We start from the raw sequence: 72,089 nt of genomic DNA on the forward strand, positions 1-72,089 counted from the left end.
AGAAACAACATCAACAACAACAAATTTGAGGAAAGGACAATATATAAAGATTATCTACTCAGCACACAAAATTAAGTGGGAAAAAGAAACTGTCAACAACACACACAAAAAGAAATCAAAATGATAGCACTAAATTCACACCTATCCATAGTTACCCTGAATGTAAATGGACTAAATGCACCAATAAAGAGACAGAGAGTGGCAGAATGGACTAAAAAACAAGATCTGTCTATATGCTGCCTATAAGAGACATACCTTAGACTTAGAGACACAAACAAACTAAAACTCAAAGGATGGAAAAAAATATATCAAGCAAACAACAATCAAAAAACAGCAGGAGTGGCAATATTAATTTCTGACAAAATAGACTTTAAAGTTAAATCCATCAGAAAGGATAAGGAAGGAGACTATATAATGATTAAAGGGACAATACACCAAGAAGATATAACCATATTAAATATTTATGCACCCAGTGACCGGGCTGCAAGATACACAAAACAAATTCTATCAGCATTGAAAAGTGAGATAGACAGCTCCACAATAATAGTAGGAGACGTCAACACACCACTTTTGGTGAAGGACAGGACATCCAGAAAGAAGCTCAGTAAAGACACGGAAGATCTAAATGCCACAATCAACCAACTTGACCTCACAGGCATATATAGAACACTCCACCCAACAACAACCAAGTATACTTTCTTTTCTAGTGCACATGGAACATTCTCTAGAATAGACCACATATTAGGTCAGAAAGCAAGCCTTAGCAGAATCCAAAACATTGAGATATTACAAAGCATCTTCTCTGACCATAAGGCTATAAAAGTAGAAATCAATAACAGGAAAAGCAGGGAAAAGAAATTAAACACTTGGAAACTGAACAATACCCTGCTCAGAAAAGACTGGATTTTAGAAGACATTAAGGATTTTTTTTTTTTAAGGATGGAATAAAGAAATTCATAGAATCCAATGAGAATGAAAACACTTCCTATCAGAACCTTTGGGACACAGCAAAAGTGGTGCTCAGAGGCCAATTTATTTCAATAAATGCACACATCCAAAAAGAAGAAAGGGCCAAAATCAAAGAATTATCCCTACAACTTGAACAAATAGAAAGGGAGCAACAAAAGAAACCCTCAGGCACCAGGAGAAAACAAATAATAAAAATTAGAGCTGAACTAAATGAAATAGAAAACAGAAAAACAATTGAAAGAATTAACAAGACCAAAAGCTGGTTATTTGAAAAAATCATCAAAATTGATAAACCATTGGCCAAGCTGACAAAAGAAAAACAGGACAGAAGCAAATAGCTCGAAGAGAAATGAGATGGGTGATATTACAACAGACCCAACTGAAATTAAAAGAATCATATCAGATTACTATGAAAAAATTGTACTCAAACAAATAAATGTGAAAACCTAGAAGAAATGGATGAATTCATAGAAACACACTACCTACCTAAATAAGACAAACAGAGGTAGAACAACTAAACAGACCCATAACAAAAGAAGAGATTGAAAAGGTAGTCAAAAAACTGCTCCCCCCAGAAAAACAAGAAAAAACCGTGATCCAGACGGCTTCACTGCAGAGTTCTACCAAACTGTCAGAGAAGAGTTAACACCACCACTACTAAAGGTATTTCAGAGCATAGAAAAAGACAGAATACTACCAAACTCATTCTATGAAGTCACCATATCCCTGATACCAAAACCAGGTAAAGACACCACAAGAAAAGAAAATTATAGACCTGTATCTCTTATGAATGTAGATGCAAAAATCCTCAACAAAATTCTAGCCAATAGAATTCAACAACATATCAAAAAAATAATTCACCATGACCAAGTGGAATTTATACCAGGTATGCAGGGATGGTTTGACATTAGAAAAACAATTAATGTAATCCACCACATAAATAAAACAAAAGACAAGAATCACATGATATTATCAATTGATACAGAAAAGGCATTTGACAAAGCTCAACACCCATTCATGATAAAAAACTCTCAGCAAAATAGGAATAGAAGGAAAATTCCTCAACATAATAAAGGGCATTTACACAAAGCCAACAGCCAACACCACCCTAAATGGAGAGAGCCTGAAAACTTTCCCACTGAGATTGGGAACCAGACAAGGATGCCCTTTATCACCACTCTTATTCAACATTGTGTTGGAGGTCCTAGCCAGAGCAACCAGGCTAGGTAAAGAAATAAAGGGCATCCAGATTGGCAAGGAAGAAGTCAAAGTATCTCTATTTGCAGATGACATGATCTTATACACAGAAAACCCTAAGGAATCCTCAAGAAAACTACTGAAACTAATAGAAGAGTTCAGCAGAGTATCGGGATACAAGATAAACATACAAAACTCAGCTGGATTCTTCTACACCAACAAAAAGAACATCGAAGAGGAAATCAAATCAATGCCATTTACAGTAGCCCCCAAGAAGATAAAATACTTAGGAATAAATCTTACCAGAGATGTAAAGGACTTATACAAAGAAAACTATAGTACACTTCTGCAAGAAACCAAGAGGGACTTCCATAAGTGGAAAAACATACCTTGCTCATGGATAGGAAGACTTAACATTATAAAAATGTCTATATTCTACCAAAAACGATCTATACATTTAATGCAATTCCGATCCAAATCCCAACGACATTCTTTAATGAGATCGAGAAAGAAATCACCAACTTCATATGGAAGGGAAAGAGGCCCCGGATAAATAAGGCATTACTGAAAAAGAACAAAGTAGGAGGGCTTACTTTACCTGATTTTAGAACCTATTATACTGCCACAGTTGCCAAAACAGCCTGGTACTGGTACTGGTACAACAACAGATACATAGACCAATGGAACAGAACTGAGAATCCACACATAAATCCATCCACATATGAGCAGTTGATATTTGACAAAGGCCCCAAAACAGTTAAATGAGGGAAAAGACAGTCTTTTTAACAAATGGTGCTGGCATAACTGGATATCCATCTGCAAAAAATGAAACAAGACCCATACCTCACTCCATGTACAAAAACGAGCTCAAAATGGATCAAAGACCTAAATATAAAATCTAAAACGATAAAGATCATGGAAGAAAAAATAGGGACAAAGTTAGGAGCCCTGATACATGGCATAAACAGTATAGAAACATTATTAAGAATGCAGAAGAAAAACTAGATAACTGGGAGCTTCTAAAAATCAAACACCTATGTTCATCCAAAGACTTCACCAAAAGAATAAAAAGACTACCTACAGACTGGGAAAAAGTTTTTAGCTATGACATTTCCGATCAGTGCCTGATCTCTAAAATCTACGTGATAGTGCAAAAAGTCAACTGCAAAAAGACAAATACCCCAATTAAAAAATGGGCAAAAGATATGAATAGATACTTCATTAAAGGAAACATTCAGGTAGCTAACAGATGCATGAGGAAATGTTCACGATCATTAGCCGTTAGAGAAATGCAGATGAAAACTACCATGAGACTTCATCTCACTCCAACAAGGCTGGCATTAATCCAAAAAACACAAAATAATAAATGTTGGAGAGGCTGCGGAGAGATTGGAACACTAATACACTGCTGGTGGGAATGTCGAATGGTACAACCACTTTGGAAATTGATTTGGTGCTTCCTTAAAAAGCTAGAAATAGAACTACCATACGATCCAGCAATCCCACTCCTCAGAATATATCCTAGAGAAATAAGAACCTTTACGCGAACAGATATATGCACACCCATGTTTATTGCAGCACTGTTTACAATTTTTTTTTTGTTGTTTACAATAGCAAAAAGCTGGAAGCAACTAAGATGTCCACCAATGGATGAATGGATAAATAAATTATGGTATATCCACACAATGGAATACTACACATCGATAAAGAACAGTGAGGAATCTGTGAAACATTTCATAACATGGAGGAACCTGGAAGGCATTATGCTGAGTGAAATTAGTTGCAAAAGGACAAATATTGTATAAGACCACTATTATAAGAACTTGAGAAATAGTTTAAACTGAGAAGAACACATTCTTTTGTGGTTACGAGAGAGAGGAAGGAGGGAAGGTAGGAGAGGGGTATTAACTAATTAGATAGTAGATAAGAACTACTTTAGGTTAATGGAAAGACAATACACAATACAGGGGAGGTCAGCAGAAACAGGAGTAATCCAAAAGCAAAGAAGTTTCCAGGGGTTTGGGGACCATGGTTTCAGGAGATATCTAAGTCAATTGGCATGAGAAAATTTATTAAGAAAACATTCTGCAAAGAGTGGCATCTGGGGTCTTAAACGCTAGCAAGCAGCCATCTAAGATGCATCAATTGGTCTCAACCCACCTGGATCAAAGGAGAATGAAGAACACCAAGGACACAAGGTAATTACGAGCCCAAGAGACAGAAAGAGCCACATGAACCAGAGACTACATCATCCCGAGTCCAGAAGAACTAGATGGTGCCCAGCTACAACCAATGACTCCCCTGAGAGGGAATACAACAGAGAATTCCTGAGGGAGCAGGATAGCAGTGGGATGCAGACTCCAAATTCTCATGAAAAGACCAGACTTAATGGTCTGACTGAGACTAGAAGGACCCCAGTGGTCACGGCCCCCAGACCTTCTGTTGGCTCAGGACAGGAACCACTGCCGAAGCCAACTCTTCAGACATGGATTGGACTGGACAATGGGTTGGAGAGGGACGCTGGTGAGCAGTGAGCTTCTTGGATCAGGTGGACACTTGAGACTATGTTGGTATCTCCTGCCTGGAGGAGAGATGAGAGGGTTGAGGGGGTTAGAAGCTGGCGAAATGGGCACGAAAAGAGTGGAAGGAGAGAGTGGGCTGTCTTATTAGGGGGAGAGTAATTCAAAGTATGTAGCAAGGTGTATATAAGTTTTTGTGTGAGAGACTGACTTGATTTGTAAACTTTCACTTAAAAAAAAATCACTTAAAGCACAATAAAAATTATTTAAAAAAAAGGATTTGTTAAGGTGGATGGATAAAATGCACAGACCAAAATTTTATATAATTGTTTACATAGTGCCCTTATTTAGTAAGTTTTATCAAATCAAATAATGAAATTTTTTTTCCAGTTAGTCAATCTTCATCGTATTTCTTTCAGCCAAGTGTTTAATATATTCTACCTTCAAAATATACTTGTTTAACTGTATGATGAAAAATAATTGGTTCCTAGTTTTTCAAAGCTCATTTTGGGGGTACATGAGCAAAACTGTGTGCAGCCCACTAGAATAATGAGTGAGATCGTTTAACTCAGAGCAGGAGGGGCTGGTTGTTCACTAAAGCACTCCTGTGTGGGGCGGGGGTAGCCTGGGGGGGTCACCATCAGAAATCCAAGCCAGCTCCCAGTACACACTACAGCAGGTGGCAGGGGGCAGCCTCCAGATTGGGGTCACAGGAGAGAACCCTAGTTCCTGGGTGGAACTGGGGGGAGGGAGTGGTAGTTTGGTTTCACAGAGGCAGACTTGGGCTCAGGTTGTGGGACAGGGATCCAGAGTGGGCTGGCAGCAGTAAGTCCCAAGGTAAGGAGTGTGTCAGAGGAGACCTGGCATTCCATAGGGTTTTCCGTGGCTGATTTTTGGGAAGTAGATAAAAACCCATTGCCATAGAGTTGATTCTGACTCATAGTGACCCTATAGGACAGAGTAGAGCTGTTCCTTAGGGTTTTCAAGGGGCACCTGGTGGATTCGAACTACTGACTTTTGGTTAGCAGCCATAGCTGAGTCGCCTCTGGGTGGACTTGAATTTCCAACCTTTAGATTAGCAGCCAAGGACTTTAACCATTTGTACTACTCAGAGACTCCCCAAGGGAGGAATAACACCCCCATTTATTTTTTTTTTCACCCCAATTTCAAAGAAGCCGATACTGAGATTCTTGTTGCCTGAGGCTACCCATGGAGCTGGATGTTAACTTCAAATACTGGTTCTTTCCAGCAAACCAAGCTGCTGGGGGTTCCTTCAGGTCCAGTGCCACCTCCCACCCATGGCCCCATCACATTCCTGCCAAACACATTTTGGGCCCAGCTTGTGCCCCAATGCATGATTTTCTCCTAGGTCACAAGGATGCCCTTGAGATCAGAGATGGAGCCAGAGGTATCTCATAGAAACCCCACGTACAGCAGAAGGAAACACTGCCCAGTCCTGCGCCATCCTCACAACCATATTGCAATGTTTCAGACCATTCCATCTTCAGCCCTCTGGATGGAGAGTCCCCGAATGGAGGCTCTCACGGTGGATGCCCTGTATTCTTCTGGTCTTTGCTCGGCTCCTTCTCTTTCTGCACCCTGCTCCCCTTCCCTTTATGGTGTCTCCTGCTTTCTATAGGAGGAGCCCTGGTGGCTCAGTGGTTAAGCACTCCACTGCTAACCGAAAGGTCTCGGTTCAAACCCACCAGCCACTCCTAGGATGAAAGACATGGCAGTCTGCTTCTATAAAGATTTACAGCCTTAAAACCCTATGGGGCAGTTCTACTCAGTCCTATAGGGACTTTAAGTCGGAATTGACCCCTTGGCAACTGGTTCAATTTGGTTTGTTTCCTAGAAGTAACTTATAGATCTCTCCTTCTAAATTCTTAAGAAGTACCAGCACCATCAACAGGCTCAAGCAGGGCCAGATTACCCAATAAGCAAGGTAAGCACCGGCCCAGTTGTGCCTTCCCACCAACCTGCAGTAAACAATCTCACCTGTCTCTCTCTGTGTCAAAGATGTGGTGAAACCCATGTGAAATGGCTCACTGCAGATTAGCAAGTAAACACAATTAAGCCCGTGGGTACCTTGCTCAATGCAAGCCAATGTTTACCATGTTTACTGTTTAATCTGACCCTAGGCTCAAGTCCTGCTCCACAACAGAGGGACGCGTGATGCCACCACTCTTAAGCTGTATCATCCTGGACAATTTGCACAGACTCTAAGCCAATGGTTCTCAAAGTGTGGCCCCAGCAGCATCAGCATCACCTGGGAACCTGGTAGTAATGTAGATCCTCAGGCCTCCACCCCATCCTAATGAATGAGAAACTCTGGGGTGAGGCCTGGAAGCCCTAGTGGTTAAGAGATATGGCTGCTAACCTAAAGGTTGGGAGTTCGAATCCACTAGGTGCTCCTTGGAAGCCCTATGCGGCAGTTCTACTCTGTCCTTTAAGGTCACTATGAGGTGGAATTGACTCAACTGCAATGGGTTTGGTTTTTTGGGGGGCGGGGTGCGGGGCCTATCAAGCTGTGGTTTAGCCAACCCTCCAGGCGATTCCAACACACCCTGAGGAAGCTGCTGCTCTAAGCCTGCTTTGTTTTGTGCAAAATGGATGTTATCCATGTCCTTAAAACCCAGGGGTGTATTGAAGATTAAATGAGATAGTGCACATCCTGGCCACAGCAAAGGTCTGAACATGGCTGTCCTTGTTCCTGTGTCTGACATGATTCTCAGTCGCCACTTTAGGAGCACCAGCTGTTTCACGAGCATGGAAGGAAACTTCTGGCGCTTGTTTCGTTACTCCTCTCAGGTGGGCTCCTTCTCAGGTGTCTAAGCCCCAGTGCTTCCCAGCAGCTGCTTTAGCCCAAACCTGAGACACTCAGGTGCACCCTGGCTCAAACTTCTCACCCAGACGCCCAGCATTCTCCCTCATCCCACCCTGCCCCCCATTGCTTCCACCCTTCGCATCTGGTCCCTGGGTTCCCCCTCATAGGGCCAATAACTCTCCCTAGTGAGTCCCACCAGTGAGAAGCCCTAGTGGTGCCATGGTTAAGAGCTTGACTGAAAGGTCAGCGGTTTGAACCCACCAGCCATCTGCTCTGTAAAGATCGCAACCTAGGAAACCCTGTGTTGCTATTAGGTGCTGTTGAGTCAGTTCCGACTCATAGCAGCCGTATAGGACAGGGTAGAACTGCCTCATAGGGTTTCTAAGGAGCGGCTGGTAGATTTGAACTGCCAGCTTTTTGGTTAGCAGCTGAGCTCTTAACCACGACACTGCCAGGGCTCCAATATGGCAGTTCTACTCTGTCCTATTGGGTTACTGTGAGTCGTAATTGACTTAATGGCACACAGCAACATTACCTGCCCCTTTTGTCCCCTACAAGAAGGTCAGGTGATGATGCCCTTCTAGAAACTAGGCCTTTCCCTCTGGGCACCAAAACAACAACAAAAAAGGACAAAAACCAAACCCACTGCCGCACAGTTGATTGACTCATAGCTACCTATAGGACAGAGTAGAACGGCCTCAGAGGGCTTCCAAGGCTGTAATCTTAATGGAAGCAGACTATCACATCTTTCTCCTGAGGATCTTTTGGTTAGCAGCCAAGCGCTTTAACCGCTGTGCCACCAGGGCTCTCTGGGGACCGTCTCTTTGAATAATAACCTAGCCCCAATCATCCTGCTAAGTTAACTGCGATTGACCGATCCTCCCCCACGTGATAAAGTCTTCGTTAGCTGACCTCCAGTCAGTTCAGACTCATGGCGTCCCCCATGTGTGCAGAGTAGAACTGCTCCATAGAGTTTTCAAAGTTATGTGCTTGGCCACTAACCAAAACGCTGGTAGTTCGAACCCACCAGCCACTCCACAGGAGAAAGATGTGGTAGTCTGCTTCTGTGAAGACTTACAGCCTTAGAAATCCTGTAGGGCAGTTCTGTGTCCTACAGGGTCACTATGAGTTGGAACTGACTCAACGGCAACGGTTTTTTTTTTCCCCCTTTGGTTTTAAACTTTCAGAAGTAGATCACCAGGCCTGTCTTCCGAGGCGCCTCTGGGTGGGTTTGAACTACCAACCTTTCAGCTAGTAGTCGGGCACTTATCCATTTGTGCTGGGCAGGGACTTTAGTGGTAGAGGCCCAAAGTAAATTAGGGAAACCTTCAAGGAGATGGATTGACAACAATAGCCTCAACAATGGGCTCAAACATACCAAGGATCATGAAGACGCACAGGCCCAGGCAACATTTTCTTCTGTTATACATTAGGTTGTCATGAACTGGAGTCAACTCAATGGCAACTAACAACTTTCATTTAAGCTCCAGTTTTTTTTTTTAATCTTGTGTCTCCAATTTCCAAGGGAAGGTAGTTTTGCTTTTGCAGAGCTATACTGGGGTGAGTGTTTGTGACACTGGAGTGAGTGAGGTGGGATTTGCAGCTCTTGTCCAGCTAGCAGGCTCTACAGACAATACATTTACCAACCTGTCACAAACATGATTGATATTGGAATAATACAGTAATAATAAATGTACTGGAAACCCTGGTGGAGTAGTGGTTAAGTGCTCTCGCTGCTAACCAAAGGGTCAGCAGTTTGTATCCTCCAGGTGCTCCTTGGAAGCTCTTTGGGGCAGTTCTACTCTCGTCCCATAGGGTCACTACGAGTCAGAATAGACTCGACAGCACTGGGGTTTTTTTTAGGAAACGTACTAGTAAAATCGGGGAGTCAGTTCAGGAAAGGTTCTCTTTTTCTAGCCCTAGTTTTCTCTTTGTTTCCAACCCCGTGGCTCTGGAGGGAAGGGGTTGGGGTGACTTTCCCTCTGCCCTTCACTCCAGGCTCTCAGCTTTTATTTTGTAGCCTGGGGGTGGTCAACAGCGGCCTCCCTCACCTGGGAGAGCTTTACAAATGCAGAATCTCAGCCCCACCCCAGCCTTGCATTTTAACTAACCCCCAGGTGATTCACCTGCCTGCTGAAGTTTGAGAAGCCCTGCCAGAGGGCAAAGTTTACCAGAAATCCCCTGGACAAATTCTCCTGGGGGACTAGTTGAAAATGCTAGTTTCCAAAGGATCTGATTCAATAAGTTTGGGGTAGAGCCCAAGAATCTGAAATTTTTAACAACCATCCCATGTGATTCTCCTAATGAAGTTAATTGGGAAACCAGATCTAGGATAAGGATCTGAAAACAACCATTTTTTTTTTTATGGAGTGTTGAATGGAATTTACGACATTTGGGAGCGCACACCACGTCCCCAGTAACTCTTTAAAAAAAATTATTTTTTAAAAAATTTAAACAGTTCAGAAGGAAACACATTTACGTATATGCATATATCAAACCAAAAAAAAAAAAACCAAGCCCAGCACCCTCGAGTCGATTCCGACTCATAGCAACCCTATAGGACAGAGTAGAACTGCCCCATAGAGTTTCCAAGGAGCGCCTGGCAGATTGAAACTGCTGACCCTTTGGTTAGCAGCTGTAGCACTTAACCACTATGCCACCAGGCAAAATACAGTAAATAAATATATGGTGAGATCTGTAAGAGCTGGGACTCCCCAGGACTGCCTTGTTTTTCCAGGTCTCGAACGTTTTCCACCTTTGACAGTGTTACCACTTTTCTGTCACTATTAGTGGAAAATATTTTTTTCCTTCTCTGACAGGTTTCTGCCTTACACAAGTTCCAGCTTTCGCAGGTTTTACTTTATAAATATGTATTTATATTATTTGTACCCCAAACCCACTGCTGTTGGTCGTTTCAGACTCAGATCGACCCTATAGGTCTGAGTAGAATTGCCTCTTAGGATTCCCCAGGCTGTAAATCTTAAAGGAAGCCGAGGCCACATCTTACTCCCACAAGCACCTGGTGGGTTCCAACCGCCTATCTTTGGGTTTGCAGTCCAGCGCTTTAGCCACTGCGACACCAGACCTCCTATACTTTTATATTCAGTAAATACATATATATTACTTATATATTTACTTTATTGCCTTCCGAACTCTTATATATATGTATATATATATGCTCTCTTCCTGTTCCTAACATCTCATACCTGAGCTCATGACAAGATTGTTTAAAGAAGCAAAGTAGAGATTATGTGGCCAAACTCCAGACTTGAGGAGGAGGAGCCCGAGCGAGAAGTGGACAAGCAGGCTTGGTGCCCAGGTGGGTCCCGTTTGACGTCTCCGGCTGCGGCTGTGCCTCCTCAGACGCTGCACCTCCCGTGTGGCACTGCATCTGCCAAACTCGGCATCCAGGGCCAGGAGAGGCGGGTCCCTGCTCAGTGTTTTTCAAAACTGCCCAAGCCACCAAGTGCGTGCGCACAGTTCCCCGCCAGCGCCTGTCCGCTCCGGGCGCCCGGGACAAGGGGGCAATTTAGCAGCCCGAGCCGCCTCTGGCCCACCCAGATGAGAACGCCTGCCTTGGTTTTCTTTAGTCATCAAATTCAATATTTACAGGAACCATCCCATGCCGGGATCTAAAATGACTGGCCACACAAGGAACCGTTGACTTCTCGCTTCAGCACATAGCAAGAAAAACACAGCTTGATGCCTTACTCTTAAAAAATGCAACAACAAATAGTCAGAAAGAACCGCTCATAGCACTCCCCCGCCCCACCTAGGCGCTCCCCTTGCCTCCCGCTGTTGGTCAAAATAAAAGCCAATTTGGGGAGGGTTCGGGCTTCGCACGCGTCCTGGCAGCCCCCGCAGCTGCCGGGCCTGTAACTTTAAACCTGGTCTGAGATCATCGAGTTAGCGGCGGCCAAGCAGAGCCGGGGGGCGGTCCTAGTGCGCCTCGGTCTGGGACCACCTTACTGGACTCGCTCCCCGCCCTCGTTCGGAGAGATAAATGCTGACTCCGCTCGGAAAGTTCTGAACTGCAAAGTTTGCTCTCCTGAAGGCGGGCTTCTCCGTTAGTTGCAGTGAAGGAAGCTTGGGGACTCCCGCTCTGGGCCTTTTGCTCCCCGCATTCCTATCCCGCTCTCCTGGTCCTTCAGGCGAGGGCTTGGGGCCACCAGCTTTTTATCTTTGCGCAGCACAAACACTAGCTTCTCGGCCCCAAAGAGAATCAGCCAACTAAAAGCATGTTGAAGGTGCCGGTTCTGCTCCTCATCTTGGGAAGCGCGTCGCTCTGGGTCCTGGCAGAAGGAGGTAAGAGCCAGCACGAGTGATACCTTCCATTGCTGGTGGGAATGATCTGAGACTCGCTGGAAGGCTTTGCCTGGTTTGTGAGGTTGCCCAGGAGAGCGGAAGGAGCTGCGGGTGTATGTGCGAAGCTGGTGCAGAGCCTCAAAGAAGCAGATGAGCGGGCCCCCAAGCCACGGGCAGTAAGGTGGGGGCAGAGGGGCCTCGCTCTGGTTCAGCTGACCTCCTGCCACCCCCTGCTCAGCTCACAGTGCCAGTTTGGGTTGGAGATAACAGGAGCAAGCCGTTCTCCGTGGCTGGGGAGACCGGGCATTCCCGCAGGGCTGTGTACTGGAGGGTTACCGCGGCCAAGGAAATTTGGCACCGGGAGTCCAGAGGGACCTGAGGTGGCGGGGCGGGGTGAGAAGGGAGGAGGATTCTTCCTGCTTTTCCTCTTTTTCGGCTGCCAGGTCTTAACACCCTGTGGGCCAGCATGCAGACACACTCCATGCTGCCCATCGCTGGGCAGGTACTGGAAGAGGCCTCAGCTAATGAGGATAGCTGTGTGGAGGGGACAGAAAGAGCCAAAGTGTTTCCTGACTGAGTAGCCTGAACGAGTGAAGGATTGTGAAACCTGAGGTTTAAATTCGTTTGGGGCCACATATTGAGTCTGGCCGATGTCAATAACTGAATTAATGTCGTGATTTCTTTAAATAACTTTAAATGTTTAAGATTTTGATGAGGAGGGATGCTACCTGCCCCATCACCAGCCTCTTTCCTCTTCCCTTTCCCATTTCCTCCTCTTCCTCTTACATCTCCTTCACCTCCCTTTCCTCTTTGTGCCCAGCCTGCTGGTGATATCCATGATCAGTGGTCAATATTTTATTTTTACCTTGGTTTTTATTTTTATTGGTTTGCCAGGTAGAGTAGAAGCTCCTGAGGACACAGCTCCATCTAGTCTTGATCCCTAGGGTCAAAATGGTGTCTGGCACGTAGTAGGGGTTCACTAAGTAGGTTGAAGGCATGGTTAGCCCACTAGTGATGCTTGGAGTTGGAGGGTGGTGAGCTGGGCTCTGAAAAGTTAAACACCTTCATTGTGCAAATTGAAGAGTGAGCTAGACCTAGACTCAGAAGGATCCTTCCTGGAGGGAAGAGTTTGATGGAGGGGGCAGACCTAACCTAGGTTTCTACAATTCCATGCAGAGACAAAAATATCCCACCTTACAGAAATTATACAGGTTGCCTACTCTGTGCTAGACAGCGTGGGGAAGAATGGACTCTCTTTATGGCCCGTGGGCTATTCCTGCAGTCCTATCTTTGGAACTCTTGTTTCCTCTGGAATATATACAGTTGTGTATATCAACTGCATTTCCTTTTTGGTGAGACAATGTGCAGATGACACCATTTTGTGCTCACCAGTGAGAGGTGTGGGAGGCCCCCCAAACGGAGCCCCATCCCAGGTCCACTAAGGACAGCAGCTGAGCATCACCCTCGCTTCTCTCCCAGGGAAGGGTTAGTTGTAATTAAAGCCGTTCCTGAATGTCCAAGGTACTCCTAAAAGGCGGTGTTAAGTCTTGTCTGCAAAAACAGCTGCGGTTGGTTCTAGAAACGGGGTTGCTGAAGAAAGAAGGTCTGCTGACTGTGGGGAGGGCTGCCGGGAGCCTGGAAGGAGTGAGGCCCCAGCGGGGTTTTTGTCTGCAGATAATGAGCAAGGCGACTTGAATATGGATGAATAACTTCATTGAGCTGAGCTATTGTTGGTGCTTGTTGGGGACCTGGGCTGGGGGTAATTATTGTGATGAATTTTATTATCCTTCTCGTATGATCCTGCACCCTACTGGGCTTCTCTTAACGCTGTGTTAGACTCTGGCTCCGTTTTATCATCTTGTTCAGGGTGCCGTCTCTTTGAATATTAGTGTACTCAAAGGAGATCCGTTGTCCACTCATCTGGCATTTTCTGCCATTGCCAAGCCCCACCCTCTGAACTTCAGTCCAAAACCCCGACCTCAGGGCCTCTCCATGAAACAGTTTGTTTTGTGAGATTCTGCAAGCTGCTGCTTGTTGCAAACACACATGTGCTTTTCCGGAACCCAGCCACCCGAGATTAATCATGCAGCACACAAATTTCCCTGTGATTTCCCGGGAATATTTGCCAATTTCGGAGTCCCTGAGATCTGGTGGCGTAGTGGTTGTGTGCTCGGCTCCTAACCGAAAGGTTGGAGGTTCGATCGAACCCACTAGCTGCTGCACAGGAGAAAGATGTGGCACTTGGCTCCCAAAAAGATTATAGCCTTGGAAACCACAAGAGGCAGTTCTGCTCTGTCCTATAGGGTCTCAGTGAGTTGGAATTGGTGGCAATGGGTTGGGTTTTCTGTTTTTTTTTTTCTTTTTTTGGAGATCATCATGAGCTGGTGAGAGTTTCGGTTACACTTAGCCGTGGAGCAAGCCTTTAAAAAAGAACAGGTCTGTTAGAGGCTTCGTGAGGGAGACCTAGCTGTTACACTGGTAAATGAGATCCAAATTATCATATAATATAGAACTCGTTGCTGTCAAGTCGATTTGGACTCATAGCAACCCTATAGGACAGAGTAGAACTGCCCCATAGGGTTTCCAAGGAGCGGCCTGTGGATTCGAACTGCCGACCTTTTGGTTAGCAGCCAGACACTTGACCACTGTGCACCAGAGCCCCTATAATACAGAAAAGCACATTAAAAAAAACAAGTATCCAAATATGAGAAGGCTAAGTGTAGATGTGGCCAAGTGGGTTGAACCTGAGGGATACGGCCTCTTCTCATTTTTTCTGGCCTCTGAAGTGAACGGCATCTCAGCGATTCCGATTCATGATGACCCCTTGTGTCAGAGTGGAGGTGTGCTCCACAGGGTTTTCAAGGGCTGATTTTTCAAAGTAGATCACCAGGCCTTTCTTCCAAGGGAACGCCGGGTGGACTTGAACCTTCAACTTTTTGATTAGCAGCTGAGCGCATCAACCGTTTGCACCACCCAGGGACTCCGAGTGACTCTTTACCAGGGAATTAGAAGACCCCAAACCTTTGCATGACAACAGATGGTCTGGCCTGGTAGGAAGGCCACCCCGCCCCTCCCATTCCCATCTCCCACCACGTGCAGGACAGGAATGTCACAGGCCACCTCATTTACTCATTGCAAGTCCCGTAAATTATACGTTATCTTCAAACTATGCCAGAACTGGGAATCAGAAATGGGTCTGCCTCCAAACACCAAGCTCTTTTCACTCCGTTACGCTGTCTTAAAGAAAACCAAAGGTTGAACTTGAAATTAAAAGTTAACCTCACTTTAAGCTCCTTACACATGAAAACAAAAAAATTTTTAACTTATAAAAACATTTTTTAAAGGTATAAAAATTACATTAAATACCATAATCCTTTACGGGTAAAAATATCCCCCTACGTTAAAATGGAATTCATTACTTCATCCCACAAATTGTTATTAACTATCTCCTGAGTGCTTGGTATGTTACTAGCTGCAGGGTTTATTTCTCTGTACACTTTAGAGGCAGGCACGCCTAATGTTATAAAGCGCCAAAGCCGTGAACCTGCACTTTAAATTCCACTGGCTTATCTGAATAATTGTCATATTTCTGGCCCAAAGAACAGGCATGTCAGGTTACAACTTGTTGGAAGTATTATGGGGGAGGACAAGGAGGGAGAGAAGACTCGATACCCAGAACGACCCTTGAGAAACTCACATGATACGTCTGAATAAGATCCTGCAAGATTCTTTAAGGAAGCCATGCCTTCCCTGTCGCCACTGAAACCTGTCCAGGAAATACCAGCGTGAGCATTTTGTTCAAGGAGAATGAAATGCTTGAGGCATGAGGGTGGTTTGTGTACTTATAAAGACAAGTGAATAGTTAACTGAGATTTGTTTTAGGATTCCCAGAGGGGTGGGCAGGAGATAATGCTCCTCTTGATTGGAGTTAAGGTACCCTGGTGGCCCCATGGTTAAGCAGAAGGTTGGTGGTATGAACCCACCAGCTGCTCCCTGGGAGAAAAATAAGGCGGTCTGCTTCTGTAAGGATCACAGCCTTGGAAACATCATGGGGTAGTTGTACTCTGTTCTGTTGGGTTGCTGTGAGTTGGAATCGACTCGATGGCAGTGGGTTTGGTTTGGGTTTGATTGGAGTTTTGAAGCCTTTCCCTACTGATTTCCTAAAATTTGCTGGGAAAGGCAAATGGTTAGATAATTTATCCAACTGTTAGGACATGGAGCGAGGGCAGTGGTGGTTCAATGGTAGAATTCTCGCCTTTCATGTGGGAGGCCTAGGTTCGATTCCTTCTGGCCAACGCACCTCATGCATAGCCACCACCTCTCTGTAAGTGGGGGCTTCCCTGCAGCGAGGGCCTGTGTGTTGCTGTGACGCTGAACAGGTTTCAGTAGAGCTTCCAGACTAAGATGGACTAGGAAGAAAGCCCTGGCAATCTACTTCTCAAAATCAACCATTGGAAACCTTAGGATCACAGTGGTCCAGTCTGCAACTGATCATGGGGATGGTGCAGGAGCAGGCAGACGTTTTGTTCTGTTGTGTTGTGCATGGGGTCGCTGTGAGTAGGGGGCCCGACTCAAGGGCGGTTCACAACAATAGGAGATGGAGCCAGGTTAGGGAACAACTAGGATTCTGCCAAGTTCACCCAAGACAGGAAAACCAGGTGACTGTTTCCTTTGCATGTGTCCAGCCTCAGTGCTCACCAGCCAGTCTGCTCAGCATTCCTTTACCCTTCAACAGAAAGGGACGGATGGATGGGCTGTTTCTCCTTCTCGGCTGGCTGAGTGCCTTTGACAACTGTTAAGAGGAGATGGGCTTGTCCTTGGATCAAGCGAAGTCCAGGAGGAAGCCTACAAACGTGGCCAGCTCATTCATATAGTTGCTTGGGGAGCTGAATATGGATAAGTTATTACAAAATTGAATTTAATGCAGCGAAACTACCTAAAGGATGATCGCCTTTCTGGCAGGAAGAGGTACTCTTGAACCTTGGTCAGAGGGGCAGAGCAGCAAACGGTTCCAGGGCCGCAGAGAGAGGACATCACACATGGGCAATAATTGTCATATATGTAGTATGTAGGAGAATGGCAGGAGTCCCTGAGTCGTGCAACTGGTTAAGCACTTGGCTTTAGCCCAAAGGCTGGTGGTCTACCCAGACACATCGAAAGAAAAGCCTGGCCATCTACTTTCAAAAAATCAGCCACTGGGAACCCTGTGGAACTATTTCTTTTCTGATACACATGGGCTTGCCATGAGTTGGAACCAACTCAGTAGCAATTGGAAGAAAAAAAAGAGGGGAATGCCAGTTACACAGACCATAGGAAGGAGCAGGAGAGGGCTTGTTTAGAAGATTTGTAAATGTACTGATAAGAAGAGGGTATTTCCCAAAATTTGTCAAGATGACTCCATTGAGGAAAAAAAAATGCAACTAATGTAAGAAAGAGGTCTCTGGGTAGAGTAAGCACTTTATGATCGGCTATTAACCTAAAGGTTGGGAGTTTGAACCCACCCAGTGGTTCCACAGAATAAAGGCCTGGTGATCTGCTTCCAAAAAAGATGACAGCCAAGAAAACCTACGGAGCAGCTCTGTGTTGTAACACCTGGAATCCCCATGAGTCAGAATAGACTTCGCAGCAACTGGGGTTTGGTTTGATGTAAGAAAAGCTGTGGTTCAATGAATAACATCCTGCCCAAAGGAGAAGAGGCGGTTTGCCTAGAATATAAAAAGGGACAGCAAAGGAACAAGAATCTGTTGATGTTAAACTTGCCCAAGAAATTCATTTATTGTACAAATATTTATCAGCTGCTGTGAGTCAGGCAGTGGGGGGCAATGGGGAGCAAGGCAAACATTGTCTCTGCTTAAAGCTGGCATGGAAGGTGTTCTGTCTGATGGCCGTGGGTGTTCTGATCTCAGCAAAGGCGGGTCTGAATCAGGAGTCCCAGCTCTATCGGTCTGAAAATGTATTCCATCAAACAGCCTCATCCTTGGCTTTTGTTCTGTGTACTGAACAGCATCTCATATTTTGCTACTGAGAATTCATGATTTGGATAGCCAGTGTGTGTATTAAAAAACTGGAAAACTGATTTCTCATTCTAATTAAACTGTGTGGTATTCTGCCCTTTTGTGAGTTTGACTAATGTTATTTTCATCTGAACTGGATCAACCCACAGTAAGATTAAATTTCTGAATCTGTAAAGCTAAGGGAACTGGATCATTAATGGTGGTGTTATTAACAGTAACTATATAATAACGGAGTCACTGGGTGGTGCAAAGAGTTAATGTGCTTGGCTGCTAACCAAAAGTTAGATGTTTGAGTCCACTCAGAGGGGACTCGGAAAAAACGCCTGAGCTATTGCAAAGCCTACATAGATGTCCCCTGAGTGTATGGTCCTTTGACTTCGAGCCTAGTAACTTCATCCCGAGAGGTGTTTGGTCATGTCTAAGCATTTTCCCTGACTGTATCCCTTGTGTGCTCTCTTGTCTGTATTAACATATGAGGAGCACCTACAGTCATGTATGTAGAAATACCCACCACCAAACCTGAATCTGCTGGTGGATGTGCTCCCTTATACCCTCCCACACCTCTTGGCATATCTATCTACCTATGTATCCATTCGTAAATTCTCCTTTGTTAATACTACTGTTGCAGGATTGTCTATGCTACAGATAGTAGTTTCGGTAGTTGCCCTTTATTCTTGCATCTCTCTCAGCGTCCTCTCTTGCCTTGGTCATGTTGTGCTGACTTCTCCCATGTTGTGTTCTGCCTTTCCCTTCACCAATATTAACGTGTGTCCTCTATCTATTTGGTAATTTTCCCTCTCTCTCCCTCCCACCCCTGGTAACCATCAAAGAATGTTTTTTTTTGTTTGTTTTTTCTCTGTGTAAACCTTTTTGTTGTTACTTTATAATACGGGTCTCATACAATATTTTTTCTTTTGTGATTGAATTATTTTATTCAGCATAATGCCCTCCAAATACATCCATGTTGTGAGATGTTTCACAAATTCATCATTATTCTTTATTGTTGCATAGTATTCCATTGTGTGTATTTACCAGCATTTGTTAATCCATTCATCTGTTGACGGACACCGTCATGCATTGAATTTTGTTCCCCCAAAATATGTGTCAACTTGGTTAGGCCATGATTCCCAGTATTGGGTGGTTGTCCTCCATTTTGTGATTGTGATTTTGCGTTAAAGATATTAGGCTGGGATTGTAACACCTTTACTAAGGTCACATTCCTGATCCAAGGTAAAGGGAGTTTCCCCGGAGTGTGGCCTGCACCATCTTTTCTATTACAAGAAATAAAAGGAAAGAGAAGCAAGCAGAGAGGAGGGACTTCATACCACCAAGAAAGCAGCACAGGGAGCAGAGTGTGTGTCCTTTGTTCTTGGGGTCCCTGAGCCTGAGAAGCTCCTAGTCCAGGGGAAGATTGATGACAAGGACCTTCCTGCAGAGCTGACAGAGAAAGCCTTCCCCTGGAGCTGATACCCTGAATTTGAACTTCAAGCCTACTAAACTGTGAGAAAATAAGTTTCTCTTTGATGAAGCCATCCACTTGTGGGGTTTCTCTTATAGCAGCACTAGATGCCTAAGACAGACACTTAGGTTGTTTCCATCATTTTGCTATTGAGAATAATGCTGAAATGAACATGGATATGCATATGTCTCAGCTCTTATATCTTTAGGGTATATACCTAAGAGTGGGATTTTATTTCTAGGTTTTTGAAGAAGTACCATACTGTTTTCTATAGTGGTTGTATCATTTTACATCTCTACCAGCAGTGTGTTTTTTTTTGATTAGTGCCAGTAATGTTGGGATGAGATGGTATCTCATTGTAGTTTTGGTTTAAATTTCTGTAATTGCTGTGGATAGCAAGCATTTCTTTACGTGTTTGTTAGCTTACTGAATGTCTTCTTTGAAGTGCCTGTTCATATCCTTTGCCCATTTTATAATTGGATTGTCCTGTCTTTTTATCGTTGAGCTGTTGAAATTTTCTATAAATTTTTAAGATTAGACCCTTGTCGGATACGCCATAGCCAAAAATTTTTTCTCAACCTGTAGGTTCTCTTTTTACTCTTGGAGAAGTATTTTGTTGAACATAAGTGTTTAATTTTTGTTGTTGTTGGTGCCTTTGAGTTGGTTCTGACTTATAGTGACCCTAAGTACAACAGAATTAGACACTGCCCCGTCCTGCGCCATCCTCAAAATCTCTGCTGTGCTTGAACTCATTGTTGCAGCCACTGTGTCAGTCCATTTCGTTGAGGGTCTTCCTCTCCCTCTCTGACCCTCTACTTTACCAGGCATGTTGTCCTTCTCCAGGGACTGGTCTTTCCTAATCACGTGTCCCAAGTACATGAGACAAAGTCTTGCCATTCTTGCTTCTAAAGAGCATTTAATTTTTAGGAGGTCCCATTTATCTAGTTAATCTTCCGCAGTGTGTGCATTTTTAGTTATGTTTGGTATTCTACTTATGCTATATATTAGGGCCCCTGGTATTGTCCCTATTTTGCTTCTATGACTTCTGTAGTTTTAGGTCTCATATTTCGGTCTTCAATCCATTTTGACTTAGTTTTTGTGTATGGTGTGAGGTATGGATCCTGCTTCGTTTTCTACAGATGGACATCCAGTTTTGCTAGCACCCTTTGTTAAAAAGGCTGTCTCTTCCACTTTTGTTTTTAATTCTGCTTTAAGTGAAAGTTTACAAACCAAGTCAGTTGCTCACACAAAAGCTTATACATACCTTGCTAAAGAGACAGTACACTCTCCCTTTCTACCGCATGTTTCCCCTGTGTCCATTCTACCAGCTCCTATCCCTTTTTGCCTTCTCATCCCACCTCCGGACAGGAGCTGCCCATTTAGTCTTGTGTATCTACTTGAACTAAGAAGAACCACACTCTTCACAAGTATTATTTTGAGTCTTATAGTCCAGTCTAATCTTTGTCTGAAGAGCTGGCTTCGGCAATGGCTTTAGTTCTGGGTTAACAGAGAGTCTGGAGGCCGTGTCTTAAGCTCCTCTAGTCTCAGTCAGACCATTAAGTTTGGTCTTCTTGAGTTCTGCACCACACTTTTCTCCTGCTCTATCAGGGACTCTCTGTTGTGTTCCCTGTAAGGGCAGTCATTGGTGGTAGCTGGGCACCATCTAGTTCTTCTGGTGTCAAGCTGATGGAGTCTCTGGTTTATGTGGCCATTTTTGTCTCTTGGGCTATTTTCCTTGTGTCTTCAGTGTTCTTTATTCTCCTTTGCTCCAGGTGGGTTGGGACAACTTGATGCATCTTAGATGGCCGCTCACAAGCTTTTAAGACCCCAGACACCACTCACAAGTGGGATGCAGAACATTTTCTTAATAAACTTTGTTATGCCAGTTGGCCTAGATGTCCTCTGAAACCATGGTTCCTAGACCCCCACCTCTGCTACTCTGTCCATCAAAGCGTTTGTGTTCAGGAAACTTCTTAGCTTTTGTTTTAATCCAATTGTGCTGACTTCCCCTGTATTGTGTGCTGTCCCTCCCTTCACCTAAGATGATTCTTGTCTTCTTGGCCCTTCTTTTTTGATGTGTGTATTTATTGCTATAAATTGTCCTTGAGCGTTGCATTTGCTGTGTCCCAAAAGTTTTGGTAAGACAAGTTTTCATTTCATCTTTGATTTCATCTATTACTCAGTGGTTTTTAAGTAAGGTGTTCTTCACTTTCCATGTATTTGATTTTTTTCCTTGCTCTCTGCATGTCATTGATTTCAACTTTGGTAGTGTTGTGATCAAAGAAAACGCTTTGTATTATTTTGGTGTTTCTTATCTTATTGAGGCTTGCTTTGTGGCCTAAAATGTGGCCTATTCAGGAGAATGTTCTATGTATGTTGGAAAAGAATGTATACTTTGCTGCTGTTTGGTGGAGTGTTTTGTGTACATCTACGAGTTGAAGATTGTTGCAATTAGACCTGTATCTTTGTCAAGTTTCTTTCTAGTTTGTCTATCTTTTTGATTATAGCCATCCTATTGGTTTTGATTTGCATTTCCCTAAACCCTGGTGGCGTAGTAGTTAAGTGCTACGGCTGCTAACCAAAGGGTCGGCAGTTTAAATCCACCAGGCGCTCCTTGGAAACTATGTGGGGCAGTTCTACTCTGTCCTGTAGGGTCGCTATGAGTCGGAATCAGCTTGATGGCACTGGGTTTTTGGAATGACATTGACTAAGGCATTGGTGTTTCAGTGGTAGAATTCCCACCTTCCATGCAGGAGACTCAGGTTCAATTCTCAGCCAGTATATCTCATATGCAGCCACCACCCATCTGTCAGTGGAGACTTGTGTGTGGCTATGATGCTAAATAGGTTTCAGAGAAGCTTCCAGACTAAGAAGGACTAGGAAGAAAGGCCTGCAGATCTACTTCTGGAAATCAGCCAATGAAGACTCTGTGTCACAGTGATCTGATCTCCAGCCAATCATGGGGATGTCATAGGACCTGACAACATTCCGTTCCATTGTGCATGGGGTTGCCGTGAGTCGGGGACTTGCAGCCTACAACAACAACAACGACATTGAGCATCTTTTCATGTAGTTTTTTGTCATTTGTGTATCTTCTTTGGCGAAATGTCTATTCAAATCCTTTGTCTACTTTTTAATTGGGTCATCTTTTTATTGTTGAGTTGAAAGAACTCTCTATTCTAGATACTAGTTCTTGGTCACATACACGATTTTCAATGTTTTTTTCTACTTTGTCGGTTATGCTTGTACATTCCCCCCACTTTTTAATTTTGTTATTGAGAATACACACAGTAAAACATACACCAATTGAACAGTTTCTACGTGTTCAATTTAATGACATTGATTACATTCTTTGAGTTATACAACCATTCTCACCCTCCTTTCTTCTTCTTTTTTTTTTTTTAACCGTGCTTTAGGTGAAAGTTTACAGCACAAGTTAATTCCTCATACAAAAATTTATACACATGTTATGTAACACTAGGTGCAATCACCTTCCTTTTCTGAGTTGTCCCTCTCCCATTAACATAACTAACTGCCCCCTATGGTTCCTACTTGTTCAATTCCACGGAGATAATTCTTAAAAGAGTATAATGCTCAAGGCAGACTTTTTTTACTAGCTAAGCTAAACTATTGTTTGGTTTTAAGGATAGCTCAGGGGATATTTTGGTTTAAAGTTTAAAGATTATCTCAGGGCAGTAGTTTCAGGAGCTCATCAACCCTCCATGGCTTCAGGAAGTTCTGGAGTCTATGAGAGTTTAAAATTCTGTTCTCCATTTTCCCCCTTTTGATCAGAATTCTTCTATGGAATCTTTGATCAAAATGTTCAATAAAGGTAGCCAGGCATCATCCAGTTCTTTTGGCCTAATGGAAAAAAGGGCAGTTGTTTGTGGAGGCAATTAGCTACACATTCCCTATCTTCCTCCTATTCCTGACTCTCTTTCTTCCTCTGTTGCTCCAGGTGAATACAGATCAATTGTTGTGCCTTGGATGGCCACTTGCAAACTTTTAAGACCTCAGGCACTTCATAATGAGCTAGGAGGTAGAACAGAAGCACTAACCATGTTATTAGGCCAGTTAACTGGGATGTCCCATGAAACTTTGACCCTAAACCTCCAAACCAAGGAACTAAATCCTGTGAGATGTTTAGTTACACATAGGCAACCTCAGCTACTACTCTTTTTTTTTTTTGGTTGTTGTTGTAAATATGTCTATCATATAACTTTGCTGGTTCAACTTTTTACAGTTGTACAACTTATTGACAGCAATTATAGTAATCGGCTATGTAACCCTACCCTTAATAATGTGATGTTTCTATTACTGTTAACTTCCCTTATGGCCCGCCCTCCCTCTCCAGATAACCACTAGTAAACTTTGGTCTCTACATTTGCATTTTCTTGTCTTTTTTTGTATAAATGAGGCCATACAATATTTGCCCTTTTGTGATTAGTTTATTTAGCTCAGCATAATGTATTCAAGCTCCATCCACACTGTAGCATGTACGAAGACTTTATTTCTTCTTTTGGCAGAATGGTATTCCATTGTATGTATGCCCACATTTTGTTTATCCATCCATCTGTTGATGTTGTACTTTCTTGATAGGGTCCTTTGAAACACACAAGTTTTTAATTTTGATAACCTCCCATGTATCTTTTTTTTTCGTGGCCTTTACGTTTTATATGATATATATATAGTAAGAAACCATTGTCTACTGTAAGGTCATGAAGATTGACAGCTATGTTTTTTTTCTTCAAGAGTTGTGTAGTTTTAGCACTTCCACTTATGTCATTGTTCATTTTGCATTCACTTTTTGTAACCAGTTGTCCCAGCATCATTTGCTGAAAAGATTATTCTTTTCCCCCATTGAATCGTCCTGGCCTTTTTGTCCAAAATTAGTTACCCACAAATGTATGGGTTGACTTCTGAACTCTCAATTCTAATCTACTTGTATGACGATCATTATGCCAGTACCACACTGTCTTGATTACTGTACCTTTGTAGTAAGTTTGGAAATTGAGAAGGGTGAGTTCTCCAGCTTGGTTCTTTTTCAGAATTGTTTCAGTTAGTCTCATTACTATATTTTAATTATGTGTGTACATCTCTCACACCTTAAAGAGCAAGACCCAGGTCTTATTCAGCACTTAAGAGAGCACACAAACCCATTGCTGTAAAGCCGACTCTGACTTCTAACAACCCTACAGGACAGGATAGAACTGTCCCATAGTGCTTCCAAGGCTGTAATCTTTGTAGAAACAGACTGCCACGCCTTTCTTCTGTGGAACGGCTGGTGGATTCAAACTGCTGATCTTTTTGGTGAGCAGCCAAGTGCTTAACCAGTGCACCACCAGGGCTCCAAAAGAGCACATGATAGGTATATAATATGCATTTGGAAGGAAGAAGTGGGAGGGAAAACAGTGACCCAAGACTCTTAGCAGGAATCACTAGAAGGCAGGTGATAGAATATACAGATCAGGTAGGAGGGGTGAGAGGTTAGAAACCAGTTTGGTGAGAAGGAGTAAGAGCTTGTGTGCTCTGTTTTAGACATGGTGAAATTGAGGTAGTAGGAGGACATCCAGATTTATGTCTGGGAATAGACCAGTAAACCAGTTGCCTTTGAGTTGTCTCCAACACATGGCAACCCCATGAGTGTCAGAGTAGAACTGTGATCCCTAGGATTTCTGATGGCTGACTTTTTTTGGAAGTAGATCTCCAGGATTTTCTTTTGAGGCGCCTCAGGGTGGACTCAGTCTACCAACCTTTTGGGTAGTGTTAACCATTTGGACCACCCAGGCACTCCACCTGGGAAGATAGTCAAGTTTTATGGCATCAGAAAGGTAAATTCTGGGGACAAATTTGCTGTCTGAATTCTACATGCATCAGAGCAAAGGGAGGTAGATAGCCAGGGAGGGTAAGAAGGATATAAAGAGATAACTCCCAGCTGAGAACAATTATTAAAAAACAAAGCAAAACAAAAAATCTGCGCAAATAATAACACACTTCAAGCTCTCAAACCAGGTTCAGGATCAAGGCCAAGGGCAGCCAGTGGAAACACAGCCACATTCCGCACATTCCTGCAGGCCTCATCCTCCTGGGCTCACAGCTGGCCCGTCTGTGAGGCGCATGGGTGGGTGGTGAGATCAGTTCCAAACTTCTCTTTTCGTTCTTGCAAAATCAGGGCCTGCTCAGCCCGGGGCCCTGAGTGAATCAGAAGCTCAGGCTTCCATTCATTTCCGAGCAGATGGAAAGTATTTCCCAAACACTCCACCGCCCGTTGAGATGCTCTGCTCTAAGGAAGTGCTTCTAAAGTAGGTCTTGGTTGTCTGGATTCTCGAGAACTATTCAGCCTACTCAAGTATTAAATGGGCCTCCCTATACAGGCCTCTTTCCTGCTGGGTGTTGGCCCTAGTGAGGATTCAGGGAAGTTGCTCGAGGTGTTGATTCCAGTCCATAAAACTGTGAACTCATTTCCTCTTTCACTGAGGAAATTTTGCTCTTGGTCAAGAGAGAAACCTCTCCTCAACTTGAATAATCTTGGTGGAGATTATAGCCAACAGTCTCTACTTTTAATATTTGAGGCGTTCGAATCCACCAGGTGCTCTTTGGAAACTCTGTGGGGCAGTTCTACTCTGCCCTGTAGGGTTGCTATGAGTTGGAATCGACTCGACGGCAATGGGTTTGGTTTTGGTCTGAGCTCTGTTTTATCAGGGGTAAAGCGGATAAGTTGTATTCATCCCAGTGAACCCTGAAAACTGAGTATCATTTATGTTTTCCTTCAACCAGCAAAGTGACTGGGCCATAAACTTAGAACAGAATGAGATGTTGTCCTCAAGGAACTTAACAGACATTACTCATTGTAAAACCTGTTGCCATCAAGTTGATTCTGACTCGTAGTGACCCTACAGGACAGAGTAGAGCTGCCCCTAGGGTTCCCAAGGAGTGGCTGGTGGATTTGAACTGCCAGCCTTTTGGTTAGCAGCTATAGTTCTTCACCACTGTGCCACCAGGGCTCCAACACAAGTAGGGAGAAAATATCAAGTCCTACAGTAGTCCCCCCCCTCCACCAGCTGCTATCATGTCAATTTGAATTCATGGGGTGACCCCATGTATCAAAGTAGAACTGTGCTCCCTAGGGTTTTCAGTGACTGATCTTTCAGAAGTAGATTGCCAGTCCTCTCTTCTGAGGCACCTGTGGGTAGACTCAAACTACCAACCTTTTGATTAGCAGCTGAGTGCGTTAACCATGTGTACCACTCAGAGACTTCCATTTTCTCCTGAGCACGTTGGGAGGGCTCTGAAGTAAAGGGGTGTTTTACGTGGGCCATGAAGTGTAGGTTAGGGTTTGGGTGGGCAGTGTTGGAGTGAAAGATGAGGATTCAGGGGCCCAGAGCATCCCAACCTCAAGCCCCTGCAGAAGCCCATAATTGGAGCAGATTCAGTTTGATTCCGGACCTTTTGAGTGAGGGCCGGGGGAAAAGTGATTAATAAAGGTGAAGGCTGCATGACTGGAGGTTAGGTGTGTGTGTTTGAGTCTGATAGAGCCTGACGTCTGATCCTTGCTTTACCACTTGCTCACTGCGTGGACAGCTTACTTAGCCTCTCAGCCTGACCTCCGTATCTATATAATGAGATAATACTAGCTCACAAGGCTTTTTTTAAGGATTAAGAGAGAGTATTTAGTGCCATGTTTTGTACGTTCTCCTATAAACTGAGCTGTTTTTAGGTGCCGTTGAGTCAGCTCTGGCTCTTGGCGATCTTATGTATAGCAGAATGAAACATTGCCTGGTCCTATGCCATCCTCATTACTGTTGGTATGTTTGAGCCCATTATTTTGGCTATTGTGTTAGTCCATCTCATTGAGGGTTTCCCTTGTTTTCGCTGACCCTTAACCAAGATTATTGTCCTTTTCCAGTGATTGTTCTTTACTGGTGACATGTCCAAAGTAAGCAAGCCAAAGTTTATGCCATCCTCGTTTCTAAGGAATATTCTGGTTGAATTTTTTCTTCTAGGACTGATTTGTTCATTTTTCTGGCAGTCCATGGTATATTCAATATTCTTTACCAACACCACAGTTCAAATGCATCAATTTTCCTCTGTCTCCCTTTTGTCCAGCATTTGTGTTCACATGTAGGGATTGAAAAGACCATGGCTTGGGTCAACAAATTGAGTAAATTAGTAGCTATTATTAAAGTGCCTACCTTGTGGAGGGCTCTAGGGATTAAATGTGACTTGTGAAGGGCACACAGTGGGTCTCAGTTCCTCTCACCACCCCCTACCAAGAGAAGAGAGACTGGATCAGGTTGGGAGGCCTGGTGTTGTGTCTTATGGCCTTATGTCTTACCCCTTCTACCTGTCCAGTGACTTAGTGTGACCTCTTGCTAATGAATGGAAAAGTGAATCTCCCTCAGCTTCTCATGTCATTGGCCCCATTTCTTTCTCTCTTGAGCATGACTAGCTGAAGAGACCTTCGGAACGGTGCTTTCAATGTTGGTAGGTGGCAGAGGGGGCCACCGACACAGAGCCGAAAGAAAACTACGCCCAGGAAGACATCTTTGGGGCATTCGGCACAACTGCTTCCCTCTCCTCTCCCAAGTCAGGAGGCCAAGCTCCAAGTCTTCACGTGTGGGGTTTCTTCCTGATTTTTTTCCCGAGGAACTAGTGACGCCCATCTGATTTCCTCAGCCTTGACATGTTTCTCTTCAATTTCTTGGAAGAAGCACACGTCCAAAAGCCAACCAGAGCGGTGTGCAGGCCTGATGCAGGGAGTGGGTGCTGCTGCTTATTAAAAACCAAACATCTGGGCAGCAAAGCTAATCCTCGTAGGTGAATTTTTCTATTTCCAACCATGTTATCTAGGTATTTTATTAAATATAAACAACAATAACAACAACAAAAAATGAAACCCACTGCTGTCGTTGAGTCGATTCTGACTCATGGCAACCCTATAGGACAGGGTAGAATTGCCCCATATGGTTTCCAAGGAGCAGCTGATGGATTTGAACTACCAGCCTTTTGGTTAGCAGTAGATGCTAGCCACTGCACCACCAGGGCTTCTTATTAAATATATATAAAAAAAAAAAAAAACAAACCTGCTGCTATCGAGTCCATTCAGACTCATAGTGACCCTATAGAACAGAGTAGAACTGCCCCATAGAGCTTCCAAGGAGTGCCTGGTGGATTCGAACTGCTGACCTCTTGGTTAGCAGCGTAGCACTTAACCACTGCGCCACCAGGGTTTCCTTATTAAATATGGGAGCAGGTATTCAACAATTCTCAGGTTAACCACAGTGCACAGTAACACAGTGGAAATAATCTCTCGCTTTTTTTTTTTAAAGGTGTGTTTGTGTTTGGTAAATACATACGTAACAAAACATTTGCCATTTCAACATTCTTCACACGTACAGTTCAGTGACATTGATTGTGCTTATGATGTGTGCAATCCTCACTATTAATCTGTTGCCAATTTTTCCATCACTCTTCAGAGAAGCTCAGTGTCCTCTAAGCAACGAGTCCCCCATTTCCTCCTCCCTTCCACCGCTGGTACCCACGAATAAACTTTGGTCTCTCAACATTTGCCTATTCTAGATCTTTCCTGTGAGTTGAATCATATAATATTTGTCCTTTGTGACTGACTTCATTCAGCACAACGTTTTCAAGGCTCATCTATGTTGTAACGTGTATCAGGACTTTATTTTCTCTTATGGCTGAATAATATTCCATTGTATGCGTGGACCACATTTTGTTTATCTTTTGTTTCCATCTTTTGGCTATTGTGAATAGTGCTGCCAAGAACATTGGTGTGTATATAGGTATCTGTTTGTGTTCCTGCTTTCAGTTCTTTCAGATATATATACCTAGAAATGGAACTGCTGCATTTTGTGGTAATTCTGGAGCCTTGGTGGCACAGTTGTTATTTTGTTTAACTTTCTGAGGAACTGCCAGACCATTTTCCACAGCAGCTGTACCATTTTACAATTCAGGAATATACTAATACAAGGAATAAGTGAAAAGAAATTTTCTACCTGGCCGTAAGTATTCTCATCAAGCATCTACAAAATACCTACCATGGTGCCAGACATGGGACTATCAGACAGTGTGTGACTTAGGCAACAATATGTATACCTGGATGAAAATTCAGTGAGTTTGCAATTCTGTGAGATATAGGATAGCAGAACAAAGTCTTCTAAGAGTTGCCTTGGTTTTCCGTGGCCAGACCTTTACCAGGATCCATGGAAAGGGATGAGGCAATATAACCCATTAGCCACATCAGTGATGGTGTTGACCACAACCCAGCATCTGCCTGGAGTTGAGGGTCCAGTATACAGCTCTGGATCAGGGAATGGCTTTCTTTGTGCAAAGGAGCTTTGAAACTTGAAAGTTTAGTGGCTGTGTCAACTCCGAAGAAGCTTCTATATAAGCTTGGGAGATTGGCCAGCCAATGGGACGCCATGGGTAACTCAGAAGATGCGAGAAATAGAAGCAAAGTCTTAACACCTTCCTTCTCGTTGCAGGAACTCACTTAGTAGTAACTCAGGTACCTTTCTACAGTTTTGAGTGTGTTTATTTTCAGGCTTCTGGGTTCATTTCTGAGACATAGGGTACAGTTCTGAGACACAGGAAAGACCCATGTCTGGGCAAAGGAACAGAAGTGGGCATTTTTGTTTTCCACATACATGTTGTGATGTCCCTCCAAAAGCATTACTGCACCTCAAATGTTATTGGAGGGGGGGGGTAGAACCGTTTATTAATTATCCTACAGTTTATCCCACAGGGGAAAACAGGAAAACTTCCTAGGATGTTTTCAGAAAAACATTCTACTTTTCAGCGGCCACAGAAATCATTCCAAATCCATTGAGTCATCCCTCTTCAAAGACATAGCTGTGCGTTTAGACCTCTGGAACAGGCCAAGACATAGAAATCACCAGGCAACTGAAAAGAGTATCTTAATCTGGTGGCTAACACCATAGATTTTCTTTGAAAACCCTGAGGGTAACTCAGCTTGTGATCTCTTTATTTTTAAAGTCAACTTTACAGTTTCTAGATAAAACACAGTCAAAGCTGCTTCTCCATCTATGAGATAACGATATGGCAGGCCAGCAGTAATAGAACTGGAAGGAACTTTTCCATCATGTGAAGGTGGAAGTGGGGCAGAGGCCCTTTAACCTAAGAGGACTTTTATGGATGTTGTTGTTGTTAGGTGCTGTTGAGTTGGTCCTGACTCACAGTGACCCTATGTACTATGTACAGCAGAACGAAACATTGCCCGGTCCTGCACCATCCTCACAATCGTTGCTGTGTTTGAGCCCATTGTTGCAGCCACTGTGTCAGTCTATCTCATTGAGGGTCTTCCTCTTTTTCGCCAACCTCTACTTTACCAAACATGAAGTCATTCTCCAGGGACTGATCCCTCCTGATAACATGTCCAAAGTATGTGAGACGAAGTCTTGCCATCCTTGCTTCTAGTAATCATTCTGGCTATACTTCTTCCAAGACAGATTTGTTCGTTCTCCTGGCAGTCCGTGGTGTATATTCACTAGGGATTCATTATGGGTAGCCTAATAAAACAAGATGAAATCATTCATAGGTAAAGGACTCAGCTTCATATTGGGGGATTCTACCTTATTCAGTAGGTCCATTCATACCCTGGAGTCCCTGGGTGGTACAAACAGCTGAACACTCAGCTGCTAAGCAAAAGTTTGGAGGTTGGAGTCTACCCAGAGACACCTTGGAAGAAAGCCCTGTTGATCTACTTCTGAAAAAAAAATCACTGAAAACCCAATGGAGCACAGTTCTACTCTGGCATATGTGGGGTCACCATGAGTCAGAGTCAACCTGATGGCGACTGGTTATTCATATTCATACCCAGGAGCCTTGGTGTGTTGCAGTGGGTAAGCACTTGGCTATTAACTGGAAGATTGGCACTTCAAACCCACCCAACAGCTCTTTGAGAGAAAGACCTGGTGATCTGCTTCTGTAAAGATTACAGCCAAGAAAACCCTATGGGGACAGTTCTACTCTGTCACGTATGGGGTTGCTATGAATCAGAATCAATTTGACAGCACCCAACAACAACAAAACGTATATCGACAGGGCTGTAATGGTAAAATGAATCCTCATCTCAGAGGCTTTGTATTTATTTTGGATTTTCAGTGGGTAATGGATCTCAATTGTGCAGTCCACAACCATCATAGGAATGGTGTGAGACCAAGGCACCATTTTGTTCGTTTGTGCATGGAGTTGCCTTGCCGTGAGTTTGCAGCTAATGATTACAACAACGATGACTTCAAACATTTTCCAGGCATTACCTGTACAATTCTTCCCCTCCCCTGGTGCAAACCACTACCACCTCTCCCCTGGACAATAGAAATAGTCTAACTGGTCATCCTATTTAATACTGATACTGACCCCCTTTCCCAATACACATACTCCATTTGTGCGGCACTGCATCTACTGGCTTTCTTTCACACTCTCAGTGAAATCTAAACCCCTTGCTTACAGTATTCCACAGATCCCCCCCACTCTTCCCCAATCTCACCTCTTCCTGTTCTTCTCACCCACTACACTCCAGCCACACTCACCTCCTTCCTGCTTCTGGAGTGTGCAGTGCCCCAAGCTCATTGTGACATTCCAGGGTCAGTTAACACTAGCTCTTCCCCCTGCTTGGAATTCATCCATTCATTCAACAGATACTTAGTGAGTGCCTTCCGTGTGCTGGGTATGCCACGTGATTGGGGCGTTGAGATGAAACAGCCTTTTTTGAGCCTTATGTTCTACTGGGGACAAGGTGGGAGACGGATAATAAATGAATATATATCACTGTGGTGGTAGGTACTCAGGTATGTGTGTGTGGGGCGGAGGGTATTTTAAATAGGATGACCAGGGAAGGCCTCCTTGAGAAAGTAACCTTTAAGCAGCGCTCTGAATGGAGCAAAGGAGCCAGCTGTTTTATGTTTGGGGGGTGAGTAATCCAGGCAGTAAGTAACTGCCGTCAAGTGGGCCCCTGACTCATGGCAACTTCGTGCACGAGGGAATGAAACACAGCCCAGTCCTGCACCATCCCCACGATTGGTTGCAGGTTGGGCCGTTATCATCATACTGTTTTCATTGGCTAATATTGGAGATTAGACCCTTGTCAGATAGATGTGTGGTTGCCAAAAAATTTTTTCCCAGTCTGTAAGTTCTTTTACTCTTCTGGTGAAGTCTTTTGGTGAGCATGAGTGTTTAATTTTTAGGAGGTCTCAGTTTTCTAGTTTATCTTCTGCTGTTTGTGCATATTTAATTATGTTTGAGAGTCTATTTATGCCATAAATTAGGACCCCTAGCTTTATCCCTATGTGCCATGAACTTTATAGTTTTAGGTTTAACATTTAAGTCTTTGAGCCACTTTGAGTTAGTTTTTGTGTGTGGTGTGAGGTATGGATCCTGTTTCATTTTTCTGCAGATGGATATCCAGTTTTGCCAGCACCATCTGTTAAAGAGACACTCTCTTCCCCATATAATGGACTTTGACCCTTTGTCGAGGATCAGCTCGTCCATAGCTGGATGTACTTATTTCCGGATTCTTAATTCTGTTCCATTGGTCTATGTGTCTGTCATTGTACCAGTACCAGGCTGTTTTGAATATCGTGGCTGTACAATAATTTCTGAAATTAGGAAGTATGAGGCCTCCTACTTTGTTTTCTTCTTCAATAGTTCTTTAGCTGTCTGGGGCCACTTTCCTTTCCATTTCATTAAAAAATGTTAAAATTTGGATCAGGATTACATTACAGCTATAGATTTGGGTAGTACTGACGTTTTCTCAATATTAAATCTTCCCATCCAGGAGCGGAAGCCTTGGTGGCGTAGTGGTTAAGTGCTACGGCTGCTAACCCAAAGGTCGGCAGTTCAAATCCACCAGAAGCTCCTTGGAAACTCTATGGGGCAGTTCTGCTCTGTCCTATAGGGTCGCTATGAGTCATATTCAACTTGACGGCAACGGGTTTTTTTGTCGTTGTTGTTGTTATCCAGGAGCATGGTATGTTTTTCCTTTTATGTATGTTCTTTTGGTTTCTTCTTGTAGTAGTGTTTTGTATTTTCTTTGGCTAAAATTCTGAGGTAGATTGCCAGGCCTTCCTTCTTAGTCTGGAAGCTTGGCTGAAACCTGTTCAGCATCATAGCAACACACAAGCCTCTACTGACAGAGGAGTGGTGGCTGTGTATGAACCACTGTGGGAGAATTGAATCAGTTCCCCCGCACGGAGGGCAAGAATTCTACCACTGAACCTCCCGATGCCCTCAACCCAGGCAGCGGGAACAGTAAAATAATAAGCTCTGCTCCTTCATGTCACCCAGGTCTCGGCTCAAGGTTCCTTAGAGGAACCTTCCAGTCAATTCAGCCCCATCATGCTTTTAAAATTATGTTAATGGCAGTTTTTACTGTCTTTTATATATTTCTTTTTTGGCCTAGTTTGAGTCCCTTTTCCCCAAAAGTATACAATTCCTTGAGAGCAGAGACTTGCCTTGTTTTGTCTTATCTCCAGTGCCCAGGATGGTGCCAAACACGTAGCAGGTGCTCAGTAAATATTTCTTGAAAGAATACAAGTGCCAGGAGCTTGGGATGTGGAGGGGAAACCTGGAAGCTTTTGGTCTTGAGTTTCTGCTACCTAGAGAACTGCTGCTTGAAGAGGCACACCCTTTTTCTAAAGCAAAGCATACCTGCCTTTCAATCTGCCCCTTCTGAAAGCTTAGATTCTAACAAGTTTTTTCCTAGAAAGGGACACATCTGAGGATATTGGGATTCTGGTCACTATATAGGAAGACTGAAGGAGACTAACAAGATAGGATCTCAAAAGAAGAGGTGTGAGATACGAGAGAAAGTAGCTTCTTCTGACAACCAGGAACATAATTTCAGAAGGATGAGGGAAGGGGGACCAGGGGGAGGGTATGGAAGAGGAAGGGTGTCAGAAACCAGAGAGGGAGGTGGCAGGCTTTCCAGCTGTGGAAGAAAGAATTTAGCTTTACACAAAGAATTTGGTCTTTGTCCCTAGCTCCTGAGAGAGAACCTCTAAAACCTTGTAATTTTCCCAGTGATCGAAGTGTCTTTGATGAGGCCGCCAGACCACACCTGAGGGTTTATGCTAATGTAGTGACTCAGATTGGGACTGGCCAAACCAGAAAGACCCACCAAGTGATATTAGCTCACCTCAGGGAAGGGGGTGGGGATGATTCGATCAATCACGCCTGTGTCATGAAGCTTTGATAAAGGTTCTGGACACAGAATCTCCATGGGATTCCTGGTCAATGAAAGACATTGATGCATGTGAAAAGGCAGCTTATCTCCTTTTGGGACATGGACGCTTTACACTGGGAATTCTTTCAGACGTTGCTCAATGTGTCTCTTCGTTTGTGTTCTTTTTGCTATAATAAAGCTGTAGTAATAAGCGTAGCGCTTTCCTCAGTTCTGTGACTCATTCTAGTGAATTATCGAACCCGAGGGAGTAGTGGGAGCTGGCAGGTCAGAAGTGAGCTGGGGCTGGGGATTCCCAAGCTTGCAGCTGGCGTCTGAAGTCTGGGGCACACTTAGCAGTCGGGACGACGGCGCCCTATAACTTGTGAGGTCTACCTAGCTCTGGTGGTTAAAGTCAGGAGGAAGTGCTGCATGGGCTGTGGGACTGGAACTGGATTGAGTTGAATAGATTGCATTGATTTGATTTCTACACAGCTCGGTGTTGGAGGACTAGGATTTGACTTTCCACACTCCCTGTCCAAGACTGCTACAGAGCACACCATTGAGAAGGAGAGGTGGCTTTTTCATACTGCATTGATGAGCCCACGGATGTGCACATTTTTAAACAGCTTTATTGAGACATAATTCACACATCCTACAGTTCGCCCATTTAAAGTATATCATTCAATGGTTTTTAGCCATCACCGCAGTCAGTTTTAGAATATTTTCGTCACCTCAGAAAGAAACCCCCACCCCAACCTCCCCACATCTACCCTCTCCCCCATACCTAGGCAATCACTAATCTACTTTCTGTCTGTATAGATTTTCCTGTTCTGGACATTTTATGGAGCCCTGGTGGCACAGTGGTTAAGAGCTTGGCTGCTAACCAAGAGGTCAGCAGTTCGAATCCACGAGCCACTCCTTGGCAGCCCTATGGGGCAGTTCTACTCTGTCTTCTAGGGTTGCTATGAATCAGAATCGACTCCATGGTAACAGGTTTGACATATTATATGAATGGAATTGTCTAACATGTGACCTTGTGTGTCTGGCTTCTTTCACTTAGCATAATGTTTTCAAGGTCCATCTATGTTGTAGCATGTATTAAAACTTCATTCCTTTTTTATGGCTGCATAGTATTCCATTGTGTATGCTATAGATATATAAAGTTTGGAAATTATATAAATTCTCTCTATATTATATAAATTCTCTCTATATAATATTTTATTTACCCATTTATCAGTTGTGGACATTTGGATTGTGCCCACGTTTTGGCTATTATAAGGCTGTTGGCTTAAAAAAATATTATAAGGCTGCTGTAAACATTTGTGTACAAATTTTTGTGTGGGCATGTATTTTCATTTCTCTTGGGCCTACACACTTTTTTATTCTACCTACATCCCTGGCACTGAATTACCTCAGCAGTGATCAGTTTATGTGAAGAAGAAGCTTATGGTGAGGAGACAATAAATTTAGGAATAGCTCCAGAGGGAGTCCCCAGACCGAGGGCTATCTGGAAGGGGGAGGCAGTCTGCAGCGTTGAGGCCATTTAAGCTGGTCCTTGTGCTTAGAGGTTTCTCCTGTGCCGTGATACAGTATTTGAAAGGAGAAATTTACCTCAGTGAGAGCTAGATTTAAAGCCATAGGGAAAGGAGGGTTTATTGGGACAACTTATTAATCATTTGGGGGAAGTACAGAAGTCTGTTCCTATTTCACATAATACTTAAAAATAAACACAGAATGGAAATATTAAGTGTAAAAAAGCAGAACCACAAGGAAAATATAGGCGAATATTTATGAAATGTTAAAGTATAGGGAAGGATTAGTAAGTATGATATCAAAGGGAGAGAGAACGAGCTTAATAAATTTGATTACTGACAAACTTTGCCATGTATAAACCCAAAAAATCAAACCCATTGCCATTGAGTCGATTCTGACTCATAGCCACCATATAGGGCAGAGTAGACCTGTCCCATAGAGTTTCCAAGAAGCACCTGGTGGATTCAAACTGTTGACCTTTTGGTTAGCAGCCATAGCTCTTAACCACTACGCCACCAGGGTTTCCGCCACGTACAAAAGAGAGAAGCAAAATGTCAACTGGTTAAAAAAAAAAAGTTTACAGCATCTATGCAAAGAATATATTCTAAATGTATAGAGGGTATTTACAAAAAGCTAAAAAGATGGACACCACAAGAGAAAAAAGGGACAAAGAACTTAAAAAGAAGACATTTCTAATGGCCAGTAAACAAAACAGATGGAATAATTTACCATCACAAATCACAAGAAATGGAAAGAAAACCAAAAGATGGATAACACTTATTCAAAACAATCTTTGTTAAGGATTTGAACAACAGGCTTTCTATTACAATAACCTTCTGAATCAATGTTCCATCTAAATTCTAAAATAATTTAAATGAAATATCATCCCATGAAATGAGTGCAAACTAGAATAATGGTATCTTTAGAGATACTTGACGTTAGTGAAAAGATAAAAATCATTCATAATTAGCACTTTCATACAAATAAGCATTGCTTAAGTTCTTAATTATCAAATGTTTCTTGATAACCTTAAAGCATAATTGCTGTGATCAAATTATCTTTTCATAGTTCTTTTAGGGTAATTAAAAAAAATATTCCAAAGGGAATGGATAGAATATCATTGTATTTGGAAACTTCCATTGGTTCTGGCCCACACGCCAAGTGAGGCTGGGTGTGGCAGGAAAAAATATTCATGTGAGCGTACTGGTAACACTCCAGAAGTGACCCTAAGTGCCAGGTTGTGAGTATTGGTCTGTTACTGTAGGTTCGCTGGGGACATTGGAGGGTTAGTGGTGGAATTCTCACCTTCCAGAAGGCACAGGTTTGATTTCTGGCCAACGCACATCATGCACAGATACCACCTGTCTGTTGGTGAGGCTTGAGTGTTGCTATGATGCTGAACAAGTTTCAGCAGAGCTTCCAGACGGAGATGAACTAGGAAGAAAGGCCTGGCAACCTACTTTGGAAAATCAGTGAAAACCCTGTGGATCACAACAGTCCCCTCTGGAACCGATCATGGGGATGACACAGGACGGGGCAGCGAGTGTTTTGTTCAGTTGTGCCATGGGGTCACTGTGAGTCAGGGGTTGACTCAGTGGCAGCTAACAACAACCTTGTAGGTTTATCACTCTGTACTTACAAACAGTTGCGTGTGCATCCTTGCCTGCTTGTGTGTGTGTGCTCACGCCTGTGCACATGTGTGTCTCAGAAGGAAAAAAGGTTTGGAGTGACGGCACCGATACATGATTTAAATTTCACGATTAAAGGGAAAAGGACGTCAAATGCTGCTGGAAACGAGGCAGCTGGCCTGATAGGAACTCTTCACCCAGAGAAGCCTTCAACCAAAATAATCAGAGGGACAATTCAGGATCTGATGTTAAAGATCAACTTTCCCAGGGAGCGAAAAGAATGCCAGGGCCGTGAGACAAAAGGCAAGCCTCTTAATCCTGACTGTCATTCACAGAACTGCCTTTGTCTATTCAGAGCGATTTGAGTACTTGGCTCTGTGGGCCAAGGGTAGAAAAGAACAAGAAGGAATTTTCACCAAGTTACACTTTCAATGCACGAAACTTTCTATGAAACAATTCAAACGATTTCATTTGAATTTTTTTAAAGGCAAGGTATTGCTTTTTTTTTTTTTTTTTTGGTTTTGTTTTTAAGTTAGAGGATGCCACGCAGTAACCGTTTTTTTGCTGAACAGCTCCAGAAAACATTCTTTTAATTGATAATTTGTTAATTCAATTCAAACGCGAGGGGATTTTAAAAGGAATATGAGATGCTTAGCTTTTTAATAAGGACTGCTTGCCAGCAGAGGGGCATTTTCCCTTGAGTTCTCTATATAAATTAAACATCGCCTACAGCACAGCCATTAATCCTTGCGGAAATCAATCGCTGCCCTAGCAGATGGCATGAGAAGGCAAAACATTTGCATGTACTTCAGTATTCAGCTACCGCTAACAGCGAAAGCCCTTTCCCCTTAGAAGAAAACTAGGCGCCTACAGCCCATCCAGAGCCATCAATCTGTGCCACTAGATTCGGATTTCAGATGCAAAGGGAAGGCTCATAGAGTAAGCTAGTATTTCTCTAGAGGCTTTCACCTTCTATGTATCAGCAAGGAAGTTATGATCAAATATTTAATAGCTGTGCCTTTGGCTGGGCTGTCTTTAAGCATAAGGAAAGAGCAATGTCTTAAGGCAAGACTGGATTGCTCGCTTGAACACTGCCTAGAAACAAACATCTGCTCTTTAATTACTAAAAGTTCCCAAACACCCCTTCCATCTTGTTCTTGGGATGCTTAAGCTTGCTTATTTTGCAACTGTCTTTAGTCATGGAATTTCTAGCACCGCTGCGTGTCAGAGGAGAGAGCTCGTGGCCAATGAGTCAGATTTGTAACTTGGGAAAAGGGTGATTTGATGAGATAAGGGATGATACTTGAGCAGTCATGACTGGGTTGGATTACAGCTGAAAGAGAGTGAGCAAGAGGCCACTGTCGAGATACCTATTCTCTTCCCCATCATGGAATTTAACCTGCCATTTCACCTCACCGATCCCCTGCTCCATTGGAAACATTTCTCATGTTTCATTCATCCAAACGGTAATGAAGAAAAGCCAGGGCCAGGGGCAGTGAGGTCTTGCCTAGTATAGCTCTTGGTGCATTAAGACTTCTATGAGTATCGCAGTACCGTTAAGTATATTACTGACCGTCCCCTGTAAACAATAACTCCAACAGTAAAATAAAGACATCAAATTCTGTGATCTATGAGGTGTGGTCAGAACCAATGGTTTTAATCATCCAAGTGAACAGCTGCCTCAAAATTAAATGGAAAGAGACTTTGATTTTTAAAAGATGGAGAGCCCTGCCTTGGGACATTCCTACTCAGTACGTTCGAGACAGAGCCTGGATATTGTTATTTTTAGAAAGCTTTCCAAGTGATTCTGTTTTAGAAATGTTTTCAGGCCTAAATGATATTCTGTTGACATGAATGCATTACTTCTGTTCATCATATGGAATGACACCAGGAAGAATTCAGCTAATTATTAAAAAGGAAAGATGTGTATCCTCCTGTCCAGCCTACCTCAGTGGGATACTGGGGAGAGCTGGCTGTTTTACCTTGTTGTATTTCTACTCTCCTTTGCTTTGCAAGGAAACCCTGGTGGCGTAGTGGTTAAGTGCTACGGCTGCTAACCAAAAGGTCCGCAGTTCAAATCCACCAGGCGCTCCTTGGAAACTATGGGGCAGTTCTATTCTGTCCTATAGGGTTGCTATGAGTTGGAATTGACTTGATGGCCACAACGGGTTTGGGTTTTTTTTTTTTTTTTTTTTTCAATTTGGTTGCTTTGCAACAGGAGCTCTGGTGACACAGTAGTTCAAATGCTCGGCTGCTAACCAAAAGGCCAGCAGTTTGAACCCACTAGCTGCTCTGTGGGAGAAAGATGTGGCAGTCTGCTTCCGTAAACATTTATAGCCTTGGAAATCTTATAGGGCAGTTCTACTCTGTCCTATGGGAGAAAGATGTGGCAGTCTGCTTCCGTAAACATTTATAGCCTTGGAAATCTTATAGGGCAGTTCTGCTCTGTCCTATAGGGTCGCTATGAGGTGACATTAACTCTATGCAACATGTTTAATTTTTTTGACTGCTTTGCAATGAAGACAACCAGCCCATTGTGTGTGCCAGAGGTGTGGCAAGGAGAATGGTTTTGTTACTGGCACTGGTAAATAAGAAAAATGACCGGGGGTGGGGGGGGTGGGGGGGCAGTGGTAACGAAAATGAACCTGATTGAAGCTGGCCACAAGATTTCCACCTTAAGTCCTGACTCCATCTTTCTTCTTCAGCCAGCACCGCCCGACCAGAAGATGACATAATAACCCAAGGTACGGAAGGTGGCATGGTGATACCAGGTGTGGAAGATAACATGGTGACCGTTGGTGCCAGTGAAAAGCCCCCTGAATCCACTGACTTGGCAACTCTGGTGAGTGTCCAAGGAAGAGAGGAATTTCCCCCGTATGCAAGGATATGGTACATCTACAATCAGCATGAGCCAACTGCATACAGAGCAACTGTTAAATAGCTCAAAACTAGCCACTTGCCAATTTCTTCACACCTCATAGATCACAGAATAGCTGTTAGCTGGTGTGCTGGTCACAGATGATTTGAGAGTATAGACCTGGTGAAGGACTAGGTTTTTACATTTTCAATCTGTTATAACCCAATTTTCAATACAACAAGCATTTTGGATGCTACAGCAGTGACATTGTTATGTTGTTGTTAGATGCCATCAAGTCAATTCCAATTCATAGCGACCCTACATGACAGTAGAACTTAGGGTATAATCTTTATGGGAGCAGATCATCAGGTCTTTTCTCCGTGGAACTGCTGGGTGGGTTTGACTTGCTGACCTTTCAGTTAGTAGCTGAGCACTTAGCCGTTTTGTGAATCCCTGGGTGGCGCAAAATGTTAAGTGCTTGGCTACCAACCAAAGAATGGCTGTTGAAATCTACCCAGAGGCATCTCAGAAAACAGGCCTCGCTATCTACTTCCAAAAGGAACTCATGGGTCACCAAGAGTTGGAATCGACTTGATGGCAATTGATTTGGCATTGCTATAAATAGTATGTATTCCCAGTTTCGTATCTGGCTGTGGGATGGTAATAAACATGGACGGGAATCGGCTCAAGAGTTTGGCTGCTAACCAAAAGGTCGGCAGTTTGACTCCACCAGCAGCCCCTTGGAAACCTTATTGGGGCAGTTTTACTCTGTCCTGTGGGGTTGCTATGAGTCGGTGTCGACTCATGGCAATACGTTTTTTTTTTTTTTTGGTGGGGCTGGCTTCCAGACCACACTGGTATAGACGATGAGCAATCCCAACTCTTAACCTGTCTCAAGTACTTGCCTTAGGCAAACCGTGTCTCAGGTACTTACAGGGATATGAGGAGCTCTATGTCACACAGCTGACCTTTGAGGAGCCGACAGTTTATTTGGGATAGAACAGTGGTTCCTCTGGCCTGTCTGACCCCATTGGACCACTCTCCTTGCACTTAATCCTATTTCAGCCATGTCGGCCCTCTTTCTGAACTTCAAATATACAGCTTGTTTAGTTTAGGGCTTTTGTTTTCTCTGCCTAGAATACTCCCCACATCTTTCCATGGCTGGCTTTTTCTCACAATTCTGAAGTTTAAATATTATCTTAAAGAGACCTAAAGTAACCCACCTACCTCCAACTCCTCAGTTATTCACTAGCTCAGCAGTCAGCAAATTACCTGCCAGATTTGGCCCACTACCTATTTTTGTAAATGAGGCTTTACTGGAACACAGCCACGCCTATTGGGTTGAGAACTGTCTGACCCCTTTTACACTTGAAGAGCCAAGTTGAGTAGTTGTGACAAAGAGGCCATAAAGTTGAAAATATTTACCATTGGCCCTTTACAAAAAAAGTTTGCCAACCCCTAAAGTAGTCGGTTATGCCAGCTTGTATTTTCTTCGAAGCGTGTAAATTCATCTAACATTACCTTTTTATTTGCTTACATGTTAAGTGTTCACATCCACCATCCCACCCCAGAATATAAGCTGCAAAAGGTCAGGGAATTTATCTTACCATTTTATCCCTAGGACATGGGACCATACTGGGCATGTAGTAGGTCCCCACTTGCGTATTTGTTGAATACTAGCTTGGCATGAACTTTACAGTCAACGTAATCACTTCCAAGTCCTAACTTTATCACTTATTGATTATGTGAGTTTGGGCATATTGTCTAATCTCTCTAGGCAAGGGTCTGTCAGTTTGTCTTACTGTGGGGTCTTGTGTTTTACTGTGATGCTGGAAGCTATGCCACTGGTATTCAAATACCAGCAGGGTCACCCATGGTGGACAGGTTTCAGCTGAGCTTCCAGACTAAGACAGACTAGGGAGAAGCACCTGGCAGTCTACTTCTGAAAAGATTTAGTCAGTGAAAACCTTATGAATAGCAGCAGAACATTATTTGATATAGTGCTGGAAGATGAGCCCCTTAGATTGCAATGTACTCAAAAGACGACCGGGAAAGAACTGCCTCCTCAAGATAGAGTTGAACTTAATGACGTGGATAGTCAAGCTTTCAGGACTTTCATTTGCTGATATGGCGTGACTCAAAATGAGAAGAAACAGCTGAAAACATCCATTAATAATTGGAACATAGAATGTACATAGAACATATGAATCTAGGAATATTGGAAGTCATCAACAATGAAATGGAACACATAAGTACTGTTATCCTAGGTAGACATTAGTGAGCTGAAATGGACTGGTATTGGCCATTTTGAATCAATCATGGTTTGCTACGCCAGGAACGACAATTTGAAGAGGAATGGTGTTGTATTCATTGACAAAAAGAACATTTCAGGATCTATCCTGAAGTAAAACGCTGTCAGTGATAGGATACTATCCATATGCCTTTAAGGATGACCAGTTAATACCACTATTACACAACTTTACACACCAATCATTAAGGCCAAAGGTGAAGAAATTGGAGATTTTTACCAACTTCTTCAGTCTGAAATTGATCAAACATGCAATCAGGATGCATTGATAATTACTGGAGATTGAAATGCAAAAGTTGGAAACAAAAGAAGGATCAGTAGTTGGAAAATATGGCCTTGGGTGATAGAAACCATGCCAGAGATCGCATGATAGAATTTAGAAAGACCAATGACTTCTTCATTACAAATACCTTTTTTCACCAACATAAACGGTGACTATACACGTGGACCTCACCAGATGGAGTACATAGGAATCAAATCAACTACATCTGTGGGAAGAGATGATGGAAAAGCTAAATATCAGTCAGAACAAGGCCGACTGCAGAACAGACTATCAATTGCTCACATGCAAGGTCAAGCTGAAGCTGAAGAAAATTAAAATAAGTCCACAAGACCTTGGGTATATTCCACCTGAATTTAGAGACCACCTCAGGAATAGATTTGATGCATTGAACACTAATGACCAAAGACCAGACGAGTTGTGGAATGACATCAAGGATATCATTTATGAAGAAAGCAAGAGTTCATTAAAAAGACAGGAGAGAAAGAAAAAACCAAAATGGATGTCAAAGAGACTCTGAAACTTGCTCTTGAATATCATGTAGCTAAAGCAAAAGGAAGAAATGTTGAAGTAAAAGAGGTTAACAGAAGATTTCAAAGGGGGGCTCGAGAAGACAAAGTAAATTATTATAATGACATATGCAGAGAACTGGAGTTGGAAGACCAAAAGGGAAGAACACACTCTGCATTTCCTAAGCTGAAAGAACTGAAGAAAAAATTCAAGCCTCGAGTTGCAGTACTGAAGGATTCTATGAGGAAAATATTAAACGACGCACGAAGCATCAAAAGAAGATGGAAGGAATACACAGTCACTATACCAAAAAGAATTGGTTGACATTTAACCATTTCAGGAGGTACTATATGAGCAGGAACAAATAGTCCTGAAGGAAGTCCAAGCTGCACTGAAGGCATTGGTGAAAAAGAAGGCTCCAGGAATCGGTGGAATACCAACTGAGATGTTTCAACAAATGGATGCAGCGCTGGAAGTGTTCACTCGTCGATGCCGAGAAATTTGGAAGAGAGCTACCTGGCCAACTGACTGTAAGAGATCTATGTTTATGCCTATTCCCAAGAAAGGTGATCCCACACAATGTGGAAATTATTGAACAATAATCATTAGTATCACACGCAAATCAAGTTTTGCTGAAGATCATTCAAAAACAGCTGCAGCAGCGGCTGTACCAGTATATCCACAGGCAACTGCCAGAAACTCAAGCCGTATTCAGAAGAGGACGTGGAACCAGGGATATTATTCCTGATGTGAAATGGATCCTGGCTGAAAGCAGAGAATACCAGAAAGATGTTTACCTGTGTTTTATTGACTATGCAAAGGCATTTGACTATGTGGATCTAACAAATTATGGATAACATTGGTAAGAATGGGAATTCCAGGACACTTAATTGTGCTCATGAGGAACTCATACATAGATCAAGAGACAGTTGTTCGAACAGAACAAGGGGATACTGCGTGGTTTAAAGTCAGGAAAGGTGTGTGTCAGGGTTGTATCCTTTCACCATACCTATTCAATCTGTATGCTGAGCAAATAATCCAAGAAGCTGAACTAAATGAAGAAGAACGGGGCATCAGGATTGGAGGAAGACTCTTTAACAACCTGAGTTATGCAGATGGCACAGCCTTGGTTGCTGAAAAGTGAAGACGATTGAAGCACTTACTGATGAAGATCAAAGACCACAGCCTTCAGTATGGATTACACCTCAACATACAACAAAACACAACTGGACCAATAAACAACATAATGATAAATGGTGAAAAGATTGAAGTTGTCAAGGATTTCTTTTTACTTGGATCCACAATTCAACACTCATGGAAGCAGCAGTAAAGAAAAGACACATTGCATTGGGCAAATCTGCTGCAAAAGACCTCTTTAAAGTTTTGAAAAGCAAAGATACCACCTTGTAGACTAAGGTGCGCCTGACCCAAGCCATGGTGTTTTCAGTTGCCTCTTATGCACGTGAAAGCTGGACGAGTAATAAAGACCAAAGAAGAGTTAATTGATACCTTTGAATTGTGGTGTTGGCGAAGAATATTGAATATACCATGGACTGCCAAAAGAACAAACAAAGCCGTCTTGGAAGAAGCACAACCAGGATGCTCCTTGTGGAAACAAGGATGGTAAGGCTATGTCTTACATACTTTGGACATGTTATCAGGAGGGATCAGTCCCTGGAGAAAGGATATCATGCTTGGTAAAGTAGAGGGTCAGAGAAAAATAGGAAGACCCTCAAAGAGATGGATTGACGCTGTGGCTACAACAATGGGCTTAAGCATGACAACGATTGTGAGGATGGTGTAGGACTGGGCAGTGTTTTGTTCTGTTATACATGGGGTCACTATGAGTCGGAACCGACTCAATAGTGCCTAACAACAACTACTCTAGGCATTGTTCATACAATAGGATTGAGAATGTATTTAAAGGCCCTGGGTATGGTACATAGTCAGCTCTTAATAAATGTAAGCTATTACTCTAATTTCTTTTTTAATTACTCTAATTATGGAGCCCTGGTGGCACAGTGGTTAAAATGCTCAGCTGCTAACCGTAAGGCCCTAGTTCCAGACCTGCCAGCTGCTCTGTGGGAGAAAGATGTGGCAGCCTGGTTCTGTAAAGATTTACAGCCTTGAAAACCCTTTTGGGCATCTCTGTTTTGTCCTGTAGGGTTGCTATGAGCTGGACTCTCAATGGCAGTGAGATTACTGTAATTGGGGGTGGAGGGAGTTAAAGAATGAGAAGACGTTGTTGCTGTCATCGCTGTTGGGTGCTATGATATGATACGTGCCAGATGTTATAGGGAAAAATTGCCATTCAAGCTCAAGAGACAGAAAGAATTAAAGCCTAAGGATACAGTGTTTTCAGAAGAATTAAGACCCCGGGAAGTCAGCTGACTAAACATTTAGCATACATTTCTGGAATAGATGTAATTCCTGTCCGCAATCTTGTTTCATTTTTTTTTTCTTTGTTCTACTTTAAATTTATGCTAGCATATATTCTGTGTATTTATGACATCATGAATTCTGTTCTAAGATAGAATGTATACATTTTTTAAACTGTAGGTTTTATTTCCTGTTCTGTCTGATATACCTCTCCAATAGGTGCCAAAAAGTACAGATAGTACAACGCATAGGCACCCCGAGGACCTGCCCACCCATGAAAGCACAGGCCATCATGACCATGAAAAAAGCCAGAGCACCGCAGCCCCAGATGTGGCGACTGGTCACTCCATGGGTAAGAAAACCAGTCACCTCAATAGGGCTTGACCTTCTTTTGTGTAATTAATGCATTCTAAAAATTCATAAACAAATGTAATAGTAGGGGACATATTGGAATGCAAGAGTGAATTCCAAACCAAGCTTTTAATTTGGTAGATTCACAATTTGATTTATTGGGTTGCTAAGAGCTGAACAGTTCTCTCTACTTTGATGACGAATAAGAATAATGCTCCCACGGGGCCAAGTTAAATAGCTACTGATGTCATGCTGCCGAATTAGCTGATCCTAAGCTAATAAAGGAAACCCTGGTGGCATATTGGTTAAGAACCACAGCTGCTAACCAAAAGATTGGTGGTTCGAATCTACCACATGCTCCTTGGAAACCCTATGGGGCAGTTCTACTCTGTCCTATAAGATCACTATGAGTCAGAATCAACTCGACAGCAATGGGTTTGGTTTTTTTGGAAGCTAATAAAGTGCTATGGGGAGAATTTTCTGCTGATACCCAAGAGCATAAAACTCAGCCAACCTACATAGCTTTTAAGAGATTCAACACTAATATTTGGAAACCCTGGTGGCGTAGTGGTTAAGTGCTGTGGCTGCCAACCAAAGGGTTGGCAGTTCAAATCCACCAGGCGCTCCTTGGGAACTCTATGGGGCAGTTCTACTCTGTCTTATAGGATCGTTATGCGTCAAAATCGACTCGACAGCACTGGGTTTGGGTTTTTGGTATACTAATATTTACCATCTTACATTGAGGTCAAGTCTGTATACATGGAATAAGAATCTATTCTAAACCAGGATTTTGGACAGTTTCATGTTTCACAGTGTGTATGGACCACCTTGTTAGGGAAAGTTAGTTAGAGGACTTTGGGTCTTTGCCATTATTACAAGATTCAGACTGTCACTGATGAGAAAGAGCAAAGACCATTGTCATGACAACTTAGCAATGGAAAGAGATAGCTTCCTATATTGAGGAGCTTTCTTCATTAAGAAAAATGTGAGTGTTTTGGATGAAAAAAATTATGCCTTATTTTGCGGTAGATGGTGTGACAGGAAAGGAACTAACCCTCCAATGACTACAACGAGTGCTTGCCAACTTGAGCAATTGTATATAAATCATTTTATCTAGGTCTCATGTTTCCATCTCTAAAATGGAAGTAAACATAAAGGCTTTGTTTGAAGCAATGGTTCCCAATTTTGGTTGTACATATGGCCCACCTAGAAAGTTATGCTTTATTGTTCAATATACATTTCCAGGCCCAAACCCCAATCTCTTCTTAAAAACTCTGTAGCACTTCTGAGGATTCAGAAAGTACTTCATCAAGTCCTTTGAAAAAAAAGCCCAAGATGCTAAAGAAAGGATGAACATTTAAAAACCAGAGAGAACCAAAAAAGTTCTAAGTAAGAAAAGAATAATATGTGATCATTAGAAAGCACTTCAAGGATTTGGAGAAGGATTGCTCATTGTTAACTTGGGTTAACAGCTCATTGGCAGCAGAAAATGGAACGCTCTAAGGTGAAGGCTCTTTTTACCATACCAGACTGCCTCTCTTCCTTTTCCTTACAAAGATTTGCAGTTGCCTGGGAAATACTCATGGTTAGTCTCCTGCCCCATTGTATCACAAAATGTGATCTTGACATTGGCACATTTCCACTTCACATAACAGTATTCCAAGAAGGTTTTTCTTTAAAAAAAAAAAAAAAAATTGTGGTTAAAAAAATATATATAAAAAACATCTTTCATCTTAACCTGTTGTACGTGTATAATTCAGTGATATTAGTTACATTCCACCATGTTGCGTAACCGTCACAGCTGTTTCCAAATTTTTTCATTACCCTTCACATCTCAGGAAGTTTTTGCTTGTGAGTTAACAGGGTAATTATAAGTACTCAGTTTTTTAAGAGGTAATCTTATTAGGGTAGCAGATGTCAAGCTTTCCCATGAAATAGCCAAGTACGATGACGTCCACATGTGTGACATGTTTCTGTGATCACAGTCAGTGTAACTGAGAGGAGCTAGGGAGGAAGGGACTAATTAGCTCTAATTCAGTAACAAATGTTCCACAAATGTACTTTATTTTTGGTCATACATTTTCTAACCCATGGTGTCATTGATGGCGATAAATAGTGTGTTAACCAAACCCAAACTCCTTGCCATCGAGTCAGTTACGACTCATAGCAACCCTGTCCATAGGGTTTCCAAGGCTGTAATCTTTGTGGAAGCAGACCGCCACATCTTTTTCCCATGGAGCAATGGTGGGTTTGAACAGTCACCCTTTCAGTTAGCAGCTGAGTGTTTTAGTCATGTTAAACCAAACCAAAAAAACTTGTTGCTGTCGAGTTGATTCCGACTCAGAGCAACCCTATAGGACAGAGTAGAACTGCCCCATAGTTAGTTTCCAAGGAGCGCCTGGTGGATTCCAACTGCCGGCCTTTTGGTTAGCAGCTGGAGCACTTAAGCATTGCACCACATGGGTTTGGTGAATCATGTGAAGACCCCAGAATTGGCAGCCATCGTGTTATCAAATGGTTAACCTATCTCTGTGGATAGTCAGCACGAGGAGATAGCATTTTGGGAGTGGATTCAGTGACATCTTTGTTATAGGCAGACCTCAAATCCAGCAGTCTCGCAACCACTTTGTGATAGGATAGGACAGGCAGCTAGAACTCCATGTAAATGTTCTAGAGCTGTGAGTTCCACTCATGCAGGGATAGGTGGGTTCTGGAACCCCTACCTTGGGCCATCTTAAGGCATGTTATTTTAAGGAGAGCCTAGGTGCAAAGGGGATGGCTTATTTCATACCCAGTCATTAGAGAAAAAGTGAGCATTTTTTAGTTGATTGTTGGCTGGTATTACCTTTGAATAGGAAAGCTACTGGTTAGCTGTGGTATTTTGCAGGTAGTAAACCAATTGATGAGGAGCCCTGGTGGTGTAGTAGTTAAGCCCTTGGCAGCCAACTGAAAGGTTATCAGTTCAAATCCACCACTTGCTCCACAGGAGAAAGATGTGGCAGTCTGCTTCTGTAAAGATTTACAGCCTAGGAAACACTATGGGGCTGTACTCTGTCCTATAGGGTCACTATGAATCAGAATCGATTATTTTTTAAAAACAAGTTTTAGGGAAGGGCCTGATTGACTTACTTCTTTCCATGCTCTCATTAAATTAAGGCATCTTGACTTTTTTCTCCATCTGTAAGCCAGGTAAACAACCACCATCCAGAGGAACTAAGAATTAACACACAGAGGTTACTGGGAGAAACAAAACAATAAAAACATTTACTTTATTTATGTGAAGTTATCCAAAAGAAATCACAATGGAGAATATTCACGTAATAACTGTTGAACTAAGTTTGACCACAGATAATAGAAATTATAAAATAACAGTGGCATAAACACAAGGGTGTATTTTCTCGTTCAACTTAAACAAAAAAGAAAACCTCGACTCATGCCCATTCCATGTATGTCAGTAAAACTGCTCTGTAGCGTTTTTTAAAAATTGTTCTTTAGGTGCAAGTTTACAGCTCAAGTTAATTTCTCATACAAATTTGTGCACATATTGTTATGACACTAGTTGCAATCCCTATAATGTGACAGCACACTCCTCCTCTCCACCCTGGTTTTCCCATGTCCATCCACCCAGCTCCTGTCCCTACCTGCCTTCTCATTCTGCCTCTGGACAGGAGCCGCCCACTGGGTGTAAGAAGCACGCTCCTCAGGAGTATTATGTTTTATTGTTCAGTCTATTCTTTGTCTAAAGAGTGGGCTTCAGGAATGGTTTTAGTTCTGGGTTAACAGAGCATCGGGGGGCCATGTCTTTGAGGGTTCCTCCAGTCTCAGTGAGACCATTAAGCCTGGTCTTTTTATGTGAATTTGAGTTTTGGTCCACACTTTTCTCCCACTGTGTCAGAGACTCTCTGTTGTGTTCCCTGTCAGCGTGGTCATTGGTGGTAGCCAGGTATCATCTAGTTCTTCTGGTCTCTGGTTGATGGAGTCTCTAGTTTATATGGCTTTTTTGTCTATTGGGTTAATCTTTTCCCTGTGTCTTTGGTATTCCTCATTCTCTTCTGCTTCAAGTGGATTGGGACCAATTGATGCTTCTCAGATGGCCGCTTGCAAGCATCTGTAGCATTTTCAATGGCTGATTTTTTGGGGGAAGTAGATCATCAAGCCTGAGGCACCTATGAGTGGACTCAAACCTTCAACCTTTTGGTTAACAGCCAAACTTGTTAACTGTGTGTACCACCCAGGGACTTGTTATTAACCAAATCAGGAAGTAAGTTTATTTGAACTTTGAGATGAATTCCTAAGTAACCGAATCAGGAAGATGCATGGAATGGCTATTGCACACACAAGTCAACAGTCTTGATCATATCTTCCAAGACTAGAATATTATTTTCAAAATAAACTTTCTTTATACAAGGGCATTCAAGCAGACAGTGTGTGAGTTTTCCATGATTTTGACCTTGGGCTAAGAACCAACAGCGCTGGATCATTTTTGTTACCATAGCCCCTGAACCTTTTGACCATTTGTTTGAGACCTCTGTAGCTCAGTTTTCTCCACCCTGCCTTCTAACGTGAATGAGAAAAGAGTAATGTAAACAAAAGCATGATGAACCCACAGAGTGAAGAAAAGTTCGCAATTCAATAATAATTATTATGAAGACCAGTATCATGTCAGAACTGGCTTAAAAATCCCCTGATCCAATTTATTTAAGAAATTACCCTGTTTGCTTCTGTTTTACTACCTTCCTCTTAGGGTAACTTTATCTTTTGCCAATTGTTAAATTATAGTTATTAAATCCTAACAGTTTTATATCATTACATCTCTCTTTACAGAGAAAATGGGTGGAGAAACACAGACAACAGTAGAGAAAGGTAGGCTACATTTTGGTATCAAAATATTCCTGTTGGAGTTTAAAAAAAAAAAAAAAGTTTATTTGAACCTAACTTTTTTAAATGGAGTACATTCACTCTTGGATTGTAGGAATAGGAGCAGAACAGAGAACCTGAAGAGATCAGATTTCAAAACCTTTTTTTAAAGAGAGAAAAGGGAATTTCCTGTATTTGAAAATAAGCAAACCACAGATGAGTTGATTCACTTAATGACAGCTATGGTGAATGGCTGCATATCACAATTTATTGTTACCAAGGATGAAAAAAACAAAACAAACCAAAGGTATTGCCGTCGAGTTGATTCTGACTCCTAGCAACCCTACGGGACAGAGTAGAACTGCCTCATAGGGTTTCCAAGGAGCCGAGTGACTGGTAGATTGAAACTGCTGACCTTCTGGTTAGCAGCCGAGCCCTTAACCACTGTGCCACCAGGGCTCCAAGAATGAAAATAGGGGCTAATTTAACAGCTGTACAGAAACACTACCCAGCGCTTGATATACCCTGAAACCCAGAAATCTGTCCATGCGTAAGATGGGATTGGAAGTTTCTCCTGTTTGTAAGTCATTTTCACTGGATATAAGAGAAACAGCGTAGAACATTATTGGTTGTCTATAAGTAGGACAGTGATGTTGTTTACATACGGCATGTCTTACCATAGATGTATTGTTTATCTGGGGTTCATGCCCTTTCTCTCTCTCTCTCTCTCATTCAGATGGTTTGGCAACAGCGACCCTGATTGGAATCATAATCGGAGTCTTAGTAGCCATTGGTCTCATTGGTGGGATCATCTTTGTGGTTGTGCGAAAAATGTCAGGAAGGTACTCGTAAGTAAATAACTTACACTGCTGTAACCTTTGTTACAAACCTTTGAACTAGTAGAAACCTCCATATAAAGGTCATGTTAACAAATCCCCTAACTCTGAAGTTTTCGCAGTAGAACAGAGGTCTCCTTGGGCATGTAAGTTTCCAAGGAAGAAACTCAAAGCCAGAGATGGCTGTTAAGTTGACTTCTATTGAGCAAGACCACATTTGATCTCTTGGCTTAACTTGAAGCCCAAACCAAGTTTCACCTTGCCACCTCATCACTCTGCCACCAGCCATCAGAAGTAGGTGGTTTCCAGAAAATCACCTGTTTGCAGAGCCAGGGTCCCGTTGTGATGAGGAATTCCATTGATAATGGAGTCCTTCATTTAGATCTTTCTTCTGCTTCTTTCTGCACATACACACCCTAGCATTGACTATTGGTGAGGGGAAGGCATCCTTCTCTTTATTAAGATTCCTTAGTAATTCAGAACAAACTCATAGCCACAGAAAAGCTTTTTTAAAAAATTTCTTTTGGGAAGATGATATAAGATGGGAAGTGGGGAAGAGGACAAATGATCTACAACTGGAGGCTGGGAAACACTGCTGAAGGATGTTAGAGCTGCAGTTGTATGATGTTTGGAAATGGCTGGGACTCTGGTCCTGGCTGTGTGAAGACTAATCTTGGAGGAGGAATGGGACAGAGAAAGGGGAGAACAACACTAGGTTCCAGAATTGGGAGAAGACGGACAATAGGAACAATGACTCATGGGATTACTATTCACAATGCCAGTAAAATAACTGACAGTGACCTCTGTCTTTGTTTTCAGGCCCTAAAGAGCTGAAGAATCATGCCCTTCTGTCAACAGCTTAAAAAAGAGAGAGTTTCCTATTTCCACCCCCATCCCTGAGCCTGAAAGGGAAGATGACCCATGGAAATGCCGCCCGCCTCGCTCTAAATCCATGATGATCCCTCCACCAGCCAAAAGTAACCGAAGGAAAAATAAATGCACAAGACTCACTCCTCTAAGCATTACGCCTTCTGGAACTCTTTTAAGATAAATGTTGTAATGGGATTTAAAAGACAAAATGCATGGAAAGCGGAACAAAACTTTGTAAGTGAATTTGTAACTAAAATAGACCATATAATTTAATCCATGTTAGAAACTATAACTCTTGTTATTGTTAAAATGAAGAGGAATCTGGAAGTATTTATTCCAATGAAGTACTTGGGTCTAGCGCTTTGTCAGTAAGTGGCACCAGCATTTTGCAATTTCTCATCTGTTGAAATGCATACATTTCATTCTAGTTTATATCTTCTGGTTTCTAAAGTTTTGATTTGATGTGAATAATCAATTAGAAAATCCCAACTTGGATAATATGGAATGAGCAACTGCCTTTAGCTGATTCAGATAAATCATTTCAAAGGCATCCATTGTTGATCATAAACAGGAAGTCTACTTTGGGGAAGACATTTTGTTTGTTACCACAAGGCCACCAGGCAGCCTCTAGGTTGCCTTCTCCAGTGATGACTTGATGATTCAAGGTTTGCTCCTACTTGGCTCCTCTGCTTCCCTCCAATGACGGCCTCTCTCTTTGCCATGACTCAAGGCATTCAGATTGGCTGTGTTGTTCTAGAATGTGGTGCCAAGGAGGCTGCCCTGTGGTGCCAATGGCTCAAGTATTCAGAAACCAAGAACTATGTCAGTGCCCAAAATAAAAAAGCCCTCTGTATGCCACTGATGCTAGAAATCGAACCTGCCAGCTTTCTAATTTTTTCTGCCTCAGAGGAAAGATATGGGAAGAGAAAACAACCTTGTGTAATAATTGATTTTTAAACTGCTGGATTTAAAGATGTAATTAAAAAAGAAAAAAATGCCTAGTCTTCATGATATACCACATATTTCTATGGAGCCACATTAAAAAGATCAAAATAAAGGAGTCCAAGGAACTATTTGTCTCTGCATCATCTAACTTGGCACAGCTCTTCCCATAGATCCATTGAATTTGTTTGCCTAAACCATGAGTTTTCATACTGAGCAGATGCTCTGTCAGGATTGTGGTTATGCAATTCTGATATCCTGTAAACTTGTAAAAGAGTTTATAAAACAGGAAGAAGTAAACTGTCAGTCGGAAGCACAGCCTGTTCCTCCTGTTTTGTGGCGTGATGTGTGGATGTTATTTTAAACAGTGTGCCCCTGTATTACCCAAATCCATCTGGCCCATCAGCCCAGGTTCCATGTTTGAGCATCAGCTAATTAAGAGAAGGAATTTTTAAGAGCTGTCTGAGCTTCACTTCGTCGTTCATTTTCCTGAACGGAAGTTAGGAAGAGTGACTATTCTTTCCTGTCCTTTTTCCCCCTCACTGTGAAAAATAATTGTCTGCCCCAAGTCATACACTGGACCCAGTGCCTGCTGGGACAGGACTGTGGGTTTCTTGATCATGACTGTGTTGATGCTCAATGCAGTGTAGACATGTTTTCAAATAAAAAAAAATGATTGTGTATAACAACGAGTTGGACCTTTGATTGGAAAACTATCAAGTCTGGATCGTGGCTTGAGAGCATCTCCAGAAAAGATTACAAATTGTGTAAAGGTCTTCCCCTTGACTTGATTGGGAGTGAATTATACACGGTAATTGGAAATCAATCCATGGGAGGTAAATGTAACTATACCTTTCGCCTAGGCATCTGCCAAAGTAGAGGTTAAAGTCAAGCTGAGGAATGGGGTGGGAAGACAAGCGGCGTCTTGGGACTTCTTTTGCTGCCTACAGTCCTAAAGGCTCAACAGGGTTTTGCCTGCCTCCTAATTTCTCTCCATTGGAGGGAGTAGCTTCCCTTTGCTTCTACTGGTTCTTCCTGGGACTGTGGCCTGACCTTGGTGTCTAGGGTTTAGCTGTCCACAAGCAAACCTCCACGGAGGTGTAATCTCTGGGAGGGGAGCTCCAGGTGACTGGGGGCCTGGGAAGCATCTCTCCAGAGTTCCTGTTGCTGGGACATCCCTCTGCTCCTTGGCCCTCAACTACAAATGCTCTGCCCGACCCTCTTTGGAGGCCCTCTTTGGAGACTACTGGGTCCAGGCAGCTCAGCCCTTGATGTTATCAGGATCTGCTATTCCTCCCCATCCTCATTCCTCAATGTGGAGTCCAGTACAAAACCCTGGGCCCTCCCCTTGCCAACCCTATCACCCATTCATAAAGGTTGGGTCCTAGGAGCAGGAGAGCCAGTAGGAGCATGACTTGCTCATAATAATAAAGACCCAGTTTTTGTTAAATCAGGATTTTTAAATTTGCCAGAAGTTGGGAATCCCGGGTACCTGGTTGCCAAGTGGTGATGCATAGTAGAAAAGACGAGGATTTGAGTTTTGTACTACCGTTAACAGCTTGTTATGGGTTAAATTGTGTCATGCCAAAAATAGATTGAAATCTTAGTCCCCAGTACCTGTGAAATATAACCTTATTTGGAAATAGCATCTTTGTAGATGTAATTAAGCTAATGTGAGATTATACAGGAGTAGGGTGGCCCTAATCGAATATGAGTGGTGTCCTTATAAAAAGAAAAGACATGGAGGGGGAAGATGCCACATGAAGATAGAGGCAGATTGGAGTGATGCTACCATAAGCCAGGGAACACTTGGGGCTACCAGAAGCAGAAAGAGACAAGGTCAGTTTTCCCCTAGAGCGTTCAGTGGCTGACACCCTGAATTCAAACTTCAAGCCCCCAGACCTGTGTGAGAATAAATTCTTGTTTTAAGCCACCCAATTTGTGGTCCTTTGTTATAGTAACCACAGGAAACAAATACTTAGCTGTAACCCCTTGGGCAAATTACTTCTTTGGGCTACAGCTTCTTCATAAGACCTTCTGTGAGATCTTCCACAATGCATTCATTTTCTAGCAGAAAACTAACCACGTCTACCTAGCCCCCAAAGACTCTGGAAGAGAATGGGACCGTCAGACATGTCAAAGATAGATTTATATTCCATTATATGCTGCCCCCAGGAGATGATTGGAAGTGAACGAATCTGCCAAGAGTACTGGAAGCTTAAGGAAATAGCTCTATCCACGCTTCTATCAGAGATGGCTGGGGACCAGACAGTGCTGAGTGAACTGTCGGGGCTGTATTAAAGCTTTGTTTGCAACCCCTGTTCCTTTTTCTTTCAACGTGGAGAAGCAATTGAAAATCAGGACTTAGTTCTGCCTTGTGTGCCACCTTCAAGAATTTTTTTTAATATTTCAAACTTTTTGTGAAAGTATACACAGCAAAATAGGGTCCCAGTCAACAACTTCTACACACATTGTTCTGTGACGTTGATTACATTCTTCATTTTTGTGTCACCATCAGCATTCTCATTTCCATTCTAGTTGTTCCACTCGCATTAATTTTGTCTCACTACCACCCCCGCCCAAGGTTCTCATCTATTCTTTAGAGTAACTGTTGTCCACTTGGAAACCCTGGTGGCATGGTGGTTAAGTGCTACGGCTGGTAACCAAAGGGTCGGCAGTTTGAATCCGCCAGGCACTCCTTGGGAACTCCATGGGGCAGTTCTGCTCTGTCCTATAGGGTCGCTATGAGTCGGAATTGACTCGACAGCACTGGGTTTGGTTTTGGTTTTTTGGCTGTCCATTTGGCCTCATGAATAATTTTTAAGAGTGGAGTTCTCAAGGGTGAAATTCTTACTTGTTGAGCTAATCTGCTATTTGGCTAAAAGGTGATTTCAGGGGATAGTTTCTGTTCAAGGTTTAAAGAATATTTCAGGACAATAGTCTTCAGTCTCAGTGGGTCCGGTAAGTCTGGATTCCTTGAGAATTTGAAGCTCTATTCCATATTTTTTTCCCCTTTCTATCAGGATTCACCTATTGAGACCCTGATCAGAAGGGTACTGATAGCCGGTCACCATCCTTGTTCTGGTCTCAAGGTAGAGGAGCCCTTGTTCCTGGAGGCAGTTAGTCACATATAAGGATCTGCTTTTATGAGCAGAAAGAGCAAGTCACTAACTGAATCCCTTGCTGTCTCCACTTTTAATTTATATTGGTGTTAAGAGCATGGGGCCACTGTGACAGGTGCTTTGATGGGGGATGATGCATATTCTGAAGTTAAAACTTTGGTAATTAAAAGTCCAGCAAAAGGAGAATTTCCCTGGAACAGGTGGATATTAACACATATGCCTCGAATGCAGTCATCTACTTGGGGCAAGAACCAGAGGGTTCGTCTTTCCTTCAAAGACCATGCTATGAATTGAATTGAGTCCCCTCACAGGATAATGTTGAAATCCTAACCCCTAGTAGCTGTGGACGTGACCTTGTTTGGAAGTAAGGTCTTTGAAGATGTTATCAGTCAACATGAGGCCCTACTGGAGTAGGGTAGGTCCCAATCCAACATGTTGCTAGGTGCTGATTCCAGCTCATAGCAACCCAGTGTGACAGTAGAACAGCCCCCATAGTTTTCTAGGCTGTAATCTTTACAGGAGCGGACCACCAGGTCTTTATCCTGCAGATCCGCTGGGTGGGTTCGAAACGCGAACTTTTTGGTTAGCAGCTGAGCACTTAAACCACTGCACCACCTGGGTTCCTGATCCAATATGAGTGGTGTCTTTATAAAAGGGGAGAAGAAAACCATGTGAAGAGGGAGGCAGAGATTGAAAAATTCCAGCTGAAGCTAAGGAACACCTGGAGCTACCTGAAGCTGTGCGAGATAAGAAAGGATCTTTCCTAGAGCCTTCAAAGAGCACGGCTGTGCTGACACCCTGAATTCTGACTTCTAGCCTCCAGAACTACGAGGCAATACGTTTCTGTCATTGTAAACCACCCGCTTTGTGGTAATACGGCAACCCTAGGAAGCTAACCTAGACTGCATTTCTCTACCTGAAGCTTAAAATCAGGTTAGAATGGATGGTAGACCCCAGGTTTTGAAATGCAGTAAATATAAATTACCTAACTATGGTTACTGGTCAACAATGCAGAAGAAATTTTTTTTTTAAATCTTGGTGTTGGAGAGTGAAGATTATACCACTCAGCTGAATGAGATCTGTGGGCCCTGCTTATATGTATGTGCCTGAGACAGGCAAAGTGCCAGACTGAATTCACACAACATTGTCCCTCAGCACTGTGGTGCTCTCTGGGGACCATTTGAACTGACAACGATACAATGCACCACATGCTGTTTCTATACCCAAGAGCTGGCTTCAGGCCACGGCACAGATGGCTCTGTACATGGTCCTGAGGCCTTGTTCTCCATGTGATCTTTCCTATCTTCCTCTCCTGTTGCCTCGAACTTCCCACTGATGCAAACCTTTGAGAAAATACCCCATGTTGGTCACACAGGGGGATTATTAGCAATTGGTTCTGAAGGCAATGATTACCCTCTGGATGTTGTTGTTTTTAGGTGCCATTGAGTAGATTTTCAACTCATAGCGACTCTATGTGACAGAGTGGAACTGCCCCATAGGGTCCTTTTGGCTGTAATCTTTATGAAGGCAGATTGCTAAGCCTTTCTCCCACATTCCAACTGCCAACCTTTTGGTTAATAGCCAAGAGATTAACCCTTGCGCCTCCTTCTCTGGATATTAGTGAAGTAATAAAAGGATGCCTGAAACCTGTGTTTATATAACCCAAGCCCCTTTCAGTGCCCCATGTATAACCTCAGGAAGGTGCAAGAATGTTCTAACTGCAGGAGAAGGTTGAACTTTTCCTTTGTTGCCCCTCTGCCGAGTTACCTGTAAGTGAGGCTGCAGCTGTGAATGGCACAGGGTGAACTGGAAAGGCAGTGTGTCGGGTGGATGTTTTACCAGCAAGATCCAGGTACAAAAGACACCTACTTGGGTGGACAAAGATATACACTCTGTTGTGGGACAGGAAAAATCTTCTTTTGTTCGTTTTTTTATTCAACAGACATTTATTCTCAAGCCCAGTTCTAGGTGATCCCCAGTACAGCGAACAAAAGACAAAAATCTCTGCCGGCATGGAGCTGACATTCGAGTGTGGGAGACAGATTGTACCCAAAATAAACAGATAAATCATAGAGTATGTGGGAAATTAGAGGGCGGCAAAGGCTATGGAAGGAGCCCTGTGGCCCAATGGTTAAGCGCTTGGCTGCTAACCAAAAGGTTACTGGTTCAAACCCACACAGCAGCTCCGCAGGAGAAAGACCTGGTGACCTGCTCCTGTAAAGGTCACATAGGGTCCCTATGAGTTGAAAATTGACTCAAAGGCACCTAACAACAGCAACAACAAAGGGTGTGGAGAAAAACACAGAGGGAAGGGAAAGAGGAAGTCCTGGGTTGGAGGAGTTGCAACGCTGAATCAGATGGCCAGGGAAGGCCTCACTGAGAAGGTGAGATTTGGGTAAAGCCCTTAAACGAGGGAGTGAGCCAAATGGGTATCTGTGGGAAAGGCATTCTGGGCAAAAGGAGCAGCCAAGGCCTGAGGCAGGAGCATGCTTGGTGTGTTTTAAGGATCGCAAGGAAGCTTGGAAGCCTGGAGAAGAGTGAGCAGAGGCGAGAAAGGTAGGAGATGATCCCAGAGACGGAGGAGCCCTTGTAGATAGAGACCTATTAGAAGAGTTTAAGCAGATGAGTGACATGCTCTGACTTACATTTCAATAATCACTTGCTTCTGGTTGGGAGCTGACCAGTTAAAAGGCCAGCGTGATAATCTGGGCCAGAGACGATAGCAGCTCAGACCAGGCAGTAGTAGTAGAAGTGGTGTGAAGTGGTCTGGTTCTGGTTATGTATTCTGTTGAGTACAGCCAACAGAATTATCTGATGGATTGGATATGGGATTTGAGAAAAACAAGTCAAGGACAACTCCAAGGGTTTAGACCTAAGCAACTGGAAGAATAGAGTTGCCATCAAATGAAAAGGGGAGGGTTGTAATGTTGCGGATCCAGGAGAGAAGGCAAGAGTCCCACATTGAACATGTAGAACCTGAGATGTCTGTTAGATATCCAGAAACCCTGGTGGTGTAGTGGTTAAGAGCTACGGTTGCTAACCAAAAGGTCGGCAGTGGAGGTGTCCAGCAGGCAGCTGGGCATACACCTCTGGAGCTTAAATGAGAAACCTGGCTAGAGACATAAATTTGGGAGTTGTCAGTACTTAAAACTATGAGATCACCACGAGCGTGACTATAAATAGAAACAGATAAGTCTAAGATCTGAGCATCAATACATCTGAAGTTTAAGAGATCAGGGATATGTGAACCAAAAAAACCCATTGCAATCAAATTGATTCTGACTCATAGCAACCCTATTAAAAACACCAAACCCACTGCCGTTGAGTTGATTCTGACTCGTAGTGACTCTTTAGGACAGAGTAGAACTGCCCCACGGGGTTTCCAAGGAGGGGCTGGTGGATTTGGACTGCCGACATTTTGGTTAGCAGCCAAAATCTTAACCACTGCACCACCAGAGACCAATAAAGGAGACTTCCACCATAGCCTGGATGAAATACGTCTCGGAATAAGCCATTTCACTTTGTTCTACACCTTCTAAACCATAACCTTTTAAATAGTAATGCAGCTCCTCCAGAAGCTTAATACTGTGAGGGTGTACCCTCAATTTGTTGTTGTGTTTAGGTGCTGTCCAGTTGGTTCTGATTCCCAGAGACCCTATGTACAGCAGAGTGAAACACTGGGTGGTCCTGCACCATCCTCACAACTGTTGCTATGTTTGAGTCCATTGTTGCAGCCACTGTGTCAGCCTATCTCACTGAGGGTCTTCATCTCCTTCTACTTTACCAAGTATGATGTCCTTCTCCAAGGACTGATCCCTCCTGATAATATGTCCAAAGTATGTGAGATGAAGTCTCACCACCTTCCCTTCTAGGGAGCATTCTGGCTGTACCTCTTCCAAGACAACTCTCAATAATGGGCATAAATATTTCAATCACTGGAAATAAGTATCACTTGTTGAAAATTACTAAACTGGTATTTGGGGTTATAAATCAGTTCCTTATGAGTTTGATTGGCATGAGTCAGGCCCCAGAACTCTGGACACTCTGTGCAATTAACATTTTAGAACTATGACTCTGGAGGACCAGATCTTTACAGACAACCTGGATGCTGCTGTGTTGGGAATCCAGTTCTCTTCCTTAGACAGCACTTCTAAGTCCCAACTATAATGGTGCCATGGGACCTTCCATGGTCTGTCTTCCACCCACCTCATTGAATTGCTCTGGCCAAGCTTCCAAATGGCCTCCCATTTGGTCTGTCCTTATTAAACATTGGCAGCAATTAGCCCTGTTGACCCCCTTTTTAAAGTTGTCTTCCCTCCCTTGGTTTGTATTACATGCTACCATATTGGTTGTCCTTCCTGGCTCTCTGCTTGCTGCTCCACTAGCTCTTTTCTTGGGTTCACTTCACCATCTCTCCTTGCAGGCATACATAAGGCATACCTTCCATTTCTTTTTTTAGTCTCTGCCTTGGAGATTGCATCTACTCTCACAGCTTCAACAATCATAAGCTCCAGGAGGGCAGGAGTTGATTCTGTTCACTGCTGCATCCTCAGTCCCTGGAGCAGTGCCTGGCATGTAGCAAGCCATCAGGTCCTCTCTCACCTGTCCCTTTACATGGACACTACCACCCCTGTGGTTCACATCCTTGAGAAAACCTAATCATTGCAAAGTTAAACACTCACTTGCAGTCTCTTTCCCCTCTAATCTGATCTGCATTCTTCCAGTGGGATCTTCCTAAAACATCTTTTTTACACATGTCACTACCACATTCTAAGAAGACGTCAAAGGCTTCCCACAAAATAGCTTGATGGTCAAGGCTTCTATACTTTATCGTAGGACCTGTATCACATTTGTACACACAGTGTATTAGCATGGAAAGAACATCACTCTAGACCCAGGTTGCTAGGGCTTTGGTTGCATGATCTGCTGATTCCAGTGTGACCTTGGGGAGCTTACTTAACATTTTTTGTGTTGTTAAGCTCCTTTGATTGCAAGGGACCAAGACTCACTCAGGACCTCATGCACTGCTGTGTGTGGTATAGATACACGTGAAATGAGGGAGACAAATCCCTCGGGAATCCCCAAGCATCTGCAGAGCTTGGCCTCAAGGAACTGAGAGTTTCCTAAACAGTGCTGAGGTTTAGGTTTTCTTGATGCTTGGATCACTGTTCTGGAAGTTTTCATTTGCTCATCTGGATCTATTCTCCGTCTTTCCCACCTGATTTTGTGCTCCAGGAGGCTGACCTGAATGAACAACATCAACCATGCTATGCTGTCCTTCCCTCTGGATTCTGGTTCGGTTTGGCCAACAGGTGATCAGAGGGCAAGAGAAGAGATGGGCTTGGGTATTTCTTCCTCCAGCTCTTTCCCTGTCAGGCCATGTGTTAGCAATGCTTGTTTTTTCTCTACAAAAGGTTACAGCTCCTATTGAACAGCCCTTTCCTACAGCTACAGGTCTCAGCATGTTCTAGTAACCATTCTCTCCCCTTGCTTTAAACCTATGGGTATTAAGGGCTTCCCGTGGTTGCTAGTCCCTAGATGCTTCACCAGGTCTTATTGGTTTTCTTGACCCTTGTCTTAGTTTCCTGGTGCCACTATAACAAGAATACCACAAGCGCCTAGGTTTAAAAAATAGAAATTTATTTTCCCACAGCTCTGGAGCTAAAAGTCCAAATCAGGGTCTTGGCCACATAGATTCCTTCCTTGTTGGTAGCCCCAGGTGTTCCTTTGTTCTTGACGATTCTTACGTGGAGTCCATCTTTGCAAGGACATGCTCAAACCTGTGTCTGACCTGCTTTTTTTATAACTCAAGAAGTGATTAGGCCACTGATGTAGCCCCATTAACATAACAAAGCCCTATTTCCAAACAGGATTACATCTACAGGTGTAGGAGTTAGAATTCTGGCACATATTTTGGGGGGTCACAATTCAATTCATAACAACTGTACATATAAGTTACCAATTGCCATTGAGTCAATTCTGACTCATAGTGACGCCATGTGGGTCAGAGTTGAATCGTTCTCCACCGGGTTTTTAATGACTGATTTTTTGGAAGTGGGTCACTAGGCCTTTCTTCCAAGGCAGCTCTGGGTGGACTGGAACCTCCAACATTTCAGTTAGCAGTCGAGCACATTAACCATTTGTACCAGGCGGGGACTCCTAACCCTGCACATTGTTGCTAGCTGCTGTTGAGCCAGCCCCTGACTTATGGCAACCCCACGCACATAACCTCCAAAACCAAACCCATTGCAGTCGAGTCGTTTCCGACTCACAGTGACCCTGTAGGACAGAGAAGGACCTCCCCACAGAGGTTCCAAGGAATGCTTGGTGGATTCGAACTGCTGACCTTTTGGTTAGCTGCTGAACTCTTAACCACTATGCCACCAGGTTTCCCCCATGCATGCACACAGGTCTTATTAAATAGCCTGTTCATCCATGTCTGTTTCATCACTCTTTTGAGGGTGCCACATATTTCCTGCTGGGACTATGACTGCTACAGTCATATGGGAATTTGTTGATTTCCAACATTAGGGTGATTTAGCTCCTCATTTTTCCTCCCTCTGTGGTTCCTGCCACTACCAACCAACAAACTGATTCTCTATGCTGGGCATCTCTACTTCATGGCTTCTGCTTGTTTATAACCTCCACGAACTCGCTGCTTAAATCATTGACCAGTAAGTTTCCCTCTGCCTCAGTGGCCTCTCTGTGTATTCTCAAAGCTTTAGTTTGTGCTGCCAGTGGACTGATTCACTCTATATTCCCAAGACTTCTGAGGTCCAAGAGAATCTGGTTGGCCTGGCCATTCACCATTGTCTTTGCTGGTCAGAGCTCTCTGTGCAGGCCACGTAGGTGACTGACTGCTGTGGAGATCCCCATAAGTCAGTTTCCCATTCTTTGTTGGTAGGGGTTGATGGTAGAAGGAAGAGCATGGGAAAATCATCTGTGTCTGAGCGTTATTTATTTCCCACCTGAAAAAATGTGGAAAACAATGCCTACATCATAGAGCTGTTATCAGCCTTAATGAATGGTTAGTGCCAGTCTGAAAACACCATAACTACTCAATAATTAGCAGCAATTATCCCAACGACCACTTTTTACTTCTCTTATTATTGTCTTATTTACTTTCATAACATCCTTATGAAGTAGGCAGGGCAGAGATTATCCCCATTTTACAGATGAAGAAATGGAAGTTCAAGAGGTGCCTAAAATTACACAGTTAGGTAATGCTCAAAGCACAGCCAGAGAGCAATGTCTCAACTCATTCCGTGGTCTTCCTTTGTTTAGTTCACACGTCATCTTTAAAATCGATTTTCTGTCTATCTGCCCAAAAGTAGGGCATTTAGAAGACAGTTTCTTCAACCAATGGAAAACAGAGAACTTATATATTTTTTAATTTTTATTGTGCTTTAAGTGAAAGTTTATAAATCAAGTCAGTCCCTCACAAAAACTTACATATGCCTTGCTATATACTCCGAATTTCGTCAGCTCCCTCCCTCCACTCTCTCTTTTCATGTCCATTTTGCCAGCTTCTAACCCCCTCTACCCTCTCATCTCCCCTCCAGGTGGGAGATGCCAACATAGTCTCAAGTGTCCACCTGATCCAAGAAGCTCACTCCTCACCAGCATCCCTCTCCAGCCCACTGGGAACTTATTTTAAACACAGAAAAATATAGAGAATAATGGTAAAGCCCCATCACCCATCACCTAGCTACAGTGAATCCTAATGTTTTCTCATGCTGTGCGTGTGTGCATAAAGCCAACCAGTAGCTGAGTTGCCTCTGACTCATGGCAACCTCATGTGTGTCAGAGTAGAACTGTGCTCCATAGAGTTTTCAATGGCTGATTTTTTGGAGGTAGATTGCCAGGCTTTTCTTTCCAGGTGCCTCTGGGTGGACTCAAACCTCCAACATTTCAGTTAGCAGCCAGATGTGTTAACCATCTGTTCCACATAGGGAATATATATATATATATATACACACACACACACATATATACACACACACATATATATATATAAATATATAAAACCAAAAAAAAAAAAAAAAAACAAACCCACTGCCGTTGAGTCGATTCCGACTCATAGCGACCCTATAGGACAGGGTAGAACTGCCCCATAGAGTTTCCAAGGAGTGCCTGGCGGATTTGAACTGCCGACCTCTTGGTTAGCAGCCGTAGCACTTAACCACTACGCCACCAGGGTTTCCATATATATATATATATATATATATAGGGCAGTTCTACCATGTCCTATAGGGTTGTTGTGACTCAGAAATCGACTCAATGGCAGTGGGTTTGTTTTTTTTTTTGGTGTATATGTGTATGTGTGTGTATATGTGTATGCATATGTGTATATATATACATATATAACACAAATGGTTAAGTGCTCAACTACTAGCCAGAAGGTTGGTGCCTCAAACCCATCCAGAGGGCCTCTGAAGACAGGCCTGGTGATTTACTTCTGAAAAGTCACAGCCTTGAAAACCCTATGGAGCACAATTCTACTCTGCACACATGAGTCACCACAAGTCAGAATATACCCAACAGCAACTAAAAACAACATATATGTGTGTGTGTGTATATATACATACCTATTTTTTTTTTAGAAATAAAAACTTGTACATCTTGGCCCTTAAGTACCCTCCTAACATCAGTTCCTTCCTACTCCCCTCCACAGAGAGAGACTACTCTCCTGAATCTAATGGGTTTCATTTTGAAACACGCATATTTTTCTGCTGTTACTATTTCATAAGTATGCATCCATAAACAAGATACAGCATTACTGTGCAAGGTCTCAAATTTTATACATAGGCATCATTCTCTGTGACTTACTTTCCCTATCCACATTATGCTTTTGAGATTTCTCCTTGAGGATGCACTTAGTTTTACTATAAAAAACTCACCAAAATGGCTGGTGTATAGTATTAGGTCAAGAACATTCCACCATTTGGCATCCCTGGGTGGCACAAAGAGTTAAGTGCTCAGCTACTAATCAAAAGGTTGATAGTTCAAACCCACCCAGGGGCACCTCAGAAGAAAGGCCTGGAGATCTGCTTCTGAAAAGTCATAGCCATTGAAAACCTTGTGCCCAATTCTACTCTGAAACATATGGAGTTGCCATGAGTTGAAACTGATTTTATGTCAATTGGTTTATACTTCTATTTACTTATCCTTTTTTTCCGTTGATGGATACTTAACAAGTTTCTAAATTTTTGAATTCTAAACGATACTGTAAAAAATAGAATCATAATGAAACAGCTTCCATTTTTCTAGGGACCAAGAGTTTTTCTCTAGGGAAAATAAAATTTAAACTGAGTTAAATTTTTGGATATTTAAATATTCAGTCTAGCGTAAGGGTTACTTGGCATCTGATAAACATGACACTCATAGAAAAAAGGTCTAAATTAAGTGGCTTTACCTCAACAACAAAAAGACAAATAATCTGATTAAAAAATGGGCAAAGGATATGGACAGACACTTCACCAAAGAAGACATTCAGGCAGCTAACAGACACGTGAGGAAGTACTCGAGATCATTAGCCATTACAGAAATGCAAATCCAAACCACAGTGAGATACCATCTCACCCAACATTTCTGTCATGAATCAAAAAAACAGTAAATAACAAATATTGGAGAGGCTGTGGGGAGATTGGAACTCTTATGCACTGCTGGTGGGAATTCAAAATGTTACAACCGTTTTTGAAAACAATATGGCACTTCCTTAAAAAGCTAGAAGTAGAAATACTGTATGATCCAGCAATCCCACTCCTAGGAATATATCCTAGAGAAATAAGAGCCGTCACAATAGAGGGTCCTGGATAGTGCTGGAGAAAAATATAGAAAAAAATTCTTTCACACACACACACAAAAATCCAGACTTACTGGTCTGAACACAATTGGAGAAACCTTGAGAGTATAGCCCCAGTACACCCTTTTAACTCAGTACTGAAGTCATTCCTGAGGTTCACCCTTCAGCCAAAAATTAGATAGGCCCATAAAACAAAACGAGACTAAATGGGCACTCACCCTAGGGGCAAGGACAAGAAGGTAGGAGGGGACAGGAAAGCTGGTAATAGGAAACCCAAGGTGGAGAAGGGAGAGTGTTGACAAGTCATGGGGTTGACAACAAATGTCACAAAACAGTACGTGTATTGTTTAATGAGAAACTACTTTGTTCTGTGAACCTTCATCTAGAGTACAATAAAAAATAAATACATTTAGTGGATTTAAGTGACCAATAACTTCACAATGATACTTTTTCTCTATCCATTTCTTTTCTTTCATACTGTCAACCTGATTTCACTTTTTTCTATATGATAACGTTTGAATAAAATATATTTATTGCTTTCAAAAAAATTATAGAAATGTGTTATCTACACTCAGTGAAAACTTTTTTTTGGCTCATTAATTATTTCTAATAAAAATACAACTTAGTAAATTTCAAAGTCAGCATTTTTTAAAAGTAGATAATTTATCAGAAATTGGAGATTTTCTTAATATACAGAAGAAAACAAATTTAAGGATGTAAAATTGGTTCCTGAGAGAAATCTGCTGTGAGCAGAAGCCAAAGATTTAGAAAGAAAATGGCAGTAATTGAAAGATTTCATGATAGGCCTTGTCTTAGTTATATAGTATGCCATAACAAGTGGATGGTTTTAGCAAAGAGAAATTTATTCTCTTATAGTCTAGGAGGCTGTAAGTCTGAATTCCAGGTGCCAGCTCCAGGAAAGTCTCTCTCTCTGTGTCAGCTCTAAGGGAAGGTCCTTGTCATCTATCTTCCCCTGGTCTAGGAGCTTCTCAGCACAGGAACCCCGAGTTCAAAGGACACACTCTGCTCCTGGTGCTATTTTCTTGGTGGTATGAGATACCCTCCCTCTCTCTCTGCTCACTTCTCTTTTATATCTCAAAAGAGATTGACTGAAGATACAACCTAATCTTGTAGATTGAGTCTTGCATCATCATTCTCTAATCCTGATTCATTAACATCATAGAGGTAGGATTTATAACTGATAGGAAAATCACATCAGATAACAACATGGTGGACAATTACACAATACTGGGAATCATGGCCTAGCCAAGTTGACACACATTTTTGGGGAACGCGATTCAATCCATAACAGGCAGCATCTCTGAAAGAAAAAGAATGGCTAGGCACACAAATTTAGATTCAACATGTTTCCTCTTAAAAAAAAAAAATTGCTGTTGAGTCGATTCCAACTCATAGCAACTCCATGGGACAGAAATGAGGAATATGCCTGGTATAGATCATTTTCATGTATCATTTTATAAGATCATTTTTAGAAAGCAATTTGTGCCAACCCCATCTGTAGTGGATTGAATGTTGGCCCTTCAAAAATATGTCCAAGTCCCAACTCCTGTACCTGTGATGTGACCTTATTTGGCAAAAGGGTCTTTGAAGATGTAACCAAGTTAAGAATCTCCAAATAAGCTCATCTTGGATTAAACAAATGAGCCCTAAGTGCAATGAGAAGCGTCCTCATAAAAAGAGAAGACAGAGACAGTTGAAGAAAGACCAGACAAGAAGGCCATTGAAGACGGAGGCAGAGATTGGACTGATGTTGCGACAAGCCAAGAAATGCCTGGAGCCACCAGAAGCTGGGAGAATTCTTCCCTAGAGCCTTCAGAGGGAGCGTGGTCCCTGAAATGTGGAAGGATAAATTTCTGTTGTTTTAAGTCACTCAGTTTGTGGTAATTTGTTATGGCAAGCCACAGGAAATGAATCCACCACCTGAGTAACCCATCTGCCAGGGCAACTCCCCACTGCCCACCCAGCCTGGCCCATATGGACAACAATGACCTCTTCAGCTTTGACCTTGAGCCATGCCCTTAATTCTTTCAAACAATGGATTGGCAGCCACGGTGCTTCCTTTGTGACAGGCAGATGTTACAAGACCTTTCCCGACTGTCATTCCAATTTCTCACTCATGTTGGAGGAGTCCATGGTGAAAGAAATGTGGCCTAGAACAATAGGCAAAGCCAGCCCTTTGAATGACGAATGAACTACAAAGGTAGACCAGCTGCACTAAATTCTCCACCCTCCCCCGTGACTAACCCTGAAATGCCTTTGTTACTCAACACTCGCTGGAGTGGTCAGAAGCACCTGAGTGTGAGTAAAACCCCTAAGTCTATTTAGTGATCATTCGGTGTCTCCTGTGAGTCAGGCACTGTGTCATAGACATTTGCAATGAGATGTAATTATGCTAATGATTCCAAAGTATGCCAGTAAAAAAACTTCCTTCAGGTCTGTGATTAAAGGAGATACTGTGGTGTCTGAGGAGTATTTTTTATTCTTGCATTTCCAATGAGACTAACAGATAAATAGAACCAACGGGATATATATGTATATATTCACACACACATACGCACCCACATTCATAATGGCTTATACTTTGCTACTGAACGAAAAGATGGCAGTTTAAACCCACCCAGTGGTACTATGGAAGAAAGACTTGACAATTTGCTCCTGTAAAGATCACAGCCAAAAAAAAAAAAAACCTTATGGAACTCAGTTCTACCCTGTAACACATGGTGTCATCACGAGTTGGAATCAACTCTATGGCAATGGGTTTTGTTGTTGTGTTTTTTATATGCATATCTATATAGATAAAGGTTAAAAAAAAGAATTAACTCATAAGATTGTAAATCCACCCACTGCCTTCGAGTCAATTCGATTCCGACCCATAGCGACCCTATAGGACAGAGTAGAACTGCCCCATAGAGTTTCCAAGGAGTGCCTGGTGGATTTGAACTGCCGACCCTTTGGTTAGCAGCCGTAGTACTTAACCACTATGCCACCAGGGATTCCGCGTGAGATTGTAGGGGTTGGGAAATACAAAATCCAGAGGGCAAGTGTGGCAGGCTGGAAACTCTGGCAGGATTACTATGTTACAGTCTTGAGGCAGAATTCCTTCTTCTCTGGGGAACTTTACTTTTTGCTCTTAAGGCCTTCAACTGGTTGGATGAGTTCCACCCATATTGTTGAAAGTAATCCCCTTTACTTAGGGTCAACTGATTGTAAATGTTAATCACATCGACAAAACTTGTTCACGGCAACTTTTAGACTACTTTTGACCAAACGACTGGGCACCACAGCACAGCTAGTGGATACAAAATTCACCACCACAGATGGTGTTTACATATTGCTCTCAGGTAGCTGAAAACACAGCAACACAATTTCAGAGATGGCAATGGCAAAACTTAGAACTGTTTTGGCACGCTCCCACCTCCCTTTTGTTCACTTGTCTCCCCCAGGTTCCTGGTCTGAGAGACATTGCCATGAGGCCTGTCCCCAGCAGGCTGCCCACTGACCCATCTGTGGGGAAAATCCTATGGAATAGGCAGAACACGAGGTCAAGCGTAGGAAGGCCTGGCTTGCAGGCCACACACAGCACATTACCTCTCTCTTCCCTCATCTGTAAAATAGAAATAATAGCATAGTCCAGCCCAGCTCCTCAGACTGTATCTACAGCAAAGAAGAAAGTGCTTGTGAAAATATTTTATGAATTAAAAGCAATACACAGCAGCAATAGGAGTTACTGTCTATTTGGCAACAATCATGTCCAGGTCTTCTGCTAGGTTTTCTACACCCATTACATTCAATCCTACGATAACTCTGAAATGGAGACATTACTATTGCTCTTTTACATGTGGGGAAGCCAACAGCCTGAGAGTTTGAATTACCTAGGCCACCCAATAGAAGGTGAAGGAACCAGGGTCCCAAAGTCCGTGGCTCTTTCACTGTGCCCCACCTGGATTGGATTCCTGGCCAGTGCGCCTCATGTGGGCCCACCACCCGTCTGTCAGTGGAGGCTTGCATATTGCTATGATGCTGAACAGATTGCAGTAAAGCTGCCAGACTAAGATAAACTAGGAAGACAGGCCTGATAATATGCTCCTGAAAATTAGCCGGTGAAAACCCTACAGATTACAATGGTCTGATCATGGGGATGGCACAGGACTGTTAGCACTTTGTTCCATTGTGCTTGGGGTCGCCATGAGTTGGAGGGCCGACCTGATGGCAGCTAAGAACAACATCTGCAGAGGTCACCCTTTCAGATGAATTATTATATCTAGTCTAGAGAAATACATTTAAAAAATTTGAGAATCAAAGGAATGGCACCAATGGTGGAATTTAAAGCATTTGGGCAGGTGATAAAAGATATTTTGAAAAGCAGCCCTGCTTGAGTCTCTGGAATTATACCATGGAAATGGCCACTCCCTTCCTGGAGACTCTTCAATGTCTATGTCACGGATGTGGGATATGGCTTAATGCTGTCCCACTCTTCGTTGTGGTTCAACCAGCAGCTATCACCTCTGCTGTATACTAACAACAAGTTGTTGCTATTGTGTGTACATCAAAGATGCTCTCATTTTCCTTATTTGGTGGGTATGGAATGACTTTTCCAGGAGGGATCTGACAACAAAAGGTGTGGGGGAGGTGAGCTCAGTTTGCCAGTTTGGGGGCTCAGGTTCCATTAACCCTTCACCAGCCCAGTGGCCAATATCATAATAATCTGCATTTCCCAAGGCTCCACAAGGCATGCAAGAAGCAGGCTTCTACATGGGCCAGGGTCAGGGTTAGGCGTGTAAGGGAGGCTAGAGACATAAAAAGCTTGATCCTCACATTCAGGGCTTATGATCTAGTTCAGGGAAGTAACAATAAGGTACCAAACAACAGCAAAAAAAAAAAAAAAAAAACCAAACTCAGTGCTGTTGAATCAATTCCGACTCATAGCGACCCTATAGGACAGGGTAGAACTGCCCCATACAGTTTCCAAGGAGCGCCTGGTGGATTCGAACTGCCTACCCTTTGTTTAGCAGCTGTAGCACTTAACCACTACGCCACCAGGGTTTCCAACAATAAAGTAAGACAGTGCTAAATTGTATTACACTGACCAAAAATTTTCACAACATAATCCCTTGTAGTAAAAACTCTGTAAGCACTCACTCATAATACAGTATTAGGTTGGACCATATGAAGTTGTCATTTGTGTAGGTCAAAAAAGGTCAAATAATGATGATTTCACATTGTGCAATCCAATATATGTTTATAAATTGTATATATATGGATCTCTGCCATTTACATAATAAAAATTTTTGTTGCCAT

At 42.8% G+C, this 72,089-nt stretch overlaps 1 protein-coding gene across 3 annotated transcripts; it reads left to right on the forward strand.

The window, feature by feature from the left end:
• The first annotated feature begins 11,504 nt into the window (after positions 1-11,504).
• On the forward strand, positions 11,505-54,161 carry PDPN (podoplanin). Of its 3 annotated transcripts, none has more exons than XM_010593105.3 (6): positions 11,508-11,817; positions 40,359-40,495; positions 46,207-46,339; positions 51,163-51,201; positions 51,932-52,037; positions 52,851-54,161. In XM_010593105.3, the coding sequence occupies exons 1-6, from the start codon at positions 11,751-11,753 to the stop codon at positions 52,855-52,857; spliced, it is 489 nt and encodes a 162-aa protein (XP_010591407.1). In that variant the 5' UTR covers positions 11,508-11,750; the 3' UTR covers positions 52,858-54,161. The 3 variants fall into 3 exon arrangements, with proteins under 3 accessions (XP_010591408.1, XP_010591407.1, XP_010591406.1); XM_010593104.3 differs by having other exon boundaries at positions 11,509-11,817; positions 51,932-52,043; XM_010593106.3 differs by lacking the exon at positions 51,163-51,201 and having other exon boundaries at positions 11,505-11,817; positions 51,932-52,043.
• Positions 54,162-72,089: the final 17,928 nt, after the last annotated feature.

Source organism: Loxodonta africana, chromosome 3 (assembly GCF_030014295.1).
Source record: "Loxodonta africana isolate mLoxAfr1 chromosome 3, mLoxAfr1.hap2, whole genome shotgun sequence".
NCBI classification, from domain to species: Eukaryota; Metazoa; Chordata; class Mammalia; order Proboscidea; family Elephantidae; genus Loxodonta; species Loxodonta africana.

Excerpts from the sequence above, each read along its gene's own strand:
- PDPN (XM_010593104.3), top strand. The coding sequence starts at position 11,751 with ATGTTGAAGGTGCCGGTTCTGCTCCTCATCTTGGGAAGCGCGTCGCTC. Across the intron at positions 11,818-40,358 it reads CTGGGTCCTGGCAGAAGGAG|CCAGCACCGCCCGACCAGAA; the intron begins GTAAGAGCCAGC and ends TTTCTTCTTCAG. Across the intron at positions 51,202-51,931 it reads ACAGACAACAGTAGAGAAAG|ATGGTTTGGCAACAGCGACC; the intron begins GTAGGCTACATT and ends TCTCTCATTCAG.